Genomic DNA, 72089 nt, shown 5'->3' on the forward strand with positions numbered 1-72089 from the left:
TGAATAATGCCTGTTTCTATGTGAAGCTACAGTTGGACCCGACTGAGCTGTACAAGAGACAGTTAAAAGATATGTTAGATGATGCCCTAAATGAGAATGCGATCTCCAAAGATATATATCATTTTCTCTATTCACATTATCCAGTGGTCCCAACATTTTATTATTTGCCGAAGATTCATAAGTCATTGGTCTCACCCCCCGGTAGACCTATTATCTCGGGGGTGGGGTCAATGACTAACAATCTTTCGGCATACGTGGATAGTTTTTTGCAAAAATACGTAAAGTCTCTAAAATCCTATATAAAGGACACTACACATTTTCTAAATATGGTAAGAGATATCAAATGGAAATCCACTTATCTTTTGATAACATGCAACGTTGAATCTCTTTATACTAATATTGAACAGTTGTTGGGTATAAAAATGGTAGATTATTATTTAGAACATGATGACACTATTACAGATGAAACAAGAAAATTTATTCTTGCATCTATACATTTCATATTATATCATAATTATTTTCTTTTTAATGCACAATATTTTTTACAAATACGTGGTACGGCGATTGGGACAGGGCTCGCCCCAAGCTTCGCCAATCTGTTCATGGGGAGGTTTGAGGAGGAGCACATTTGGGGGAGCTGCAGGGCAAACCTTGTCCTGTATGGTCGATACATCGATGATTTATTTTTTATTTGGGATGGGGATTTAGTTTCAGCCACTAATTTTGTAGACAGTCTTAACTGTAATAATTATGGTTTCAAATTCACTAATACTATACACACCACACATATGACATTTTTGGACATTGCACTTTCAGTTGTGAATGATCGTATCATGACGGAAACGTATATCAAAAAGGTGGATCAGAATAGATATCTGAATTATAATAGTAGTCATCATATTAATTGGAAACGTAATATACCCAAAGGACAGTTCCTCAGAATAAGGAGGAACTGTTCATCCATTGAAGCTTTCCATAAACAAGCGAAACTTCTGTATGATTCATTTATAGATCAAGGGTATCCGATTGACCTTTTAGATCAAACACTGACACAAGTAGAAAAATTAGATAGATTATCCCTTTTAATGAACCAAGATAAAATTCCAGTTACTGGGAGTACTAAAATGAAAGATAGAACGGTTATGTTTGTGACACAATATAATGCAGAGGCACAGAGGATTAAGAAAATAATAAGGAAAAACTTTCATATCTTACAATTGGATGACGTTTTGGTTGGCACTGGACGTTTAGACAGTAGTGTTATTTTTAGAAAGTTGGACAATTTAAAACAGAAGCTTGCTCCAAGTTTCTTTAGAAGGAAAAAGGAGAATAGTGAGAAGAAAAACAATATGTGGATCCCAGAAAGACCAATAGGGTTCCACCAATGTGGAAAAATGGGGTGTTTTACCTGTAGATCTTCATGTAGGAAGACAGTGGAGTTCATGTCCTTTGTAACTAAGGAAGTCTTTCATATTAGGAGCTTTTTGAACTGTAGAGCAGATTATGTAATATATGTGATGGACTGTGGGTGCGGCTGTCAATATGTGGGTCTTACCACCAGACCATTACATGTGAGATTCATGGAACACAAGAGGAATGTACTCATGAAATCTAAAACAAATTTCCTGTATAGACATATGACTGACTGCCAGAAGGGCAATATGGCTATTATTAGGATAAAAGCGATAGCACAGGTCAATATCACCAAAAGAGGGGGGGGATAGATACAATAGGCTCTATAGAAGAGAGGCCTTCTGGATTTATAGTTTAAAAACATTATGTCCAGGAGGTCTTAATGATTCAATCGAATTGAATAATGTTTAGGGGGTGGAGAATAGGAATATGTTATGATTATTACTAGTTCCTAATTTTTGCACTGGATAGGTCCTTTATTTTATATATATATATATTTTTATAATATAATGAGATCAACGTTTAGAAATGCATTGAAAAGGTAGAAGGGTAGACTTTCTGATTGGTCTATATTATATAAAACTATATTCATCTATTTATTACTAATTAGTAATTTTTATGGAGTATATCTATGGTCATATGATGATGGTTTTATGTATGTTATATGACACCATAGCGATATTAATAGGCACTTTGACCGATTCATATGTATTTTAAAAGGCTGTAAAAGGTTGTCAAAACATAAAGGAAATGGCCTTATTTTCTAAAAAAAATAAGAAAAGTACATATATCAGAAATATGAACGGCTGTTAAGGTGTATATATGAAATGAACTATAATTGATGAGAGGAATAGAGAATACATAAAATTCTATATGATATGGAGTACTAATGGCTGCTGGAACGCAAAGGAAAACTTTTGGAACATGTGATCGAAATAATGAGTGACTTAAAATGGCCGCTGGAACGCATGTGACGTCAGCTGGAACGCATGAACCGGAAATAGCGGCAATGTGATCCGCGACTAAGGGGAAACAGCACAGCGGGATTGAATCCTGCAATCTGCAAAGCGATTAAGGAGGTTTAAAAGCCCCACTCAAAATATGGGGAGTATTCTGTCTGAGGAAGCCACTGAGACTCCAAGAGAGGCGGCGAAACGCGTTACACCTTACCTATGAACTTTTATGCTCCACGATACATGTTGCATGCAGCAAGGACATTTTCAGTCTCCAGAGCACACTGAGGCTGAGAAGGAATAGTGCAAACCGCTCTGCCAAAGCTCTTTGTGAGTATCATTACACAGAATGTGTTATAAAATCACTGAGAGGATTGAACTTTGAGATTTATATCAGAGTGCGCCATCCTTCTAATTGCTGGACTGTATGTCTATATCCAAATATGCTGATCATCTAAGCAACTGAATTTTGGAGAAAGTGCACTGTGGTGTGTTAACCATTCAAGTGCTGGATTATAGATCTTTTCTAAACCATAAAAAGGATTAAGATATTATCCACTATCCTTCCAAATTGCTGGACTGTATATCTGTATTAAAATATGCTGATTATATGAATAATTGAATTAAGGATACTTGCACAGAGGTGTGTTAACCATTTAAGTGCTGAATTATATGTTTTTTTCTATAACACAAAAAAGGATTGAGATATCATCCATTATGCTGACCCTCTGAGGAAGTGGAAATTAAAGCTGTTTTCAATATTCTTCAAAACAACGAATAACGAACGGCTGGTAACTTATAGAAGGGAACAAATATATCTTTATCTTTTCCTGCAATTTGAAATCCAATGGAAAGGACATTTTCCCATTGAATAAGTGGATTTCAGCTCTGTATAATAGTATGATCAGCCAGAGCTCATTGGTTGTATTTTACATGCTTGCTCTGAAACGAAGTGTATGATTTTATACATATGTGGTGCATATAGCTCTCCAATTGATGGTACCATATTGATGTGTCTTTGTTTAGTATATTTTATAAATTATTGTATTTATTGGAATAAGTGGAATATTATATATATCCGCTCTAAATTCTATAAGACACGTTCCATATTGTGTTTTCTTTTTTGATATTGGCCAATTTTCCTTTTTTTTATTATTTTTATATTGCTCATGTATTAATAAATATATATTTTTTAAAAGGAAGTATTGTGTGGGGAATCCTATTGATTGCAGCGCTGTCTGTTATTTCTACTATTTCCTTTGAAAACTGTTCAACAATGCTAAAGTGTCAGGTTGCAGCCTAGGATCGGCCGTTACTCACCTCAGTGCCGGCTTCCCCTGACAGGAAGTTGCCTGTACAACATCGTTACTTCCAGTGTATACTAGCTGTTGAATGCGTTCCAGGTTCCAAGCTCCTTTCTGCCAGCGATACTCTCCTAGTGTTTACCCACGGTGTGGGAGTATACTCAGTACATTACCAGAGTACTATCTCCAAAGTATCATCCTCCTGTGCCAGTTCTACGTCTGGAACAACAGTGTATGTACTTAGTACATCATCCTCCTGTGCCAGTTCTGCATCTGGGACCACAGTGTATGTACTCAGTACATCATCCGAGTACAATCTCTTAGTGTCACCCTCCTGTGCCAGTTCTGCGTCTGACGTCATAGGGGCACATTCAATTGTGTGAGAGAAAAGCAAAGACCCGCACCTGCGAAGTATTTCCTGCAGGTGTGGGTTTTTTGCTATTCTATTAGGTGCGTGGTTTTTTAAAAAACACGCATCGGGAGGTTTTTTTTCACGCACCTCCTGAGCAAGCGTGATATTTCCGAAAATCGATGATTTTAGGAAGAAACACCGGGACTTGCTCTGACACCCCTGCAGCACCCCCCCCTGAGGACTAATTAAGCAATTGGAAGTATCCAATTAGCTTAATTAGTCCTTAATTACTTACCTTCCGAAGCACTATCTTCTGCATCTTATTCTGCATCCAGCGTCGGGAGCCGGCTCTTCTGCAGCATGGTAAGTATGTCAATGTGTGTGGTGTATGTAAGTGTGTATGAGTGAGTGAGTGTGCGTGTGTGCATGAATGTGTGTGTGCATGAGTGTATGTGTGTGTGTGACCCCCGGTGCGTTGTGCGGCCCCCCGGAATGGGCGCTGGGAGAACTACATCTCCCAGCAGCCATTGCTCCTCCCATCAGCCCCCTGGACTCCCAGCAGCCCCCTCTCCAGTAAGAAGAGAGAGGGGAAGCCACTGAGAGCCGCGGAGACCCCATGCCAGGCAGGTGTTTTTTTGCTTTGTTTTTTTCTTTTTACACGGCGCAGGGTTTTCAGAGCTGAAAACCCTGCAACCACTATTTTTTTAATAGAATACCGCGGGTAGCGAGGGCACGCATATCCACGGTATTCCAGAATTGGACGCGGGATGTGCGAGGTTTTTAACTCGCTAAACCTCGCGCCCAATTGTATATGCCCCATAGTGTGTGTACTCAGTACGTCATCTAAGTACAATCTCTTAGTACCATTTTCCTGTGCCAGTTCTGTGTCTGAAGCTACAGTGTGTGTTCTTAGTACTAGGGATGTGCACAAAATTTAACAAAAAAAAAGCTAAAATCACATAAATTGGGCCTTTTTTTCTTCCTAGAGTATTATTAACCTCAATAACCTTAATTTCCAGTAATTTACAGTCAATTTAGACCACCTCACAGTTTAAATTATAGTTTTCACCATTGTTGGCCAAAGGTTGCAGTGAGCTGACTGGTTACCAAGCGACAAAGCAGCGTCACAGACATCACAATTTAAAGCACATCAATGACACATTGCCACACAGCAATGGCAGAAATTAAAAGTAGTGCACCTACCCAATGGGGTACGGCCAGCAGAATCACAGTACTTGTTTACAAAGTGGGCTATGGCCCTAGGAGTCACAGGGCACAGTCTTATTCACATTACACCGCACATAGGGCCTGATTGAGACCCGCTCACGAGTGCTGAGCGCTCGCAAGCGGGTCGATGGTGCCCTAGTGCGCATGCGCACGACGGAGGGAGCTCCGTCGTGCGCATGCGCGAGACCCAGATAGCGAAAGCCAAGCTGTCGCTCTGGGTCTCACACCAAAGGGGGCGTGCTGTCGATGTTGATTGACAGCACGCCCCCTTTGGTGGGCATGCCGGGGGCGTGGCTGCCAGATGGAGGCGTTCCCATGGGAACGCCTACCATCTGGGTCCGGCCCCACTGACATCACTAGTAATGTCAGTGGGAGTGATTTTGGCTCTGATAGAGCCAAAATCACTCCAGGGCTTGCGGTCACTGAGACCCTACCGCAAGGTCTTGTCGCAAGCCCGATGGTCGCGATGGTCTTGACCATCGTGACCATCATCATGGACGCTCGCATAAGCTGTGGGTGGTAACCCACAGCTATGCGAGCATCCAGGAGGACACTCCAAAAAAAAAAAAATGCCCTGATTCAGAGCGTCCGGCTCGTTCAGAGCGTCCGGCTCTGAATCAGGCCCATAGTGTCCCTGATTCACATTACACCATAAAGTAGTGTCTCTTATTTATGTTACGACACACAGTAGTGCCCCTTTTACACAATGCCCACAGTAGTGACCCTTTTACACAATGCCCACAGTAGTAATGCCCCTTATACAATGCCCACAGTAGTAGTGCCACTTATACAATGCCCCCAGCAGTGGTGTCCCTTACATAATGCCCCCAGTATGGTGCCCCCTATGCAGTCCCTTTAGTAGTAGGACCCCCTATGCAGTGCCCCCAGTAGTATGCCCCCCATTAGTATGCCCCAAGTAGTAGTGCCCCCATTAGCATGCCCCCCAGTAGCAGTGCCCCCATTAGTATGCCCCCCAGTAGCAGTGCCCCCCAGTAGTATGCCCCCCATTAGCATGCCCCCAGTAGTATGCCTCCCAGTAGTATGCCCCCCAGTAGCAGTGCCCCCAGTAGTATGCCTCTCAGTAGTGTGCCCCCCAGTAGCAGTGCCCCATTAGCATGCGCCCAGTAGTATTCACCCCAGTAGCAGTGCCCCCATTAGCATGCCCTCCAGTAGCAGTGCCCCATTAGCATACCCCTCAGTAGCAGTGCCCCCATTAGCATGCCCCCCAGTAGTATGCCCCCCAGTAGCAGTGCCCCCATTAGCATGCTCCCCAGTAGTATGCCCCCCAGTAGCAGTGCCCCCATTAGCATGCGCCCAGTAGTATGCCCCCCAGTAGTAATCCCCCCAGTAGTAGTGCCCCCATTAGCATGCCCCCCAGTAGCAGTGCCCCCATTAGCATGCCCCCCAGTAGTATGCCCCCCAGTAGTAGTGCCCCCATTAGCATGCCCCCCAGTAGCAGTGCCTCCATTAGCATGCCCCCCAGTAGCACCCCCTTAAAAACACACATACATAAAAAAAGAAAAAAAAAACTTACCTGAATCCCTGCTCCTGCCGCCGTCTGTCCCGCTCTGTTGCTTTATTACGCACAGAGGGAGCCTGAAGATGGAACTCATGAGTGAGCTCCAACCGGCTCCCTCCGTGCAGCAGCCAATGAGAGTCTGCCTGACTGTCATTGGCTGCTATTACAAACACACAGCTGCCACTGGCGCTGTGTTTTTGATCTGTGTAGGGCAGACCGCTATCACAGCGGTCTGCACTACACTAGAGGAGCCCTGATGTCGGATTCTCTCACAAGAATCCGACATCAGGAGACCACCGTTCGGCCCCGAACGGGTATCCGAGTCAGGCGGGGAACACCCGAACAGGGTTCAGGTGGACTCGGATCCCCTATGTTCGGAGCGGTTCGGATTCCACAGAATCCGAACCGCTCATCTCTACTTAGTACATCATCCAAGTATAATCTCTTAGTGCCATTCTCCTGTTCCAGCCCTGCGACTGGATCAACAGGGTGTGTACCCAGTACATCACCCAAGTGCAAAACTTCCAGTATCATTCTCCTGTGCTTTCCCTGTGATAGTGTTCTCCCATTTCCCACTTGTGCTGGATACCTGACCAAAGGGTCGTGACCTGCTTGCTGGGTGCAGCTTAAACCCAAATCCTGCTTCAAGGGGTCACTGGTGAACACCTCCCAGTTAGTTAGACTCCACACCTTTGGTCAGGTCTAGCCAACATCTGGTACTTGTGGATGAGGAAGGCATATATCCAGGCCCCTCACCTCTGATTCTTTCCTCAACCTGGGTCCACGTACAGTGGCCAGTACGTGGTTCAATTCCTGATGATCACTTCTGAGATAAAGTGGAATGATGAGTTGCTTAGGGCAGCATTTCTTCACGGATTGTCAGAGAGAATGAAGGATGAGTTCGCTTTTCGAGATGTTCCTGAGTACTTATCTGATGTAATATCTTTATGTATTAAGATTGACTTGTGCCACAGAGAAAGGCAGGCTAGTAAAGGGTGTGAAAATCATTTCAAGAATCAATTTTCGCTAACTGCACATTCTTTCTCTCCTGGACCAAGAGGAACCTATGAAGGTCAACTGGTCTCCTTTGACTTTGGCTGAGCGAACCCGCCGATTCCATAAAAAACTTTGGGCCTGATTCAGAGCCGGACGCTATTTGCGCTCGCTCGTCCAGAAAAAGGGGCTGGCTATTTAAATTGACCGTTCGCTCTTTGCGGTCTGTTGACGCCTCTATGTCTGAACGAGCGAACAAAACATGCGGACGTTTTTTTGTAAAAAATGCCCCCTGGCCGCTCGCATAATACATCATCTCTGCTATTTATTAGATTAATCGAGTACATCGAAAGGCGAATGAACTGCTCGCTATTCATGTGGTTGCATTTTCCTACTGCAATCATGCGAGCAGTTCTGGCTAAAAAACACCCAACTGACGTGGTCGATGACGCTGCTTTGTTAATTATGCACACCCTTAAAATGCCCGTCTTGACCTTTTGGCACTCCTGCGTTCGGATCTCCACTCCCCGTTTTCAAGCACCTTCCCCTGTTACCACCCACAAACGCCTCATCCTGTCACTCAAATTAGCAGGTATTCGCTATTTTGCGAGCACACGATTTTCGGCCGCACTGACTGGTTCGCGCATGCGTACTAAAACCCATACGCATGTGCAGATGTGCGAACATCGCTCGGAGCGAACGAGCGGCCGCTTGCGAGCGGCTCTGAATCAGGCCCTTTGCCTCTACTGTGCAGCCCCTGATCATATTCTTAAAGTTTGTCATCTCCTCTCAGGAAACTAGAGATCCTAACTGGTTCCAGGAGTGTCCCGTTGGGGGTGTTAACTAAGCCTTCCCATTAATTGGATAGTCTTCTGCCTCTGTCTATTAGTTTCAAGACTCAAATCAAAAATATTAAAGCTTTTTATTTCTGAATCTCTTACACATGAACTAGGAATCCCGGTTTTTCCTCTTCCAAGCAAAATGGCACTTTATGAAGTAGATGGCAATGTTATCCTAGAAGACGTTACATTTTTAGTGACTTTACCCATTTCACTTCAGGTAGGATTCCAACTCCCTATGCTATAGTCCTAGGTCTACCTTGGCTTAAAACTCATAACCCCACACTGAACTGGTCCACCATGCATGTACTGGCTTGGGGATACAATTGTTTTCACCAGTGTTTTCCTCATGCTGTTCCAGTACTAACAAGTCTCTACTGAATCTTCCCCGAAGCATCCTATGTCTGATCAATTGACTTTTACACCAGATTCTCATCTGCCAAAATCAAATCAAGATTTCTATGACATTTTTTGTGAAAAAGCTGCAGACAAATTGCCTCCCCATTGCTCTTGGGACAGCGGCATTGAGCTAATCCCCGAGAAGATGCCACCTCATGGCCATATATACCCTCTTTTGGTTCCGGAAACAGCTGCTATGTCTGACAACATAAAAGAAGATCTTGCCAAGGGTTTTATAAGACCATCTTCCTTTCCTGCTGGGGCAGGATTCTTCTTTGTCAAGAAAAAAGACGGGGGTCTCAGACCCGGCATAGACTACCGTGGGTTGAATAAAATCACCATAAAAAATAGATATCCTTTGCCACTGATCTCGGAGCTTTTTGATAAAGTTTGTGGAGCTTCCCTTTTCACTAAATTGGATCTCCATGGAGCCTATAATTTAATCCTTATTAAGGCAGGGGATGAGTGGAATACTGCTTTTAATACATGAGATGGCCATGATGAGTACTTGGTGATGCCTTTTGGCTTGTGTAATGAGCCAGCAGTCTTTCAGAGCTATGTCAATTAAATCTTCCGAGATGTTCTTTACAAATTTGTTGAAGTCTATCTGGATGATATTTTACTGCAATCCCATTGTTTACATGTCAGAGATGTTTTGTCCTACTTTCAAAGTCATCATCTGTACGGGAAAATTTCCATATGCCTTTTTGAACAGTCCTCTGTGTCATTTTTGGGGCACATTATATCAGGAAATCATCTTCAAATGGATTCAGACAAGCTAAGAGCCATCCAAGACTGGCCCCAACCGAACTCCTTGAAAGCCATCCAACAGTTTCTTGGCTTCTCTAATTATTATTGAAGATTAATTTTAAACTTTTGTACTATTGTTGCCCCCATCACGGCTCTCACTATGAAGGGTGCTAATCCATCTTGTTGGCCTCCTGCAGTGGTGGCTGCCTTCCAAGCACTCAAAACAGCATTTTCCACAGCTTTAATTCTTTGTCAACCACGACTTGAGAAACCCTTCACGTTAGAAGTCGATGCCTCTTTGGTAGGAGTAGGAACTGTACTGTCTGAAGTGGCTGAAGATGGGAAGAAACATCCTTGTGGTTTCTTTTCTCCTAAGTTTCCCCAGCCGAGAAGAATTATGCCATATGGGATCAAGAATTGTTGGCTATGAAATTGGCACTAGATGAATGGAGACACCTTTTGAAAGGCTCTAAATTTCCTATTACAATCATCACCCATCATAAAAATCTTCTTTATCTCAAAACAGCTCATCGTTTGAATGCTAGACAAGCTCGCTGATCTCTTTTTTTATCCAGGTTTGATTTTAAAGTCCAATTTAATCCAGGCATACAAAATAAATAGGTTAAAGCACTCTCCTGGTCCTTTCTGCATCTACAGGAATAAAAAGAACAACTTCAAGTTCATCCTATTCTAGATCCTCTTGTTTTTGCTCAAACTCAGTTGGTGACTCCTCCTGGCAAGATCTTTGTGGCGCCTCAGTTGCATAAGAATTTATTAACTTGGGCTCATGCCTCCTAGTTTGCTGGCCATTCGGGCATCCTCAAAACATTTAAGTTTTTACAGTGCTCCTACTGGTGGCCCACTATGATAGAAGATGTCTGGAATTTTATTGTTTCCTGTGCCAAGTGTGCTTAGCATAAATCCACTTGCAAAACAAAGTTATTTGCCCTTTGCATCCTCTGTCTAGACCTGATGCTCCTTGGACTCATCTGTTGATAGATTTTCTTTCTGAGTTAGCACCCTCTAAGGGACACAGGACCTGATTCAGAGGCGCTCGCTATTTGCGAGTGCTCGCTCTGAATCAGGGTGGATTTAAAAAGAAAAATCTGCCTCCATGCCACTCGCATAGCTGTGGGTGACCACCCACAGCTTTTGTGAGCGGCCTGGCGATGGTTGGATTATCGTGACCATTGGGCTTGCAACGATAAGTTCCCACTCGCTCTGGGGCTCGCGCATGCTGAGTGTGCACACTGGCCGACCATCGACCCACTTGCGAGCGCTTAGCGCTCGCGAGCGGGTCTGAATTAGGCCCACAATACTATCTGGGTGGTAGTAGATTGATTTTCAAAAATGGCCCATTTTATTCCCTTGTTTGGACTTCCTTCAGCTCCACACTTGGCCAAAATGTTTATTTGTGACATCTTCCATCTTCATGGACTACCCAAGGAGATAGCGTTGGACTGAGGTGTACAATTTGTTGACAAATTCTGGAGGGCTTTATGTGCTTCTTGTGGAATTAAATTGAAGTTTTCTTCCACCTATCACAAACAAACAAATGCCCAAACTGAGAGGGTGAATCAGGAATTGGAAACATTTTTTAGACTCTTTGTATCCTCTTCTCAAGATGACTGGGTCTATTTATTGCCTTGGGCAGAGTTTGCCCACAATTTTAGGTACCACTCCTCTTCAAATTCTACTCCATTCTTTGCAGTATATGGCAGACATTCGTGTGTTCCAGATTTCCAAGATTTACCTCCCATGGAAGTACCTGCTGTCACAAATCTTGTGGAATCATTTTCTGATAAATGGAAAAACATTCATTCCTCCTTAAAAATACCTTCTATTAATTACAAAAAGTTTGCAGATCATAAACGTCTTGCCGTTCCTTGATTGGAGATAGGGGACCTCATTCAGAGTCGGTCGTTGCGGCCGCACGGTCGTACGCCACCGATGCTCGCTATACAGCGCATGCGTAAAGTTCGCAATGCGCGTGCGCAAACTAGCTGCTACGACCAGAAATTTCTCTCTCCTTGAACACAGCCAGGTCGGTAGTTTGAGTGACAGATGGAGGCGTTTGTGGGTGGTAACAGGGGAAGGTGCTTGAAAACGGGGGAGTGGAGATCCGAACGCAGGCGTGCCTCATTATGCGAACAGCGTTTTGTGGGAGTGCATACGGATTATGGGAGTGCATAATTAACAAAGTAGCGTCATGGCACATGTGACATGGGAGGTTTTTACACTGACATGATCGTAGAGCTTAAGAGAGGGTATGGTCAACCTTAAGCTCTACGACCAGTTCCGATGGTTCCCGATGGTCTCGATTAATCTTTATATGCCCGGAGATGAGGTGCAATGCGTACGAGAAGGAGGCGTATTTTTTTGTCTTCCGACGGCTTCCTCCCCTTGGTCGGCCAACTACCGATCCGAACTTAGGGACGCAACATGCGAGGGAATCATTTGCATATCCAGCCCCTTTTTCCGTACGACCGTGCGGCAACTTCGACCGACTCTGAATGAGGTCCTGGATGTGGCTGTCAACTAAACACATTTGACTGAAGGCTCCAAGCATGAAATTTGCTCCATGCTTCATTGGACCGTATCGTATTCTTAAAGTCATCAATCCGGTGGTGTATAAACTGGAGCTACCTCCTCAGTAGAATATTTCCAACACATTTCATGTTTCTCTTCTACGACCATTAATTCTTAATCAATTCCAGCGTTCTCTACCCAAGACACCTACCTCAAGTTCTTACTCAATTGGGAGTCGAATTTGAGATTGAGAAGATCCTTGATTCTTGACACCGGTTGAATCAGCTTCAGTATCTCATTGATTGAAAGGGGTACAGAACTGAAGAACAAGCATGGATCAAGGCGTCTGATGTCCATGCTCCACAGCTTGTTGAGCTTTTCATTAAAAAAATCCTTATAAGCCTTGTGGATGTCTGGAGTTCACCCTGAAAGGGGGGGTACTGTCAGGTTGCGGCCTAGGGTCGGCCATTACTCACCTCAGCACCGGCTTCCCCTGCCCTCTTGAGTGGTCAGACCCCACGTGCGGCTGCGAGTGACGCGCTGAAGTTTATACCTGGGGTCTGCTAAGAAATCCATGTGCTCGCTCCATGATTTGGTTCCTGCAGTTACCATCATGGACGCAGCCATGACAGTCTAGATCACCTGATTAGCCCTTTACCAAACGGTAGCATTGGTTGCTGTCAGCTGACACTATCCTCCAATGGATTGCTACCTTAAGGTATTTAGCTGGGCTCCAGACAACAGGAAGTTGCCTGTACAATGTTGTTACTTTCAGTGTATATTAGCTGTTGCAGCATTCCAGGTTCCAATCTCCTTTCTTCCACCAATACTCCTAGTGTTTACCCACAATCTCCTGTGCCAGTTCTGCATCTGGAACCACAATATATGTACTCAGTATGTCATCTGAGAATCTCCTAGTATCATCCTCCTGTGCCAGTTCTGCACTGGAACCACAGTGTATGTACTCATTATGTCATCTGAGTACAATCTCCTAGTGTCATCCTCCTGTGCCAGTTCTGTGTCTGGGACCACAGTGTATGTACTCAGTAGAGCATCCAAGTACAATCTACTAGTGTCATCCTCCTGTGCCAGTTTTGCATCTGAAGTCACAGTGTGTGTACTTAGTACGTTATCTAAGTACAGTCTGTTAGTGCCATTCTCCTGTGCCAGCCCTGTGTCTGGATCAACAGGGTGTGTACCTAGTACACCACTCAAGTGCAAAACTTCCAGTATCATTCTCCTGTGCTTTCTATGTGATAGTGTACTTCCATTTCCCACTTGTGCCGGATACCTGACCAAATGGCAGTGACCTGCTTGCTGGTTGCAGCTTAAACCAAAATCCAGTTTCAAGGAGTCACTGGTAAACACCTCCCAGTAAGTTAGACTCCACACCTTTGGTCAGGTCTAGCCAAGATCTGGTACTTGTGGATGAGGAAGCCATATATCTAGGCCCCTCGCCTCCGATTCTTTTCTCAACCTGGGTCCACATCTTCCAATGCTTCTACAGAGGACCACCATAGCCCGTATATGACATAAAGTTTTCACTATGTTAGATGCCAAATGTAGGTTTTAGCAAAACACATTAGATGACCACTTTCATGAAGCCAATGGACAGATGCACTTTTCTATGCATGCCTTATGGTATCTTCAATGGCAGTGAAGGCTTCCAGCCTTGTATGGAGCATTTCTCTGAGGGTTTCTCCTGCAAAATCATTGTGGATCACATACTGGTCTGCGGTTCATTTATGGAGGTACATTACCAACATCTTCTTGGTCCTACACAGAATTAGGTCCCTCAACATGAAATTGAACCATGACAAATGCCTTATTTGTGTGATCAGAATCCCAACCTCAAGCACCAAGTTGTCAAGCCAGACCCTGCAAAAACTCAGATGATACAACTGATGTCCACACTTTTGACAAGCTGTCACTCCTGTTTTTCCTGGGCATGACCAACTATAATTCTAAATTTCTGTCTAAGGTGTTGAAAATGCACTTTTTGGTGCATGGCTTTTCTCAACAACTATTTACTGACAATGCAGTTTATGAGTGCAAAGTTTAAGGTGTTCATATGTCAGTGGGACATTACCCACAAGACCAGCAGCCCAACGTACCGACAGTCTAATGGCTTATGTATAGGACAGTTTATTCAGCAAAGCATCTGTTGGAAAATATTGTTCCAGAGATGGTTCTGATCTATTTTTTAGCACTTCTTAATTTTAGAAATACTCCCAGAGGTGGGCTCCCCTCATCTGCACAATGTTTGTTATTTAGGGACACTTTCATGGTGATTCCCATACCTAAGTGTAAATTCCAACCACAAGTGGAATGAGTAAAGTCTAGCTATCACAGATCCTCCTACTGTCTGAATCACTTGCAACCTGATCAACCAGTCCGTATGGAAACCTCAGATGGATTTGATGAGCTTGGTAAGGTTTATAGACTAGTCCATAGGCCTAATAGTTACAACATCAAGACCATTGATGCTTTATATGAGCGCAAAAGATGCCAGGTACTAAGGGCAACATTCAGAGGCGGTCGGAGGATGCAAGCGGTTGCTCAGAAACTGGGCGGCCGCTTGCATCCTGACCGCCCGCCTCTGTTTCGGTCGTTAGGCTGTGGGTTTACACCCACAGCTCTAATGACCGCTAGGGTGATGGTCGCGATGGTCAGAGACCATCGCGACCATCGGTGTTTACGACGAGACCGTAGGGTAGGGTTTCACTTGTCGTAAGCCCCGGAGAGCTTCTGGCTCTGTCAGAGCCGGAATCTCTCCACTGACATCACTAGTGATGTCAGTGGGGCCTCCCCCAAATGGTAGGCGTTCCCATGGGAATGCCTCCGTTTGGGCTGCCACCCCCCCGGCCCGCCTTCCAAATGGGGCGAGCTGTCAATAAACATCGACAGCTCGCCCCCTTTGGAAAGAGACCCGCTACGACCGGTGTTGTAGCGGGTCTCAATCATGCGCACGAAGGAGCTGGCTCCCTTGTGCGCATGCACACTTGACAAACATCGAGGCGGCCGTGCGGTCGTAGACCGTACGGCTGCCTCTGAATGAAGGCCTAAGTGTCCCTAAAGCTCTGCCCAGGTCCAATCCACCAGTCAATCATGAAATAGACCACACTTCTCCATGCAGGGACTCCATACCTAACACCCCTTCCATGGTCCCAGATAATCCACCACCTACTGTACACCTAGTGCAGATAATTCCCAAGACGAGTCTTCCCAATCCTTTATTATGAGATCTGGCAGGATTTCCAGGCCCAATCCCAAGTTCCAAGACTTTGACACTAAATGCTCACCTTTATATGTCATTTATCTGTTGGAATGTTTTACTGTAGTTTTCTTCTGGCAAACTGTTTCACACCCAACATTGTTACCCTGTCTCACAATCAGTTTATTACATTTTTTACACAAAAAATGGAGCATGTAGTTACTGAGACTTATGCCCCAGGCATTACCTGGCGGCCAGATGAGTCCGGAGTCGGTATTTGCCATGTTTTCTGCAGCTCCACATTCTGTCATTTATTAGTAATCCAGCATCATCTACAGTGAGTCCTTGGAAATGTGGGCTATGCATACTTGTGCGCTCTAACAATGATGACGGAGTTGAATCCAAGTATACACATAGGAGCTGTCTAATTGCAGAGATGCGCACAACTCTGCATGCTGGTGGATATACACATTTTTTTCTCCATGCCCACAATTTACTTGCATTCAAATGTGTATAAGCCCCCTTATGTGCCAATTATACATATAAGGCCTACAGATGTGTCCACAAACACCTACCCTTAAATCGTGCAAAATAGCCCTGTTTTTCCTTCTTTCTAACAGCATTGGGGCCCCTTCAAAATTTATTTTATGTGGATTATACTTTTTCAATGTGTTCATTTATGTGGATCAAACTTTTTTAATGTTTTTTTTTATGTGGATCTGGCTTTTTCAATGTATTTTATATGAGTCTGGCTTTTCAATGTATTTTATATGGATCTGGCCTTTTCAATATTAATATGGATCCTCTTTTTATTATATATGTAGAATCAATGAGGCTTTCTCTATATATTTCGTATGTACTCTGGTTTTCTGTTGGTGTGTGTGTAAAGTTACAGCAGTTTTCTCTCCAATAGACTTGTACGAGAGTTCTATATATTATATGTTACAGTGACATGCTATAATAACACCCAACCCCACAGCCCAAACATTAACCTTTTTTAAAATTGGTTTATGCACCACTTGATGCTCCGACCCTGCTGCTGCTCCACCCACATTGCCCGCAGCTCAAGCCCCAGGAGTTCCTGAACCTATTTTTCTAGAAAAATAGCACTATATATATATATGTATTGTATATATATATATATATATATATATATATATATACACAACACACACACACATTTATATCACTGACACTGACTTTCAGAATACAAATACGGTATATTTGCATATATTATGGACTAGTTGAGAGGCATCATTCACTTTCCTCACTATTAGTCATGTTCACTCTGTAATTTCGTTGGATTTTTGTGGAGAGTAGGAAAACTATACATTTCTGTAAACGTTATTGTATAAGCAATCAGAAAAACAATGTTTCCATTTGCTTTGATACATACATGGCCACCATCTTGGAATTTACAAAATGGCTGCTGGAAACAATGTTTTTGTCTATAACTCGGCTTCTAACTAACATAGAAATTTAATTTTCACAGCTGAACTACCATTTTCAGGGCCAAAGAATCAAATGGTACCAAAGTAGATAAAGTAGATTCAACCACAAACCAATTAGACTGATATTTTCTATTTTATTCAATGTTCTACAAGCGATCATACATGAACATTGCACTAAAGAAGTAACCATTAAGTATCGAACACTTTTCATGACAGAAATGGGTTTTATTTTGTATTATTATACTTATATATATAATAATAAATGTATATTTTGTATAATGTATAATTCATTTTGTAACCAATTTCAATGCAACAATTCAATGAGTCTTACATATTGTCGCCATCTTCGTCATCATCACTTCTATAGTTATTCTGTATGTCTTCATTATTCTGACACTCACTGCCGCACTGACAAAGGTTGGTGCAGGATAAGTTATTTGTTTTGCAAGAACATCTGGCAGAAGAACATTCTGTTTTGCATTTGCAGCTAACCATCTCAATGATGGCCTTTGGAGCTGGAAGGGCAACGGTCATGGTTGGTTTCAACTGGTCATCGGACTGCTTGTGGTAGTCATTCTGCAGTGGATCCAACTAAAGATCCTGCAGAGCAATGCTGGCCTGTCCCCACACACTGGCTTGGATATGGACTCTCAGGACATGCTGTCTCAGAACTTCAAGAATAGGAGGTAGCTTGTCACTTTCCGCCATATGCTTGCAGAAGAGATGCCATCTTAGTTCGGGGATTGTCTTGCTGTGGATGCCTTTGGAGGAGAAGGCTGCACAGATGAAGCTAGCCAGAGTGACCAACATAGTTTCAGTCACTTCTGTCTCTGCTGAAAGCATCTGCAGAGAACGTATTACATCTATACCTGCCTTGATGTAGAGTTGCAGCCAGGTTGCTTTGCCTATACGAGAGAACCTTCCAGTGGTGTCAGCGCCATTGAATGTATGGAATGCTGGCAAAGCCTTTGCTCTTTCTACCCTATGGCTCTCCATATTTGCTCTATCTCCATAACCCCAGAGACCATGGAAATGGATGCGTTCTTCAGCATGAGGTCATAGTTTGCTATGACTAACACTAGGACATCTGTGTCTGGGGAGAAGACAACCATCTGTGCATCTGGTGGGCTTCGCTGTGATGCCATGACAACCTGGTAGATCAACAGTATGTCTGCTTCTTCATGATTGTTATCCAAGAAAAGCAAGTCTTTGTTGCAACTGGTATGCCCTGATGAAGAGGTGATGACCAGTTTGTTCGATGTACTGTTGTACCGTAGAGTCTTTGCAGCAAGATTGTTGGTCAGGTCATCCTTTGTCTTTTCATGTGAAAGGAACCTGGACATTGGCATGTGTTTTATGTTTGTGCCATCTGTGACTTTATATTGGATTGGTGCTCTTCCTTGCCTTCTTTTATCCCTAGTAGCATCCTTCAGAGATTCTTCCTTGTATGTGTCAAACACAAGTATGATTTCATCATAATCTCGTGTGAGCGACATCAGCCTGTCGTTGAAGCATTCACTGAGATCTTTGACTGTCACTACGGTTGCAGGTTTGGAATGTAGTTGACCTGTCGGTTCGATTTGAATCCATGCATGATGTTCTGACTCACTGTGAGTGCTGCTCTTTCAACAGCTGTGGTCCTCCTTTGAGATTGTAGGCTCTCAGCAGGCCCTATCATGATCCAGCGGATCATGGTATACAGTTCAACTGGAACGTCATGGATGTCACTGGCAACCTGTATGGTGTTTGCATCCTCGGCTGCTTTGGTAAAGTTTGCAATGCTTTTCCTTATCACGTGTGCTGCTCTGTAGATAGTGTCCATGTTGTACTCTTCATTATCATGACTTTCCATTGCAGAATGAACCATGCTTTTCTCGTATGCCTCTGGGCAATAGAGAACAGCTGACATCCTTCGAAATTTTGGCAGACATGACTTCAGGTGTGGCAAGGTATTGAGGATGTTTTCTTTTAGCCAGTTTCTATTGAATGAAGGTACGTGATTGTCTAAGCCTTCTGTGCCAAGCATATTGACATATGTGGTTTCGATATTTTTCATAGGTAGGTATGCTTGGTTCTGTGTTTGGACATCAATGAGGTTGATCAGCTCGAGCAGACTTGCACGCTGTAACAAAGGTACTTTGCTGCCTGTTCTGCTTCCACTGGTGCTGGCATCTCCCTGTCCATGAAAAACATGCTTTGTCCAGCAGGTTTTGTGATAATGAACATCAATTGAATGTGCATCACCTGGTGCAATGCATGAGGTCAGTCTTGTTTTCAGTGTGTCATTATTGCCTCATTCAACAGCTTGTTTAAGAGAGTTCCCAGCATTGATTGTCCTCACCTGATACAGCTGCTCATCATCATCTTTCTGACAGAGGAAACATCGTTCCTTATTCAGTGGACTTCTGTGACCTAGTGAATGGTGTTGAAGAGCCGGATGTTGCTGGGCCTGCTTCATCCATTTCAGTGTTTCCTCTTTTCTGTCCTTATTTCTTGGCAGCGTGGAGGTTAGTAGCTAATGCATGTGCATGACGGTCTAGGGCACGTTGGATTTGGTCCTTGTTAATTGCATTGCATAGCAACAACGATGATAGACTGCTGGATGTGCACAGAGTGTGTTTACTGTACAGCTTTGCAGTCATCGGTGAACTTCAATGTCGTTGCCATCATGCACACTGGCCCTCTCTACTATTACGTCCAACACACGCTGGTAGGAGTCTATCCGTGGATGTAGTACCAACTGTTACTTGTCAGCACTAGTATACACTGCTTCCAGTTGATAAACTCCTGAGCTGGATATGTAACCCCTTCAGCAGCTTGTCGTTTGTCAGTCATATTTAAAGCCTACAACACAGAAAACAAAATAAAAAAAACATTACAATATAATATAATCCAACAACTGCTGTATACTACAATATGTAAACTACAATATAATAAAAGAACTGCTGTAACAATTGTCTCAACACATTTGCAACATCTGCAACTAGGAGCATTTGATTCTTTGGCCCTGAAAATGGTAGTTCAGCTGTAAAAATCAAATTTCTATGTTAGTTAGAAGCAGAGTTATAGACGAAAACATTGTTTCCAGCAGCCATTTTGTAAATTCCAAGATGGCGGCCATGTATGTTTCAAGGCAAATGGAAACATTGCTTTTCTGATTGCTTATACAATAACGTTTACAGAAATGTATAGTTTTCCTACTCTCCACAAAAATCCAACAACAGTTCAATTTCATACGTAGTGAACCTGACTCTATTATTCTCAGTGTATTGTCAGTGGAGAAATCCCCATTGCTAAGCTTAGCATCAAAGTATGTGCAAAAACGTAAGGTCCTACTCAAACGTCTATATGGAGATTGAGAAAATATAGCTATCTAGAAATTTCAATGAGTGACATTATTTTATTTTCAAGCTTAGTTAGTCTGGATTTAAGTCACTGCCTCTCAGAAGTTCATTCAGCTGAGCCTAGATTTTCCACCCCTGTCTCCAACAGTCTTGTCCATGGTTTGGCATTTCATAGTACTGCATGATCTTCATGAGCACATTGCGGAGGAGAGTGAGGAGATGGAAGATATGGCAGAAATCTGAAATACATTAATGGATTTAGCAAACCACAAGACGGAAGCTCATATCTGGAAGCAAGAATACAAGGTCATGTGGTACAGCTGCAGGTCAAGGAAGAGTGGATTATGGGACACCAAACACAATAAGAGAATTCAAATGTTCCTCTATTTAAAAATCCGGATCCATTTCATTTATTTGCAATGGACATTGGATTAACTGTGAAAAAATAACTTCACAGAAAAAGATCAGCCAAAAATGTAATAATAAAAAGGATAATATTAAATTGCGGGCACTGGGCTAGCCTGCAATAAAAGTCTAGACAAGTGTCTGGATACTGTAGCTATTCATTTATGTCTGAAATTACAATTGCTCCTGAATTACTATAGTATAGTACCTACATATACTGTATCTGAATGAATATGTGCAGACCTGTGTATTTCCAAGCTTATATATGGTACATGCCATTCTTACATATTAGTGCATGTATGACGGGTGTGGTATATTATTTAGGAATTCAAAACATAGACAATCATAATATAGACACCATTATGTCGACAGATACATTTTGTAGACAATCAAAATATTGACATGGAATATACAGTCAGGTGCATAAATATTGGGACATTGACAGAATTTTCATATTTTGGCTCTATTCACCACCACAATGGCTTTGCAATGAAACAAACAAGATGTGCTTTAACTGCAGACTTTCAGATTTAATTTGAGGGTAATTACATCCAAATCAGGTGAACGGTGTAGGAATTACAACAGTTTCTATATGTGCCTCCCACTTTTTAAGGGGCCAAAAGTAATGGGACAAACTAAACAATCCTAAATCTAACTTTCACTTTTTAATACATAGACCCCATAACATAGACATGGACATGGACACGGATATAATGTAGACAATTAATTTATAGACATGTTAAAATTATGGCATGGACAAAATGTTGGCAATCAAAAAGTCAGTGTGTGTGCAGGCGCAGTTCTCTTCCCTCAGTAGGAAACTTGTGGCACTCCGGCTGCTGTGGAACCACATGCCCTGCCACAGTTTTAGCATGCCCTAACAGCAAATCTGTGGCAGCACATGCTGGCATGTGTAGTTCCACAACAGATGGGACATGACTATCTGTATGTATGTCAGTGCCTTTGGGGTCTATTTGCTAAGCTGTGTTAGGAGATAAAGTGAACGGAGGTAAGGTACCAGCCAATCAGCTCCTAACTGCCATGTCATAGGCTGTGTTTGAAAAATGACAGTTAGGAGCTAATTGGCTGTACCTTACTTCCGTTCACTTTATCTCCTAACACAGCTTAGTAAATAGACCCCCTTATCTTTATAATGTGTGCCTGTGAAATATATATAAAATCGATAAAGGCCTATTTGTACTACTGTACTAAAGTACATTCTTTTCACCACAATTAAGCATTGATCATTTTTTTAAAAATCCATCCTAAGAAATAAGTGTATCCATAATTTATTTCTTTGATATTCTGTTTTATGTTAACATAATCCAGAAATGCCAACCACAACACAATTTAAGCTGTGCGCTAATTAAAAAGATAGAAAAATAGAAAAAATAGACCTGTAGTAGACCTACTAGACCTGTGTAGACCTACTAGACCTGTGTAGACCTACTAGAAAACAGACTATCCGGAGATCATCGTAATAGTGTATTATAATACAGAAATGGCATTTTACAGAACAGGTATCGCAGTAATACTAGATAAACAGGCTGCCACATACAAAGGCAATGACAGTAGGGTTACTAGTACTACCAATGGTATCTCCATACATGTGACTCACATTTTCACCAGCAACTAAGCCATTCTGACATCAATAAATTTACTCCATATTTCATAGGGCGGGGGGGCGGGAATCAATTAGCCACTGTAATTTACCACAAGCTAATTGAGCACCTGCCTGTGGCTAACTCAATAATAGCTGCAGCTGGGCTGAACGGGACGGCCAGCCCAGCTGTAGCTATTATGGAGGAGTTTTCTTATCGGAACCTCAGCAGGCTATGAAAAAAAATCCATAATAAATTGCCCGTTTTCGCAATCGCTGCAACGAAATGACATAGGTCCACGAACTTATCACGGATTCTGTGTTTTCATGTGATTAGAGATCATTTCTTGAACATAAAAAACAGGCTGTATTTGAATTGCCCTGTTGTATGCATGTGAAAAATGATCAGGACTAATTGAACCCATAGTGTTCATACATGCCTGCCTAATTATGGCTACATTTTAGTTAGTGGAAAAAATATGTATTACAGATAAATAACCTCCACACATTAGGATATTGATATAATAAAATATAGATATAAAGTGGTTGGTTTGGGAGATATAATTAATGTTAGTGTGTAAAGGGTGCCTCCTCCTAGCAGCTGGCTCTCTCAGCATTGCCTCAGATCTCCTGCTAGCCAGACAGTGAAAGTCTTTAATTTGCGCACAAAATATTGCAGTTTGTACGTACATGCAGAACTTTATTAGATTACGTATGTAGCACTTTCCATTCTGGTTTGCACAGATTAGGTGGAACATCGCTTATTGGTGAGAGATGGTCTGTTAGTTCAATTCATATTATGGGCCGTATTCAAAAAACGGACGTGTTTTTCACCAAAAAAAGACGAAAACTGCAAACAGACCAAAATAGAGAAAAAAAACTGGAGAAACGTTTTCTCCATCCCAAACCAGGAGAAGAAAAATGCAAAATACCTATTTTTGGCTAAAAATGTGGGGATTTCTTTCAGAACCCTTTGGACACCCCCCCCCCCCCCCCCTCTAATGATAAATTACCCACAAAAGTTTTCGTAAGTCGCGTACTTTGGCGAAAAACTACAGCGCAATTTTTGGGTGAAAAAAAAAACGTTGAAAATGGTTTTAACGTTTTGGGTCTGATTTTTCGGGGGCGGTATGGATGCGTCAAGTATTTTAAATATAGCACGCGGTCGCAGCAGGCAGTTTTTTAACGGTTTGTAAAACAGCGTTTTTACGACACGATAATATACTTGCATCCGTTTTAACGTATCCCCAATTTACATGGAAAAGTAATTTCCTGGAAAAAAATCCTCAATACGCAACTTCTGAAAAAATTTGGAGGTAATTTATCATTAGTGTCCAAAGATTTCTGAAAGAAATCCCCAAATTTTTTGCCAAAAATAGGGGTTTTGCATTGTTTTTCTCCTGGTCTGAGATGGAGAAAGCTTTTCTCTAGATTTTTTTATCCATTTTCGCCTGTTTGTAGTTTTTTTGGCTAAAATGTCCATTTTCACCGCTAATAGAATACGGCCCTAAAGTGGGAAACCTCTTTAATTATTAACTGGAACATTAATAAGCCTGAGTATAGGGGTTGAAGGCTTGCTTTTGCCTCTTAGCACCATCACAGTAAAACTATACTATTGCATGCTAGTTAACTTATTTCAATTTGTATCTCAATTCTAGTTTATTTATTAGCCATGGGAAGCAAAACACTTTCCCCTTGGTAATGATGATGACACATGTTGTTATCAGCATTTGCCTAATAGCTAACATTTAACTTGAAAGAATTGCCTATGTTTTCACTTTCAGCTTCTCACTTCCGATTTAAGGGTATATTTACTAAGAATCGTGTCTGGCCAAGACTGTATTCCCGTGCAAGTTTTCCCTTGTTAATTAAACTCAGAGATTTGCTAGGGCAAATATGCGTGTAAAACCACAATTCCACATTGAATAGATGGCAAAACACGCAAAGTCAGTGGACCATCGAACCAACATGCAAGTACTTTTCATATCCAGAAAAATAGCTCATGGATTTACTAAGAATCGTGTTTAAATATATGATTGAACACAAAGCAGAATAGAATAAATCAATAAAAGAACCTGTGAGTTGTGTGTTCTGCCGAGGTGCTTCTGTGTTTTAGGTGTAATAAAGGTTTAGAAATTAAGAAACAAAACGTTGTTGGGGTCCCCCCAAAAGCAAAACCAGCCCTGGACCTCTGAGAATGTTCTGGCAGAGGAAAATCAGGGGAAACAATGGCAACGTCTAATAAAAGAAGCTGAGTGGGCGGTGCTATGATGCGGCGAACCGTGATGTGCTTGCCACGGCCGCTTCCTGTTGGCTGCTGGTTCGAGAGCCATTATTGGCTTGTGATTCTTAATGTGAGTGGAATAGGACCCTGGTGCATAAACCTTTTCAAATAAAGATATATATGGAATAAATGGTAATTGGTAATATTCAGTAAGTAATGAAAATAAAAAATGTTGGAATAATACTTTCCTTTTCGTGATTGTAAATAGTTGCCCTTTTTCACACGTCCCTCAGGATGGAAGATATCCAAGGTATATATAAGGGATATACTGTATAGAAAAAATAGTTGACCCCAAAAGATACTAATCCTAAGGGGAAGCAATCGGGAAGCCGACTGCCTAAATACCGGCAGCCGGCTTCCCGACTGTCTTATCCCGGCATGGGTGAAATGCCGGGTGTCTAGATGTAGACGCCCGCATTTCCCCGACGCCGGGAGACCGGCGCCCGGCATCACGATCGTAGTGATGCCGGGCGCCGTGAGCCGACAGCCGCGGGGGGGAGGGTTAGGTTTAGGGCTCCCAGGCGGGACTTAGGGTTAGGCACCCCCCACGGAAGGGTTAAGGTTAGGCTAGGGGGAGGGAGGGTTAGGGTTAGGCACCCCCGGGGGGGACTTAGGGTTAGGCACCCCCCCGGGGAACTTAGGTTTAGGCAGCGGGGAAGGTGGTGGTTAGGGTTAGGCACTTAGAGGGGGGATTAGGGTTAGGCACTTGGGGGGGAAGTTAGGGTTAGGCACCCCTAAGAAGGGTTAGGGTTAGGGGGGTTAGGTTAGTAAATACTTACCTATCCACGATCGGGATTTCCAGCGATGTCGGGCTTCTGCTGCTACGCACTCTGATCCTGTCGGGCTGCCGCTGACGGGAATCGAACCGCCGGCCATGCGGCCCGCGGTATATCATACCCATTCCATCCTAAGTACTTTGTATACTATAAGCTAGTTAGTACATTATTCACAAATTAAGATGTAAAATTTTGGAAAAAGTACTCAAACACAAGAGTCATAGATCACTTCAGTTGTCTTGCCCCATATGGCACAAAAAGATATGTGTATGAAGACGCATCTGTATCTGGAGGTCACTGTGATGTTCTCTGTATTATATGGTGGTCACTGTGATGCTCTGTGGTGGGTTAGGTTATGTATAATAGGCATTTTCTTACCTTTGAGTCTTAAAACAGTGGATGCTCCTGCGAACGTCAAGTTCTTTTTCAAGGTGGCAAAAGAACTAGAGGTTAGAAATGCGTCGCAGGAGTGTGGTGGTTATCTCTGGTGTACCCCCTCTTGCAACAGTCAACATTGGGAAGCAAGCCTTCACCCTGGCTCAAATCCCGAGTCTCCTCCGATTAAAGTGGTGACTTACTTGCTTATTCCAGACTGCCTTATGGGATGTCAATCAAATGTTCTTTATGTGTGTTTAATATTTGTAATTGTGTCCAATAAATTGTTTTAATGTCTAAAATACTATACAGTGCTTTGCTGTATGCAATTCTTTCTTCCTTTGCATCATTTTGGTGAAAACCCCTAGAAGCATCATTGAGGAATAGAATATGATAAAGAGGAACTCTGTCATGTATCTTTTTATGTAAGCAAAAAAAAATATTTGTTTAAGTGTTTGGTGAAAGTAATCTTCTTTACCACAATTTCTGGTTGGTGTGAGATATTTTTGCTATCCATTATATAATTTCACATTCAACAAATAGAACAGCGTTTCAAAATTTCTATTTTGATCGAAGTTGAGTGATTATCTGCTACTGCGCATGCACAAAAAATTCACGTGTTCCACTGAGTATACACTATCGTATTCAGGATTGCTGGCATTAGGAACGGTGAGGCAAAAGCATGGGCATTCCTGTGTGGTGACTGGGAGGTGCCCTAAAGTGAAAGCTAAATACGTCTGTCTCAAGGGCATGTTATGGCAGTGTGGTGGGCGTGTCTATGCAACGGTCTGCGTTTTCAGATGCAGTGACACAGTCACAGAGCTCATGTTTATCCGGAGTTGAGAATCAAGCATTGCACCGGCTCTCGGCTGTTGCAAGTGTCGATGGTGAACGTGATAGAGCGCCGATGGTGTATTGTTTAGAACCAACGTTGTAATTACACCATCCTTGGGCTTTGAAAGTGGGCATCCCAGGGCTTGCACTGTCTGCACATAAGGGGAAGGCTGAAACTAGCATTTCAATATTTACCGGTATTGCAAAAAAATTGCTATCGCAGCTGCCATAGCGTCCACCTCTGTCTGCATCAGTCTCTAAATGAGAATTTCTCTGACGAACACTTCTAAACCGAATTATGTTACTTATTATTCTATTTCACAGATAACATTAGTTTTTGTTTCCATTTTATGATCCAAAAACACAGCAGATATGGCTTATTTACTAAGAGGAATGCACTATGTAAGGGGTATATTTACTCAAGTGAGAGATTATAGAAGTGGAGATGTTGCCCATAGCAACCAATCAGATTCTACTTAACATTTAACTAGCACCTTCTAGAACAGAGGTTCTCAAACGCGGTCCTCAGCACCCCATGCAGGTCACGTTTTCCAGGTCACCCAGCAGGTACACAGGTGTACTCAGTACTCACTGACACATTTTAAAACATCCCCAGGTGGATAGAATTATTTAACTTGTGATTCTGTGAGGAGACCTGGAAAACATGCACTGTTTGGGGTCCTGAGAACCTGTGTTCAACTAGAATCTGTTTGGTTGCTATGGGCAACATCTCCACTTTTAAAATCTCTCACTTTAGTAAATTTACCCCTAAGAGCTGTTGTATATTTGTTTAATAAATCACAACTACAGAACATTTTGCTCTGACCATATAGAGCAATTCCATTGTCAAATACTATTCTATTGTATCCATATAGTATATTTATGACAAGGAACATTAAAAATTAATAGTTGATTTTAGTATTTAACTTTGCATGATCAGCAATATGAGGTGTAATATGTGTTACTGACACCTTTATGAAATAACTGATATTTAGAGTCAGATGTAGTTTTTTAACAATTTAAGAATAATGAAATGTCTGGTAATGAACAAGTCGAGGTGAAACTCCAGAGACCCAAATGAAATGAGCTGCCTTACAGAGCAGGCTTTGTTGCTGCAGCATGCAGGATGTACCAGCTGCTTTCCTTATCTCACGCCTCCTGAATAAATTCAATACACTATTTGTAATTCCCATAAGTTGGGTTACTGTTTCTTTTCTTGCTCCCCTTCCATTTCTCCTGCATGTGATTAGATTAGAAATGAGTGCATAATATTATTCTTGAATATAGTGCGAAATGTTGCCTTATTAATTTTGAGGGTGATTGAAAGGGCAGACAGGCAGCTTTATGAGTAGGAAGAGGGGTTCATTAAGCAGACTGGTACATAATGCGGTCAGTATCCCGCACACGTCTATCCAATGGGCGTTGGTGGGGACGGGGGGTGGAAAACATGGGAAATGTAAACGGTTCTGTCTCTGACGAAATCCTTGTTTAATAGGAAAAACACAAACACATATTTGTATGGAAGTCTTTGTGGTGATGTGAGCTAAACACCTAATAGAATTCTCTGCATACCTTCGTTATACTATAGCTGGCTGCCCCAATTTCTGGCAATCACCCTACTAAGGCTACAAATTGACCAAAAGGTCAAGAAGAGGTTTCCCAGTTTTTTCTCCCATTTTGGCAATGTTTTCTTTCCTTGGGGGAATTCTACTAGGCACAATGTAATGCCAGGCATTGGCGTGATCGCTGCACACATATCTGGCAAGTTTTCCCTCACACCTCTAATTCCCATCTATAAGTACTGGTGACATAGGTACTGACATTTGAATTAGAGATCTAATGTTGCATACAGTACTCAGTTAATTAAATGAGGCCTTTGGCTCACACACATCCCCTTTATATGACAGTATAGATGATGATCAAGAGTATGTAAAGGTCTTGAAAAGCCATGACTCTACATAGCGAAACGCGTTAGTAGACTACAGTAGCTTACATTCATCCGCCACCATCTCCAGCTCAGCTGGAGCCATTTTCACTCCATCTCCATTTGGTAACCATACCATCTCCATCTCCAGCCTACTCGGACCGTGCTTCAGGGGACTCAATTACCACAAGGCATTGTCAGCATTGCTAAAGGGACCCCAATACATGGAACTGGTAACTATACCCCACATGCTGTATATAATTGATATCACAAGAACCAGGAGAATAATGTAACTATGGAATCTGGGCTCAATACCACTATATGCCGCTTAAAATTCAATGAACACTAGTGTAAACTGGGGTGTTACTGTTGCAGTTTTTTATGCAACTTTTATGTTTTATTGTGATTTTATTGTGAGCAATATATATTATATATATTTCTTTTAACTACTTTTCATTTATTAAACATCGATATACATTTTAATTTCACTATTATTCATTCTCAGTATTATTTTGAGAGCGCTGTATCTGTATCGCTGTTACATGTAGACTGACAATGGAGGGGAGCTTGAGTCGAGCAGGGTTTCATACAGCCAGGAGAGTAGCAAGGGTGGTTCCAGTGGAGCATGTGCTCCGGACGCCAAAATGGACAGAGGGCGCCATCCAGGGTTCCAGAATTCATGGGGCGCTGCACAGTGTGACGGCCACCTGTTAGTTTTATCTTGATTTGTTTGCTCTATATTCTAAATACAGTAAGTTATGAATCTGAGATCCGTTTCTACATTTCATGCTCCCTCAAGCTGCCCATATTACCTCCCCTCTGGCCTTCCCTCCTCTGTGATCATCTTCTGTCACATCCCCTTTCCTGTCAGATTAATTACATTCACTTCTCACCTCTTTAATTCCCTTCCCACTCTACCCTCTGATTAGCTCTTTGCCCCTGTTCACTCCTTTCTTATTGGTTTCTGTCACCACCCCTCTCCTCTCCTTTTTTTATTGGCTTCTGTCACTGGGCCTCTCTGATCGGCCCTTCGCCCTTCCCCTCTCCTTTCATTTTGGCCTCTATCATCTCCCCTCTCTGATCAACACTTTCCTCTCCCCTCTCCTGTTTGATTACTTCCCTCCTTCTCTTTTCATTCATTCATTGTGCTTCAATGGACTTAATAGTTACACATCTGAGGTAAAATCCTAAACTTCAATTATAAGGTATGAGTTTAAAAAAATTCACTGCTTTGCTATTTAAAGTAATGGTGGTGTTCCCAGGCATGACCACACAGTGTTATTTGAAAGGTCTTTTAAAAAATAATAGGAGACCTGAAATAATAATAATGGTGGTAGGCAGAACATGATTAGTAGTAGTCACATTAATATAGGTGCAATGTAAATTTGCAAAGTGGGAGGGAGCTTCCTATAGGTGTTCCCACTCCAGTGAAAGCTGCTCGGGGCCGTTATTGCAATCATAAGCTGTGCACCCTGTGGAATTTCACTCTAGCACATGTACTCTGTCAATTTAAGTTAAATGATCAGAATATATAATATAATTTCCTCTATTGACTAATAACAATGATTAAAAGGCAGATCCTAGGTGCTATAAATAAATAAAGCAGTGCCAAAGGAGCTACTCCTTAATGTCAGATCACCAAAGCATTCTATTCCCCCAACTGGACCTCTACGCCCAGCTCGATACTGCCACTGTTTGTTGTTTTTCTCTTCACTTCAGTATTCCCCCACAGGCTGGCCATACCCCACTGGCACAGTTCAGTATGGGGAGGCACTATGACATGCACTTTCTCCAGGCACCATGGTTCCACACTACTACAGTGCATACAGCTCACCAGTGGGTGAGCATATACTGCAAACAGGTAGCATTGCAGGATGCTGGAGCAGCGTTAAATACAGGTATTAACCGGGTTCTCTATAGGAGCTAAGTAGGAGATCTCCATCTCCCACCATGTCACTCTACACAGGAAAAAACAAGAAGGCTGTAGTCACATGTGCAGTAGCACATCAGTTTAGAGGTCAGACTTCCCTACATACTCTAGGTCCCAACATGTATGCACAAAGAGCAGACAGTGCTCTTAACGCACTTCTTCCTAACACACACCCTGGCTACAAGTTTCTCCATGTAACACACACATTTAATTTCCATTTTTCTGTAGCGACCTGTAAAATAAATTGGGTTAAATACATGAAAAGACATCAACACATTATATGACATCAACTTGACCTTCTCAGAAGATACTTTAGCAAAAGTTATTTTACTGATAGCAAAGTCTTAACAAAAGTCTCTCGACTCACGAACTTGGGACTGCTGCAGCTATCATGATTCTTGATGCTTTTCACACTTTTGGGGTCTATTTACTAAGCCTTGGATGGCGATAAAGTGAACGGAGATAAGGTACCAGCCAATCAGCAACTAACTGCCATAAATAGACCCCTGGGTTTTTAAATCTTGCAAAATCTATTTGTCTATCTTGGATTTCCATTTATACCAATCAGACTTTAGTTTTGGCTTCTTGATGCCTAGAGGCTTATTGACTGCAATGTTTGCAAACTCCTGAGCATATCTCCTAGAAGGCTTGCCGATATTTGAACTTGCAGAAGATCTTTTCTGTTGCTCTCCATATCAGCTTCCAACTTACAAGTTCTGCAGCATTGCTGTAGCAATCTCTTCATCATCCACTTGCACTCCAACAGACATTAGTTGCTGAGACAACATTTTGTCTATATAATTACTCATACTGCTGTATTCATTCAATTTCAAGTTATACAATTTATCCTCCTCATGAGACCTCCACCTTGATATGCTGCCTGCAGTGCTGTCCATATGTCTTTTGCTGATACTTTCCCATGTATTCTAGAATACATGTGTTGCTCTACACTGGAACATATGGTCCCAGTGGTCCTCTCTATATCATCTGAGCTTGAATATGATTCTACAGTGTTTTTATGCAGCTTCTGTGCACTGACTAGCTTCTGTGCTGACACACTTCACTGGAAACACTTTGTGCTGTCCTCATTCTGTGTTCTTATGCAGTTTGCATTGCACATGTGCCTAATATAGCATCTTCAGATGGCGTTAGCTGCAGGGGCCAAACTCATGCTTCGCATTCTGGAGCTTGGTAAATCTGACAGTTTACAACCCCTTGTAGAGGGAAAACAAAAAAAGAAAATTTTGAAAGGTGAGAATTATTGGTGCACTCCGGAGACTGTTTATGTAAGGCTGTAATAATTATAGTTAAAACTTAACTTTTATTGACTGTTTAAAATAAATAGCATAAAAGATAATTAAAATTTAATAGAATAGTGGTAAAGATTAGAAATAAAGTGATATAACATAAAATGAAAAGAATCTCTCTGTCTATTATTTGTATCTTGATGTCTTTAAATTGTGTGTCGTATAATTGAATTGAATGATATTTTCAAAACTAATACGATTTTTTACTATGTCAGTATAATGCTCTTTAATTCAGGTGGGGAGGACCAATTATTGTGGTCATATTCCCCTCAAGATAATACGCTGCTGTGTGCTGGGCTGCATTGGGAGACTGCTTGCGGCTGCTAAGAAGCAGCGACAGCAGTCTCCTATGCCTGTGGGGTGAGCAATCAAGCTGATCACGCCCCACACTGGTTATGCGCCGGGCTGAGGGGGCTCACTGCGCCTCCCTCGCCAGCGCACAGCACTGCTTCGTGGCACTGCAAAACTGTTTTTTTTTTTTTTACATAAGGGGCGTGGCCATGTATCCCTCAATTAGGTCACGCCCCTTTTTTCCAGAGCCTGGCGCGGCTCTTGGCTGGCCTGAGTATGGCTGTCCTCCTCTTACTGTAGCTTCGGAGACCTGAGACCAGTAACCACTTAATATCGCTGTTCCAGTATCTGCATATTTGCTGCAGTACAAGACACAGTCACCGGCTGGTGAGATACCTAACCCCGCTCTGCTACAACCTTTGCTTCATGTCTTGGACAAAATCAGTGTAACAGTGAGTACGTCTGTACACAATAAACTACACATTCTGGTTAAGTTTCACTGGACTGGTTGCCTCTATATATCCGCTGGTGTGTACACAACTCAGCTAGATAACCAAGTTGTACAAACATATCCAACAAAAATAAGTAGAAATTATATATTCTTATTAAACAATTTATATGAAAAAAAGGAACAAAAAAAATTTGTTTATTTTAATGGTAATGGAATTAAAAACAAGGGTCAAGTCAGCAGTATACTAGGACAGGGACATTTAAATGAATGGAGTGAAAAAAGTGTGTGTAACAGCAGGCTGTACTCAGCAGTGACATTTACAGATGTGCGAGTGTCCCACATTCCAATGCATCAATAATACACATCATATGCAGAGACAGAACATGGATCTGATCAGCAGGGTGAGGAACTTGTGTACACTGGGCATTATAAAAGTAAAAAGCAATTACGCTGCACCAGTTCAATAATGATCTTGTAAATGTTCCAGGTGGACAGTAAGTAGATCTGAATATTTTCAAAAGATAACTATTTTTTATATTTTGTTTGCTCGGCTGATATCAAATGACAAAAGATCAGTTTCCTCCCATCGCTTAATCCTACAGGGATTGTCTGCGGAAACATTTTATTTTGACTCTGGTAATGAATAAATTTATCACTGATTATGAATGAAACAACTAGTACACTTCCTCTAATGATGTTACAGACAGTAGATGTTTGTTTGGAACGCACTTCCAGCAGATGCCTTTGGAAATTAAACAGTAAAGGAATTTAAACATGCCTGGAACAAGCTCAGATCCATTCCTGGAAATTAGCCATTAGTAAGTGAAAAAGGAAGAATAGAGGCGCTGTTTGGTTTTGTGTATCTGCTGCCACCATTGCCAGAGATAGCTAGGAAAACGGATCCACAGATACCAGTACAGAAAGAGGGACCAATCAAATGCTATAATTTTCCTGGGCCATGTTAGAGAGGAAAGGCAATGACTGATTGGTTGCTATTGGTAACATCACCTTTTCAGCAATTACCTGTGGAATAATTTTCAAAATGTAGTAATTTTGTTGTATTTATTTTTAAAATCTTGTAATAATAATCTAGATTTATAACTGTAACTGACATATTTATTTCAAGGGATCTATGCAGCAAATTGTGAATGACCTACATAATTCTCAATATGGAAGCTGACAATAATTTTGCTGTTATACAAATAATGGTTCACACACAGAGAGCCTGATTCAGAAATGGATGCAATGGCGATTACGTACGCAGTTTGAGCGAATGTTTGCCATCGCGCATACGTATAAGCCGCACTGTGCATGCGCAGAGATCGCATTGCGATTACGGACAGGCAGAGGAATCCATCGCTAAGTGAGTGACAGGTTATCAGTGTTTGGGGGTGGTAAAAGGGGGGGGACAATAAAACGCAGGTGTGTCTGACCATATATACGCTGTTACATAGGCATGCCTAAATTAGCCCTTGCGATCTCCTACGCAGCATGAGAGCCCTCTGCAAGTCTGGAGAGCTGCCGACTCTGCGGCTGGTGAGACCTGCCGCAAGAGCAAGATGGCTGCTCGATGTGCATTGATGTGATCAATATGTACGCAGGTAGGCGACGTCGTACGCACGTGAGAAGGCAGCAGTGGGCGTCCTTATGCTCAGGTAAGCTTTGTAACTAGTAACATATTTTCGCAGTTGCGTTGTGTATGAAATCACAGCTGTGATCGCATTAGCGTCCATCTCTGAATTAGGCCCAGAATCCCTAGAACCTTACTACAAGCAGAAATCAGGCATGAAACCTATCCATTTAGATATTTTCTCATAAGGGCGGAGGCGTCTGTTAAGATTTCTCCTTTCTGTCACTAAATTTATTTCATAATCATGAGTGTAAGGTTCTGGAAACAAATAAATCAGAATAACAAATGTAGTTTAAGTACCTGGGACTTTTTCTTACTTATTTTATTGATTATATTTTTTCTTTCAGATACGGCTGCAGTTTTGTACTTTATTTGAAGCCACAATATGCCGTGTACCCTGGGAAATAAAAGATATCAGACAACTATCATTGTATTCTCTAATATCATCAATACCCAGCATCGGTGTTCCGCCAGAGGAAATTAGAGTCATAAAGACCAGGGAAATACTAACCGTGCTGTAGAAACGGGAGCTTACAATGACTCAATTTGCCACTTCTCTATTTCAAATTTCCTTGAAAAGGAATGAGACTTGCCCATATGGGTTTCCTGAAATGCAATGATTGTAAATAGTTTCATTTATTTCTAAAAAGAAACTGAAACACTTTTTTGTCAAACAGACCTTGGAGAATAGTTTTTTTTTTCTATAACATCTGTCTCCTACTGTTTATCTTCCTCAATCTCTAAAGTAAACTGTGTTTTTGTTGTTTGCACTAACTGCTCTTATTTGCAAAGACCTGTCTGTTTGATTTCCCCTCCAACAAGAGATGTTGTTAGACAGTAGAAATCTGTTTGCAGGATGTCTGACAAGTCTTTGGACCCAGGATAAGAGGCGGCAATATAGTAGTCATTGGTAGAAGCATACACAGCCCATGACAACGCTAGGTCCACTTACGGATTACACTAGGTTGTGGTCGTTTCATCCTAGTATCACCAGCTGACAGCAGTAGTAGAAGTTCCAAGTTTGCTTTTCGCTTCATAGCATAAGCATTCAAATTCCCATGGACGTCATTACATCTGAAGACACTTTATAGTGTTGAAAAAATGCCTCACCGGGGAATCTAGGGTCTCTTGACAATTCTGTTTAACATCTGTGAACACGAGCAGGCGAGAAATATTCCCAGTGCCCAGCTTAATTAGGATACACATTAAACATGTAAACTCTGATATATGTCAAAGAATTATCTCCAACTGATAAATATACTTCTATTTAGAGATGAGCAAAATAATTTGTCACATTGTGGATCTCCTCTCAAATTAATTATTATGTTTACTACAATGTTATTTTTATTGCTGTAACATGTGTACAATCAGAGAATACATATTAATATGAGACACAGTCCCGGTGTAGCACAGTGTCTTTTTGTGTTTTAGAGGCATATTTTAAAACTCGTTTCGTATGATAAATGGTGCTCCAGCCAATCAGCTCCCAACTGACATTTTTCAAACATATGACAGTTAAGAGTTGATTGGCTAGAGCACTATTATCATACACAACAAGTATTATCACTCGTTGCATATAATAAAATGTGTTTATAAATAAGGCCCAAATACGTTGCTGGTAATAAAATATCCTGTTAAATGGGGCCCATAGTGTTACACCATTCTATATGTTTGTTAATGTTATAGCATATGCTATAACATTAGGGGGAGGGGGGTGTGCATTACCTTAGGAGTGTGGTCATGCTTCTGGTTGAACTTCTAATGCTGAAAAGTGCTAGGCTGCCCCTCCACAACTATTAACGGGATGTAGTTATGAGACCAGCGGCCGCGATGCCGCCGGTTTCAATATCGACAGGGAAATCCCAACTAGGGACTTAAGATAGCAGTCAAAATACCTTAATCCTGACGCCGGAACTCCGAAGGAAGCCAGCACAAATGAGGTAAGTCTGGGGCGCCCTTAGCGTTAGCCGTGGGTGGGACGGTTAGGATTAGGAAGCGTAGCAGGGTTTGGGTTAGGTTTTCGGGGGGGAGGTTAGGGTTAGGCACCACTGGGGGGGTTAGGGTTAGGCACTAAGGGGGAGGGTTAGGTTTAGGCACTAAGGGGGAGGGTTAGGTTTAGACACTAACGGCAGGGTTAGGGTTCGGGTTGGGAAGGGTTAGGGTTAGGGGGGAAGGGGGGAGGGTTAGTATACTTACCCAACCCCTGTCGGGATACCAACCATTGGGATGCCACTGTTGGTATTCTGACAGGAGGCATCCCGACAGCTAGCATTACATACCCATTCCCTATTAACTACTGCTATACAGAACAGCATTAATGGTCATACCTTGGATGTCCTTAGCATATCAGAACAATGCAGTCCCAATCATAATAGTGGGACAGAGCCCTTAAATAGGGACTATCCCACCATAATCAGGCGGGACACTTAGGAGATACAGACATGTCCTCAAAATCCTAGCATCTGTACGCCATACAGCGTGAGACGCCCGGAGCTACTGAGCCACTCTGAGAGGTGTATCATACCATTTTTTTCATCTTATTTGCATGGCAGATTCAGTTAGACACCACTCACAGTGTAACAGAGATGTTGAGCTGTGACTTTAGCGGCACAGGAATTAGGTTTAGACACTTACAAATGGAACGGTGTGAGAAAAAGCCGCGGCCGCTGCATCGCAGCACTTCCTATACAGCGTCAGACCCATTTGCTCACAGATGTACAAATGTCACTCATCAAACTAATCCGTGTAATCTATAGTAATCGGTGGTAGTGCCAAAATGCCTGTATCGGACCCGTGAGACACAAAAAATTTGTAGATAATCCGCTCTCCTAATAGGTATAGCCTGAGATGGATGCAGTGTTCTGGCCACAGCTAAGTTGCAGGTTCAGGATAGAATAACCTATATAATATCCAAGGAGCTGACCACAATGAGGCATTCACCGTTTTTAATCACCAGTGGAGATCAGACTTGGAGATTTGTTCAACCTAGTCTCCTGTGAATCTACAATACAAGTCAAATATGCAATCTTGGTCTGGGGACACCCTTAACGCATTTCTTTCTTACTGAGAATTTCTTCAGAAGGAAGAATATAGCCTGCATCCATTGCAGGCTATACAAATTAGGAGCGCGGATCGTCTACATGTGAAGCAGCTCCTTAAACCGCAACCACAGCGGTGGGACACAACTCAGTGTTATAATACACGGCTCAACTGGCCTCGGCTACAGCAGCGTGAACTTCACACGAACCCCAGGCTGCAGTAACAACAGTGGGACCTGGCGTGCAGTTAACACCATACGGACCAGGTGAGTCCACGAATCTGATGTATCGGCTCCATAAACATGATCAGCTACAGTGGGTCCCAGGGGTGTTACACAAGCCAGTCCCCCTCTCACTGACATTGGCAGAATGGGGTAACATTGCGGCAACAGTACTGGTTGATCCTATTTATATGGAACTATATAAGGAGCCACTATTACCATTAAGACTTTGCCACTGACCTAGGTAGAGTGGGGTTATATTGTGGCAACAGTACTGGTTGATTCTGTTTATGTGGAACTACAGTATATAAGGAGCTGCTGTTACCATTGCGACATTGACAAAGCCAGGTATTTGAGTCCTAGGAATCACCGTGAATGGACACTGTGTTTGCTTATTGCAATGATACTATGTTTCATGCACATGCCACTTTGTGAAGCACTATAGAGGCTGGATTTGACAAGAAAAGCTGGTCTAAATCCACTCTATACTAGATGTTCTAGCTTATGGCCATTTTATATATGTGATCTTTGGAAGTTTTTCTCTGCATGCAGAATATATTATATATGGAATTTTAAGATTAGCACATTGACTTTATCATTCAAGTTATGCTTGTGTTATTATAATAAATATATTGTCATATATTCTTTACAAATGTTTTTGGTGCTACCATTGATTACTATATATTACCTCTAGGTTCTGGGTGTTGGTGGACCCCTGGGAGCGCTGCCAGCCTCCATTCAGCCTCTATTAGGAGGGCGCCCTCTCATTTTTATACATAATCACTGTAATCTAGCAGAGGAGTTTTGTCAGTTGTTTTATTTGTGTGAATAAGACTCACATTTAGTGCAAAATAGACGGGCGGCCGAGTCGCACCAGACCTGGAGTGCTGAGGGGGGCTGTTGGGCGTGACTGAAGACACAGTGTATGAGAATACATCTGTATGGTTTTATCAAACCTTGTAAAGAGAATTGGTGGGGAAGTTGCCCATAGCAACCTATAAGCTTCTAACTATCATTTTATAGTATGTACTAGATAAATGATAGCCAGATGCTGATTGGGTGCTATGAGTAAAGTCGCGTATCCACTTGCCGATTAAATAGAGCGATTAAATGATAATGACATTGTTATCGTGCAATCGTTCATTAATCGGGCACACATGGGGCATGAAACTGTTGAAGACGACCAGCAATGCGCGCTCCCGCTGGATGTGTTTGACATCAATCATCGCCTGAACATGCCGGTCAATCTGCCGATAACAACAGATTGGCCGATAACGACAGAATGACCATGATCGGGGATGAGGGAGGGTGCCTGCACTGAACGACATATCGTTCAGTGTAGGCACTACAGGAGAAGTGGAACGACTGTATGATTACAATGTTGTAATCGTACAGTCGTTCCAAGATCTGCAAGTGGATACACACCTTAACTTCTCCACTTGTCCTGTTTAGAAGGTTTGATACATGTTCCTCTAACCCTTATCAGATATGGCAGTCACCAATGTCTATAGTATGCAGCTGCACTTAAAATGTTGGCTCTTTTTTCGTTTTCCAAGTAGTAAAATACCCAGCTGCACCGAGTGTATGACTGTACGGTTCCATTAATCAGCCTATAAATCACAGTTGCCACTTTCACCTGGTAGTTTCCAAGAAAGAGGTTTCAAAGCAGAGTCATAGCTGAAACCAGCACATGCCCAAGACTTACATCATTCACTGAATTCCAGCACATGACTGATGAATTATTAGTTCCTGGAGACTTACACTGATAAGACTGAAAGCATCATTGTCCCACAGTCCATGCTAACACCCAAGGGAGCAATTGGCATTTAAACATATTTTTGTTGTTGTTGTTTTTTTTTTTTCTACTGACATCTGTTTTAGTGATCTATGTTTTGAGCTGAGCATATATGATCTGGTCACATACACACATGGCTGTTTACTAAGTATACATTGGAAACGTCTCAGTAACAAAATAAACAGAACAAATGGGTTCCTTCAACAAACATTTCAATTCCAATTGGACCCTTGGGTCACTAGTACCATAAGTCATTTCTTGACCATCTCTTTAGTATAATAGTATGGAAAAGAAAAGTTGTTTTAGTTATTCATGGTAATTTAATTTGGGACAACTATAATTGTCAATACACTTCCTATAAGTCAGCATTGACATGTTTCATAGACCACTTGAAGGCATCAAGGCTTCTGGACAGAAGAGGGAGATGTGTGATTGGTTAGCTGCAGCTAACGTCCAAGCACAGGCCACCCACCTAGGTACAGAAAGCCACATCAGAAGCAGTGACTGTTTGGGCGCTTGTGCACTATAAGCCTTATTCAGAGATGGGTGAAAATGCTATCACAGCTGTGATCTCTCATGAATCGCAATTGCGGAAACTTCGCCGTCCAGTGCTTTATGTGAACATATTTTTTGTGCTGACAGTTCTTTTAAATTGTCTATAATACAGGTGATCTCGCTTTTGCACTGCACGCCATAATTACATTTTGGCGTTATATATATATTTTTAGGTACCAGTATCCTCTTTGTTGGGAGCTGCATAGTACCTTCAGTGATATATATATAGCGAATGGGCCTATTTATCATAAGGATAAAAACCTAAATCCTCAGAAGAAGGATGTTTTTGCTGGAAATAAGGGTTAAGCCTCCAGCTGGCAAATAGCTTTGCATTGGGAAGCCTATTTAAGTATTTCTTATTTATATTGCCATCTCAGGATGGAGTTTATTATAGTAAAATTTTTATTTAAATAATAATATATTATTTTTTTATTTGAATCTCCATCTGAAAGCCCAAGTTGGGGATTCCAATGCAGTGTGAATCGGTAAAGGGGACCAGGACTGGCCAAGGAAAGCAGTAGGAGTGTCCACTGACCGCTGCCCACCAGTAACACCAGGGAGTATCTCTCAGCTGCCCCAGCAAACTGTTCTTTTTAAATTGCGGCAGTAACTGATTTTCTATCGACATGATAAGTGACCTTAGAAAATCCTCCTTATAGCTGCAAATAAACCCCTATAAGTGTGTGAATCAGTGAACCAGTAGTTGTGATTTGAAATTGGATAGACAACTGCTTGCCTTAGCTTTATCTACAAATAAAAGTTGCTAGTAATTTACAAAGCATTTATGGATGGACCTTTTTTCCAAATTTCTTAACACTAAACTGACACCACAGAATTAAATAATACATTTACATTTTGTGCCATCTATATGGTGAGAAAATGTCAGCTACGTGAACCAATTGCTACACTAAATTCTATTCCCTTCAACTATACATTTATTTATCAATGTTATAATTATTACAAATACATTTGTATTGTGCTATGCACCATATGTGCCCACCTCCATAATCTTGTAATGCTGTGACTCTTAATCTTAAATAATATTTTGCAGCACTATTCACTATTAATCAGTAATTGGCATTATTATTTTTATTATTTTTATTACTATTATTATCATTTATTTATATGGCGCCACAAGTGTTCCGCAGCGCCTTACAAAGTACATAAGCAAATTGTAGACAAGTGACTTACAGAACAATACAATACAGGACCAGGACATGGATAATATACATTGGTACATTAGTGACCATAACACTCAGATATGCAGCAGAGCATAAGCAACCAAGTGTTAGGTGCCCTAGTGGAGAGTAAGAAGTAGGTGAAACTAAAGTAGGGAGAAGCACAAGAGGGTAGAGGGCCCTGCTCGTAAGAGCTTACATTCTAAAGGGGAGGGGAAGACAAACAGGTGTGACACAGATGGGGAGGAAGGAGCATGTAGCAGGTAGTTAGGCATGTCATATTGCTGTGCTCACTACTCTATGCAATGGTTTGAGTGTGTGACAAGAAGTGAAGAGAACCATGTTCAATATGATAACTAGCTGTGAGTAAGTAACCTTTTGTACATATGGCCATATTAACTGCCATGTTAGCAATATAATGCTGCCTGGGCATGGTAATAATTTAGCAGTCTATAATTAAACATCCCAGTTTAACTAGAACAAAGGTATAATTTCTGCTGCTTTCATATTGACCAACCTTAACACTTAGCAACAAGTTTGTAGTTTGTTTGCTAAACTTCCTCTTTGTTCTTAAATGCTTCAATGTTGATGAATGAATGGTCTAGCTCATAGTTCAGATGTAGTTCTTGCCGTTCATGTGCCTTTACTATTACGAAATCATTTTTAAATGAATTGCAACAGTCAGCACAGTGAACAAATCAGACATACTACTGTAAAATACCCTACTACAAAGTCCACCAATCTAATCTGAAGAGGAGTATAACAGAATGTGGGTATCAATGTCCAAATCTGGTGGAATTAAGCCATCGTGAGGTATACGGAAAATATATGAATTACATGTTATTTCGATCACATATAAAGCATCCCCATATGAACAGTTTTAGTGAAGAACCTATTATAATAACCAATTAAGAAATGTTTTAAGATTTATGGTGCGCACACACGGTCAGATTTTTCTTCAGAGCTGAACGATAACGATTTAAAAAATCGTTCAATGGTTCATATCTGAAGGAAAATCTGACATATCTGACATGTTTGTCAGGTGAACGATGAACGATGCGCGTTCCCGCTTGTCAGATAACGATATCTGACATCTGATGTGTTTGCAGCCAGATTTGGACGATTCCATTGATAGTAGTTCAAATCGTTCATCAAATCGTTCAACCATTCATCTGGCACATCTGACAAATCTGACAGTGTGTATGCACCTTTAGTGAAGGGCTGATCATTTAAGAATTGTTTTAAGATTTCTGCAGTGAATGGCTCACGTTTCATGTCCCCGTCAATGGCTGCTTTAATTTTGGCTGCTGAGAATGCTATTGCCTCACAGTAGCCACACACTATAGGCATATTAATAATGAGTGTAGTGTGTGCAGTGCACACAGGCCCCTGGGTCCAGGGAGCCCCCCACCACACACCTCGCACCCAAAGTAAACTTATCATGTGCCGGGAAGTGGATCCCTCCTCCTCTGTGGCACCATCTTCCCACTGACATCTTGTGTAAGATGGCGCCGTGCAGTGAAAGCAAAGACATTGGCACTGTGCATGAGCCTTTATACTCTTGTGCCCATGTGCCATCTTCCTGAGTATCACTGGAAATAGGGCACCGCAGTGGTGGAGGGAGCACTTGCTGGCAAAAGGTAACATGTGGTGCTGGGGAGAGGGCCCGTGCTCAGAGGAGGGGGTCCAATGTACACAAGCCACCCCGGACATTAATAAACCCATGCCACACACACTTACCCACCAGCAATTACAATTGTCATTCCACTACCCTTTATAGAGTATTCCCCACATAATGATTGTAACCCAATAAAAGCAGAAAGTGCAATGTACAATGCTACATAACTCAACTAGTATATACTTACACCATATCAATATAACAGATCTGCATTTATTTATACATATAGAAAGAATAATAATTCTTCATAAAATTAATAAGGGGTTAGCACTAGGAAAACTGCTGAATAACAATTGATTTTAAGGCTTTTTACATAGTGTACAGAACACTGTACTTATATGTAATCCAAAGCCTATTTGGTTCCTCTAATATGTAAGTCTCCCACAGAATAGGTAAGTGTCCTAATGGATATTGGCTAAAGGATCACAGTCAATTCCAATCAGAGGCAGCGTAAAATGTGTGAAATGTATCCAACGCAATTGTAAATATGGACAGTTTAACCGCCAGCAGCGGGACTCTAGCTCAGCATCAGATAAGCAAGTCAATATAATACATTATGCCTATTTCTCAAGGCAATTCCAAAGGAGACGAGGAATTGCAGAGACTGTATGCCGACCAAAGCTTCACTGTTAGGGCAGATGAGACGTTTTAAGCAGACCGTCACGTGTGCAGATTATTTATTAACAGTTATTTATATAGTGCATAAATATTCTGCAGCACTTTACAGTGAATATTCTAGTCATTCACATTAGTCCCTGCAGATGGCATAAAGTATTCCTTTCTCTGCTCCAGATTAGGTGGTTTTATTAGATGATAAGGGGTTCTGTACATTTCTTTGATACATATACTATCAGGTCTATACCGTCCCATATTTATTTATTTATTTTCTTTCATTGTAAATTCATTTGAACAGGGCCATTGTAATGTTATGTCATATAATTCCACTGAATTTAGAGCACTGCATAATTTGTCAGTACTTTATACTAATAATAATAATAATAATAATAATAATAATAATAATACAACAGAGAGCATTCTGCTGAAAGATATACAATACAAAGTGCATTCTGTTGACCTCTATAAGATACAAAGGACATCCTATTGGCCTTCTTAGCAATACAGAGATAATCCTGGTGTCCAATTTACAATACATAGGGCACCAATACAATGAAAAGCACATTCTAAATAATCGTCTCCCAGAAATTGTTTAACTTCTAGTATATGATTCTCCATTTTATGTCATGCCTACGAGTAACAAATTGAGAAAAAAATAAATGTGGAAAAACCATTAAACAGAACAGTGGAAAATAAAATAGATAATTAATCTATATGCTCAGTTTATTGTTCTGGCACTTCTTTAGTGAGTACTTTGAAGCTGGGTGAGCAAATGCTTTTAAACATGTGGCTGCCATCCTGTGACATTCTGCACAGGTAAACACTTAACATTGGCAATAAATGCTTGAAATTTCTACATTAATAAAGGAGCATGTAAAAGTACCATTAGAGAGTAAATCAACAGCACAGTTTATATCTCGAGGGTCTGTTTAAACATGATACGTAACTGTCCTTTAATTTTGTGTTTTGTTAGCAATAATACTGCCATGTCCTGTGGATTAGTGTTTCACTGAATGTATTGCCGCTGTCCAAAAAGTGTAATTTCCTATTAATTAAGTTTTGGACTGGCTGACAGGGGCACAGAGCAGCGGAGGAACTAGAGAGTGGTGGGCCCAGGTGCAAGAATATGCTTTGGACCCCCTATGCAGTCCCCCCAGTAGTGGTCCCCCTATGCAGTGCCCCACAGTAGTGGTCCCCCTATGCTGTGCCCCACAGTAGTGGTCCATATACAGTGCCCCCAGTAGTGGTCCCCCTATGCAGTGCCCCCAGTAGTGCTCCTTATACAGTGCCCCAGAAGTGGTCTCCCCTACGCAGTGCCCCCAGTAGTAGTCCCCCTGTGCATTTCCCCCAGTAGTAGTCCCCCCTATGCAGTGCCCCCGGTAGTAGTCCCCCCTATGCTGTGCTCCTAGTAGTAGTCTCCCCTATGCATTGCCTCCAGTAGTAGTCCCCCCTATGCAGTGCCCCCAGTAGTAGTCCCCCCTATGCATTGCACCCAGTAGTAGTCCCCCTTATATAGTGCCCCAGTAGCGGCCACCTCCTCTATACATTGCCCCCAGTAGCGGCCCCCCATAGAGTGCCCCTAGTAGTGACCACCCCCCCTATACAGTGCCCCCAGTAGCGCCCGCCCCCATGCAGTGCCAGTGTCAGTTCCCTTTACACACACACACAAAAAAAATACACAACTTACCTGAATCCCCGCTCCTGCCGTGACCGTCGCTGTCCGCTCTTCCCGGTCCACTCTGTACTGCGGGGGGAGCCGGAAGGCGGAGCTCATGAGTGAGCTCCAGCCGACTCCCTCTGTGGACTCAGCAGCCAATTAGAGTCTTTCTGACTCTCATTGGCTGCTATAACAAAGTTGGCGGCGGTGTGTTTGTTACTGTGTAGTGCAGACTGCTCTCACTGTGGTCTGTACTACACTTAAACACTGTGGGGTCCGGGGGACATTGGCGGCGGGTGCAGCGGCTATGGGCCCCTGCACCACAGCAGACCCCGGTGGAAACCGCCGCTAGTTCCGCCACTGGCACAGAGTAAATACCCGGTAGGCCCCACTGCCTGAGGGTCAGTTAGCTGGTAGTGCATGATCATGGATGAACATGGGGGCTTAGGGTCTCATTCACTACCGTACGCAACTGCGAATACGCACGCAATTGGCCGATTGTTGTGTTCTGCGCATGCGTATGCATTGCAGTGCGTGAACTAGCTATTGAGCTCGGAACTGCGATCACAGAGGCAATACAGACCCATTGCAAAGTGATTGACCGGAAGTGCTGTTTGTGGGTGGTGACGAGGGGTGGTCTGCGAAAAGCAGGCATTCCAGTGCGTTCACACGCCATTGCAGGGGCGTGCATAAATTATCCACTGCAATGCTATATGCAGTCTGAGATCTCATACCGTGCGTGGTTGCTAGCAATTTCTGAGTAAGGTCAGAGCTTGTGCAAGTGTGTGTGAGGCTGCGATGGTTTCGCTATTCTGATAAGTATTACGGATGTGTGCAATGTTATGTGGGCATCCTTATGTAGTGCTGAGTTTGCATTGCGATCACAATGGATTAGCATACTATCGCAGCTGAACTGCATGCATACATACATAATATTGTGATCCATAATGAATCAGGCCATTAGGGCCTGATTCATACCCAGTCGCAAGCGCTGAGTGCTCTCAACTGGGTCGATGGTGGCCCACAGCGCGGGCGCACGACGGAGCCAGCTCCATCGAGCGCATGCGCGAGACCCGCTCCTGGTCTCGCACCAAAGGGGGCGAGCTGTTGATGTTGAGTGACAGCTCGCCCCCTTTGGTGGGCGGGCCAGTGGGGGTGGCTGCCCAAACGGAGGCATTCCCATGAGAACGCCTGCCTGCCTGCTCTGTTAGAGCCGAAATCTCTCTGGGGCTTGCGGCCACGAGACCCTACCACAAGGGTCTCATCTTGGCCGCTCGCAATAGCTGTGGTTGGTCACCCACAGCTATGCGAGCGGCCTAGAGGCCGCTCCAAAAATACAAAAGCCCGGCCCTGATTCAGAGCGAGCGCTCTGTCAGAGCGACTGGGTCTGAATCAGGCCCTTAGTTCATTACTATGGGAACTACACCAACATTCACCCTCTTGCCAATCAAACTTATCAGGCCAGACACACCCCTGTCCTCTCTAATGTTTGGCCAAGACTCTGTGGTGGCTGGTCACACCTCCACTGGAGACTGGCCACGCCTTTTAAGCATTGGCCCCTGCATTCCCTGGTGGGCCCTTCATTCCCCTGTCTGACATGCTTATATACAATCTATTCTAAGAGGCAAGAAAAGTACTTTGCATTCTTGCTGCTCTTTACAGGTTAGCAATATTTTATTTGTGTATATCTGAAATCATGTTGTGATTAGTAAATATCATAAATTGATGCGCAGCTCTGCGAACTCTCCCCTAATACCAGACCAGCAGTCACACTTACACAATGCCCCCAGTAGTGGTGCCCCATATGTAGTGCCCACAGTAGTGGTGTCCCTTATGCAGTGCCCCCTATGCAATGTCCCCAGTAGTAATGCCCCCTAATAGTGCCCCCAGTGGTAGTGATAATGCCCCCTATAGTATTTCCCCCAGAAGTACTGCCCCTTATAGTAGTGCCCCTTATAGTAGTGACCCCAGTAGTAATGCCCTCAGTAGAAATGCCCCCATTAGTAGTGCCCCCAGTAGCAATGCCCCCAGTGGTAATGCCCCTATTAGTAGTGCCCCTAGTAGTAATGCCTTCAGTAGTAATGCCCCCTGTACTAGTGCCATCAATAGTAATGCTCCCTGTAGTAGTGCCCCCATTAGTAATTCCTTCTATAGTAGTGCCCCCTAATAGCACCCCCAGTGGTAGTGGTAATGTCCCCTATAGTATTGCCCCCAGAAGTATTGCCCCCTATAGTATTGCCCCCAGTAGTAGTCCACCTGTGGTAATGCCCCCTTTAGTAGTAATGCCCCCCACAGTAGTGCCCCCAGTGGTGGTAGTGTCCCCAGTAGTAATGTCCCCTATATTAGTGTCACCAGTAGTAATGCCCCCTATATTAGCCAGTGGTAGTGGTAATGCCCCCTATAGTATTGCCCCCAGAAGTAATGCCCCCTATAGTATTGCCCACAGTAGTAGTTCACCTATGGTAATGCCTTCTATAGTAGGACTGCCCTCCACAGTAGTACCCCCCTTGTAGTGCCCCCTAGTAGTGCCCACAGTGGTAGTAGTGCCCCCAATAGTAATGCGCCCAGTGCCTTTTACACAATAAAAAAAAAACAGCATACTTACCTTAAGCCCCGCTCCACATCATGACGTCTCTCCCATAGTGCAATAGTGCCACTGTGGTAGCCAGAAGCCGGAGTTAAGGAGCGAGCTCAAGCCTTCGGGCTCCTGTTGTGGGGAAGGAGTCGGGCGCCCGTTGGTAACACAATCTCAGCGCCCGGCAAATGAAGGGGATGAGTAGCATTTTGGTGTCACCCATTTGGAGGGTTACACCTGGCGCAGCCGCACCCACCGCACCCCCCTTGTGATGCCACTGCTATCACTAAGTATTACCCCCACATAAGTGACGTTTGGATTTGGTCAGAACAGGCGTGAGAGGCTGAAGAGGAGACTTGGGAGGCGTGGATAAAACTGGGTGGCTTGAGCCAGGATTTCCTCATGGATGATGTGAGGAGTTATATGAACTGTAGAGGATGATGGGCCCGAATGCTAGGACAGTAATGTAAATGTCTTTATTGAACAGCAGGTTGGAATGGGAACTGGATATATGATACTGAAGAGATGTGCAGAATGGGATTGGGACCAATGATGCTGGATTGAGATATCAGCTAAGACCGATGGAGGCAGATAGAAACAAGTCACTGAAATAAAACCAGACTGGGGTGTTAGATGGAATGGAGACTTGTAACCAGACTGGAGTGTTAGATGGAATGGAGACTTGTAAGCAGACTGGAATCACACAACTGGAACCGATCAGATACAGCAGGCCTGGCCAACCTGTGGCTCTCCAGCTGTTGTGAAACTACAAGTCCCATCATTCCCTGCTACTATTTCAGCATTTCCTAACAGCAACACTGTTGCAAGGCATGCTGGAACTTGTAGTTTCTCAACAGCTGGAGAGCAACAGGATGGCCTGGCCTGAGACAGAGTACCTGGGAGCTCAGCAAAGAGCTGTAACTTCAGCAGAAGCAACATTGTACAAGCAACAGAGGCCAGTCAGGAAATGGAATTTACAGGGGAGGATCCCCTGGAATTGAATGCTGGGATCAGCTGGTCTGGGAGCAGCGCTCTCAGTGGAGGAAGAGCGTCAGGTGACAGAGTCCAACTTGGCTGCGCCCTTACTGTGGTTTAGGAGGGAACTCTGGCTTGCAGCTTGTGTGCCATCATGTTGGGAAGACAAGGAGCTGTGGAGAGCCATCTCCATGCTCAGTGACAGGATACTGAGCGGATGGGGCAGGAGCAACACCGACAGACCTCAGCACCAGTCGGGAACAATGTGCTGCATGAGCAGACCTCACCGCTAGCCTGGACAGGCACTGGAGAGGTAAAAAAGTGTTTTTTAAGGGCCGGAGTGTGACAATAATAAAAGTGTGAGTTTGTTGGGATCCTTTGGCTTGCTTTTGCAATAGGACCCTGAATGCTTTAAGTGGCTTCGAATCTAAACTGAAATGCAGGGTAACGGTCTCTGAACAGGTGCATGTCCTGTTTATATTGAATAGACATGGCAGGGTGATTTCCAATAATAATAAAGCATAACTTATTTCACATGCATTAAACATATTGAGATATGGAGTAAGCTACTGCACAGTCTCCATGATGCTCTTTTAAGAAGACATCAATCCCTAACCAAGATGGCCACTGTTATCGACGTATCTCATATAGCTCTGAGAGACCCTGCATTATATGCCTGCTATCATCACTGATATAAGCACCGCTACCCACATAGTGTCACCGGGTGGTGACTTGTATGCTTCCAATTTATTTGCGACTGTAGAAGATGGTTGACTGGATCTTGTAGTTCTGCTTAGCATGAAATGTAGTTAGGGGAAGGCTGGGCCTTGTAGTGTCACAAATAGCAGGAACTGGCAGTCTCATATCTCCTGTCTCTGACAGATTAGCTTTCGTGACACACTCAGGCTCTTTCTCAGTCCAAGTCACATCTTCTGAATATCTCCCCTCTCTCTAGCAATCTGGGAGATCTCTGTCCATGCCCATTTGCCTCCTCTACCCAGCAGCCTCTCTCAGTCTCTGCCTCTCCTAACTTCTGACAGGAGACTCACTTGCTCCTCCCAGCTAAATGCAGGCCAAATCTCGCATGCGCAGTCTCAGCTCCAGCTGCCATGTTTTTAAAGCTCCCGAGGGGCACCATTTTGTTTTGTCCATTGACTACGGCCAAGTAGACGAGTCCTGATGACGATGGGAATAACATAAACTTTCTTTAATTTAATTTAATTTCAATGGAAACATCTAAAGATGCACCAGGCTGTAGTACAGTGTCTACAGACGCTGAAAGTGGGGCCTCAGTCCTTGCACAATCATACTGTATGCCCGGATGTACACCAGGGAAGGGCTTTGTAGCGCTATTTAATTAAAGTCGGAGACAGGCGACCATTAAAAGATGCAACCACTTCTGATTCAGCCCCATAATCTAACTGTACATTATTTTATGTGATTAGTCCTCTTGGGGTTAATCACTGATGGAAGAAAAACCTTCATGTGTCCTCTATTACAATTAGCATTTCCTGCCCATAATCACTTAAGATCTGCTGATAGAGGGATCGATTGCTCGTCTCATTAAAAAGTGGAAGAGATTTAAAAGTTTACACGGAACAATTCATTTGCAGCATTATGCAACTGAAGATTCTTGGATTACATTGCAACTAAAAATCACTCGTATAGCAGAGCAGAAACAATACATTACCAAAATGAGTGATCTTCACCTTGATTCCTATTAATCTCTTCAGATGGAACAAATAAAAGTCCCCAGTATAGCCTAGCACTTACAGTACATAGGTGCTTGTCCTTGTCCCATGTTCATAAAAAAAAAACAAAGCACAGTACAAATGAACCAAGGGTCTGATTCATTACGGATCGCTATTGGGATCGCAGCTGCAATTACGCATGCAGGTCAACTTAAAAAATATGCTAATGTTTGCAATCGCAATGCCGTCGCAGTTTAACATAAGGATGCCCACATCCCTTACTCACATCCATAATACCTAGCAAAATAGCGAAACCATCGGTAACATCGAGTACCATCTTAGCCTCACGCACAGTTGCACAAGGTCTGACCTTACTCAGAAATTGCTAACCTCATCGCACGCAGTGATAGCACAACCTGCGTATGGCATTGCAGTGTCTAATTTATGCACGCCCCTGTAACGGCGTCCAAAAGTACTGGCACACCTACATTTCTCCGACCACTCCCCCATCACCACTCCCAAATGCTCACTTCCCGTCAATAACTATGCGATGGGTCTTTGTAGGGTAGTGTATAAATCCCATTCTGTTTCTGTACCTGGAAGTGATGTGCAGTGAGGGCGGAAGTGTGGTTCGCTCTCCATGCTTCGCTCTCCACGCTTCAAGCTCGGTGGCTCACTACGCTCACTACAAAATTATATTCCCCCTCTATGCCCACGGAGATGGTAGGGAATGACACTGGACAGTAACTGATGACATCATGGTACAGAAACGGAAGGGGATCTATCCACTACTGTCTGTGTAGTCACTGCGATCGCATGCGCAGAACGCAACAATCGGCGGTCTGCGTGCATAATAGCAGTTGCGATCGGTAATGAAGTCAGTAACACAAATTGTCTGGTTACTGGTTTATAAGGATGAGCTACCTGGAGGAATATATCTACCACTTGTGTCTGTCAAGTGATAATTGATCCAGGGTAACGTTCTGTAGAGCTATAGATAGGTTAGTGAACTACTGAACTAACAGTGTGGGATAAGGTACAAGGCTTCTCTGCAATAGAGGAATAGCAGTTCTGGGTAATGTTCTGGTGATATCTCATGAAGTATGTTCAGTTCACCAAATGACTCCAATTCTCATTAACATAAAGGAAACTGATGAGAAGGAACTGGCACATGGGGAAGCAATCGGGAAGCCGACTGCCTACATACCGGCAGCCGGCTTCCCGACTGGTGAAATGCCGGGCGTCTAGATTTACGGCGCCCGGGCATCACGATCGTAGTGATGCCGGGCGCCGCAAGTGGACAGCCGCGGGGGGGGAGGGTTAGGTTTAGGGCTCCCGGGGGGACTTAGGGTTAGGCACCCCCCCGGGAGGATTAGGGTTAGGCTAGGGGGAGGGAGGGTTAGGGTTAGGCACCCCCGGGGGGGACTTAGGGTTTGGCACCCCCCCGGGGGACTTAGGTTTAGGCAGCGGGGAAGGGGGTGGTTAGGGTTAGGCACTTAGAGGGGGGATTAGGGTTAGGCACTTGGGGGGGAAGTTAGGGTTAGGCACCCCTAAGGAGGGTTAGGGTTAGGGGGGTTAGGTTAGGTGATACTTACCTATCCACGATCGGGATTTCCAGCGCTGTCGGGCTTCTGCTGCTACGCACTCTGCTCCTGTCGGGCAACCGCTGACGGGAATCATACCCATTCCGGCACATGCCATGCTTCCAAAGCACATAAATATAACACAAAGAATAAACTGAGGTAGAGGAACTGGCACATGCCATGCTTCAAAAGCACATAGATATAACACAAAGAGAAATCTGATGAGAAGGAACTGGCACATGCCATGCTTCCAAAGCACATAAATATAACACAAAGAAAAACTGAGGTTGAGGAACTGGCACATGCCATGCCTCCAAAGCACATAAATATAACACAAAGAGAAATCTGAGGTACAGGAACTGGCACATGCCATGCTTCCAAAGCACATAGATATAACACAAAGATAAATCTGATGAGAAGGAACTGGCACATGCCATGCTTCCAAAGCACATACATATAACACAAAGAAAAACTGAGGTAGAGGAACTGGCACATGCCATGCTTCCAAAGCACATAAATATAGCACAAAGAAAAACTGAGGTAGAGGAACTGGCACATGCCATGCTTCCAAAGCACATAAATATAACACAAAGAAAAACTGAGGTAGAGGAACTGGCACATGCCATGCTTCCAAAGCACATAAATATAGCACAAAGAGAAACTGAGGTAGAGGAACTGGCACATGCCATGCTTCCAAAGCACATAAATATAACACAAAGAGAAACTGAGGTAGAGGAACTGGCACATGCCATGCTTCCAAAGCACATAAATATAACACAAAGAAAAAACTGAGGTAGAGGAACTGGCACATGCCATGCTTCCAAAGCACATAAATATAACACAAAGAGAAATCTGAGGTAGAGGAACTGGCACATGCCATGCTTCCAAAGCACATAGATATAACACAAAGAGAAACTGAGGTAGAGGAACTGGCACATGCCATGCTTCCAAAGCACATAAATATAGCACAAAGAGAAATCTGAGGTACAGGAACTGGCACATGCCATGCTTCCAAAGCACATAGATATAACACAAAGAGAAATCTGATGAGAAGGAACTGGCACATGCCATGCTTCCAAAGCACATACATATAACACAAAGAAAAACTGAGGTAGAGGAACTGGCACATGCCATGCTTCCAAAGCACATAAATATAACACAAAGAGAAACTGAGGTAGAGGAACTGGCACATGCCATGCTTCCAAAGCACATAAATATAACACAAAGAGAAAACTGAGATTGAGGAACTGGCACATGCCATGCTTCCAAAGCACATAAATATAACACAAAGAAAAACTGAGGTAGAGGAACTGGCACATGCCATGCTTCCAAAGCACACAGATATAACACAAAGAGAAACTGAGGTTGAGGATCTGGCACATGCCATGCTTCCAAAGCACATAAATATAACACAAAGAGAAAACTGATGAGAAGGAACTGGCACATGCCATGCTTCCAAAGCACATAAATATAACACAAAGAGAAATCTGATGAGAAGGAACTGGCACATGCCATGCTTCCAAAGCACATACATATAACACAAAGAAAAAACTGAGGTTGAGGAACTGGCACATGCCATGCTTCCAAAGCACACACATATAACACAAAGAAAAAACTGAGGTTGAGGAACTGGCACATGCCATGCTTCCAAAGCACATACATATAACACAAAGAAAAAACTGAGGTTGAGGAACTGGCACATGCCATGCTTCCAAAGAACATAAATATAACACAAAGAGAAAACTGATGAGAAGGAACTGGCACATGCCATGCTTCCAAAGCACATAGATATAACACAAAGAGAAATCTGATGAGAAGGAACTGGCACATGCCATGCTTCCAAAGCACATAAATATAAGACAAAGAAAAACTGAGGTAGAGGAACTGGCACATGCCATGCTTCCAAAGCACATAAATATAGCTCAAAGAGAAATCTGATGAGAAGGAACTGGCACATGCCATGCTTCCAAAGCACATAAATATAGCACAAAGAAAAACTGAGGTAGAGGAACTGGCACATGCCATGCTTCCAAAGCACATAAATATAACACAAAGAAAAACTGAGGTAGAGGAACTGGCACATGCCATGCTTCCAAAGCACATAAATATAGCTCAAAGAGAAATCTGATGAGAAGGAACTGGCACATGCCATGCTTCCAAAGCACATAAATATAGCACAAAGAAAAACTGAGGTAGAGGAACTGGCACATGCCATGCTTCCAAAGCACATAAATATAACACAAAGAAAAACTGAGGTAGAGGAACTGGCACATGCCATGCTTCCAAAGCACATAAATATAACACAAAGAAAAACTGAGGTAGAGGAACTGGCACATGCCATGCTTCCAAAGCACATAAATATAACACAAAGAGAAACTGAGGTAGAGGAACTGGCACATGCCATGCTTCCAAAGCACATAAATATAGCACAAAGAAAAACTGAGGTAGAGGAACTGGCACATGCCATGCTTCCAAAGCACATAAATATAACACAAAGAGAAACTGAGGTAGAGGAACTGGCACATGCCATGCTTCCAAAGCACATAAATATAGCACAAAGAAAAACTGAGGTAGAGGAACTGGCACATGCCATGCTTCCAAAGCACATAAATATAACACAAAGAAAAATGAGGTAGAGGAACTGGCACATGCCATGCTTCCAAAGCACATAAATATAACACAAAGAGAAATCTGATGAGAAGGAACTGGCACATGCCATGCTTCCAAAGCACATAAATATAACACAAAGAAAAACTGAGGTAGAGGAACTGGCACATGCCATGCTTCCAAAGCACATAAATATAACACAAAGAAAAATGAGGTAGAGGAACTGGCACATGCCATGCTTCCAAAGCACATAAATATAACACAAAGAGAAATCTGATGAGAAGGAACTGGCACATGCCATGCTTCCAAAGCACATAAATATAACACAAAGAAAAACTGAGGTAGAGGAACTGGCACATGCCATGCTTCCAAAGCACATAAATATAACACAAAGAGAAATTTGATGAGAAGGAACTGGCACATGCCATGCTTCCAAAGCACATAAATATAACACAAAGAGAAACTGAGGTAGAGGAACTGGCACATGCCATGCTTCCAAAGCACATAAATATAGCACAAAGAAAAACTGAGGTAGAGGAACTGGCACATGCCATGCTTCCAAAGCACATAAATATAACACAAAGAGAAACTGAGGTAGAGGAACTGGCACATGCCATGCTTCCAAAGCACATAAATATAGCACAAAGAAAAACTGAGGTAGAGGAACTGGCACATGCCATGCTTCCAAAGCACATAAATATAACACAAAGAAAAATGAGGTAGAGGAACTGGCACATGCCATGCTTCCAAAGCACATAAATATAACACAAAGAGAAATCTGATGAGAAGGAACTGGCACATGCCATGCTTCCAAAGCACATAAATATAACACAAAGAGAAACTGAGGTAGAGGAACTGGCACATGCCATGCTTCCAAAGCACATAAATATAGCACAAAGAAAAACTGAGGTAGAGGAACTGGCACATGCCATGCTTCCAAAGCACATAAATATAACACAAAGAGAAACTGAGGTAGAGGAACTGGCACATGCCATGCTTCCAAAGCACATAAATATAGCACAAAGAAAAACCGAGGTAGAGGAACTGGCACATGCCATGCTTCCAAAGCACATAAATATAACACAAAGAAAAATGAGGTAGAGGAACTGGCACATGCCATGCTTCCAAAGCACATAAATATAACACAAAGAGAAATCTGATGAGAAGGAACTGGCACATGCCATGCTTCCAAAGCACATAAATATAACACAAAGAAAAACTGAGGTAGAGGAACTCAGTTTTTAAGATATAAGATCTATTTAAGATCTATGCTCACTTTGCTTTGTGGATTACCCCCTTACCACACCTTACTAAAGTAAGCTTTCGTGTAAGCATTTGTGTATGAAATTCTGATAACGTGCGGGGCGCTGGCAGCGGGACTTGGCTCACCCCCAAAGAAAAGCACCTCTTGGATTGGGACCTTCACCATATTACATCCTATACCCACTTCCTGGGTGTGAAAAAACGATGGCCCTCATTCAGAGCCGTTCGCTATTTGCGGTCGTTCGTTCAAAAACAAGGGGTGGCTATTCAAATGATCCGTTCGCAAATTGCAGTCTGTTCACACCTCTAAGTCTGAACGAGCGAGCAAAACATACGCTCGTTTATTTGTTAAAAACGCCCCCTGGCCGCTCGCACCATACGTCATGTCCGCTATTTATTAGATTAATCGAGTACATCGACCAGCGTATGAACTGCTCGCTATTCTTGTGGTTGGTGTTTGCTACCACAAATTTGCGAGCAGTTCTGGCTATAAAATAACCCAGTGATGTGGTCAATGACGCTGCTGTATTAATTATGCACACCCATAATACGCCCGTTTTGACCTTTAAGCACGCCTGCGTTCGGATCTCCACTCCCCATTTTCAAGCACCTTCCCCTGTTACCACCCACATACGCCTCATTCTGTTACTCAAAATAGCAGGCACTCGCTATATAGCGTACAAACGATTTTTGGCCGCACTGACTGGTTCACGCATGCGTACTTAAAACCGTACGCATGCGCTGATGTGCAAACATCGCTCGGAACGAGCGTACTGCCGCTAACGAGCGGCTCTGAATGAGGGCCTATGTGTGAATACTTTTTCACCTAAAATGTCCTCTTTTGATGTTTTTCTCTTACATATGGACTAATTTATTGAAAACATCTGGAGTCTGAAATATCTTTTTGGAACAACTCTTAGCGCGGATTTGTAAGATCAATTGTGTTTGCAATTTTGTATTTATGAGTCGGTGACTTGTTTTGATCTTGTCTGCTGCTCACAGAGGCAGCGCCAAAGGTTGTGAATCTTTTTGTATTTATATTGCATCAGGTAAGTAGTCTGTCAACGATTTTGACGCCTATCTTTAGTCCCATGTCGGGATATCCTAACTACATCCCGTATACATCCCGTGTTTCTGTGCAGATGCAGCACTGTCAGTAGAAGTATATCACTCCAAATACAGGGCTTGGTTATCTTTATTTGTACACTTCTAATATACAGTAAAAATCAGTTGTTGGTCCAAGCACTGGCATATTTGTGAAAGCTGAGGTCCAAAGCTGCATTTGTGTGTGGCATACATTACGTTTGCTTGGCCATGATAATGTCATTTGTAGAGGAGATCACCTTTGTCCTTGTTAGCGGCCAGATCTTGGTATATCGGTTTGTTCCTTCTGAATAGTGATGTATTTACAATTATGCTCCAGAATCTTTAAAACAAGATTTTGCTTGCAGATTGGCCATTAACAAGAGCTACAGTACAAAGAATGAATATAGGGCCTGATTCAGTAGTGAACGCATGTATGCTAATGCCTCCCATTGCTATTAGAGACGCCCATTGCTGCCTTCTCATACCCGTACTACCTCGCGCTCCTGCGTATACATTGGTGCCATCGACGCACACCGGCCCGTCACGTACACTTACACCAGCTCTGACCGGCCGCAAAAAATGCAAGTCTCGTTGCACGCAGTGAGTACTCATGCTGTGTATGCAATCGCAGTGAATCCTTTATGCACGCCCAGGAAACGGCATTCAAACGGACAGACACACCTGCTTTTTTCTAGGCACTCACCTGTCACCACCCCCAAATGCTCACAGCCTGTCATTCACTCTGCGATGGATTTCTCAGTGCGTCAGTAATCGCAGTGCAATCGCTGTGCACAAGTGGTGCGATCCATCCGTATGCACAGTGTTTAACAATCGATCTGCGTACTGTATGTAATTGCGTACTCTGCTGAATCAGGCCCTGAGTTTTCAAATTGTAATATCTATAACTTATTTACTATGGCCCTGATTCAGACCCACTCGCGAGCGGCTGTCCGCTCGCAAGTAGGTCGATGTTCTGCACTGAGCATGCGCACGACGGAGGGAGCTCCGTCATGCGCATGCGCCAGATGCGACAAGCGAAGGAAAGTCCTTCGCTCGTTGTGTCTGATCAAAGGGGGCGTGCTGTCGATGTTGATTGACAGCACGCCCCCTTTGGTGGGCGTGCCGGGGGCGTGCCTCCCTGACGGGGGCGTTCCCATGGGAACGCCTCCCGTCAGAAGCCGGCCCACTGACATCACTAGTGATGTCAGTGGGAGTGATTTTGGCTCTGATAGAGCCAAAATCACTCCGGGGCTTGCGGTTGAAAACCTCAACCGCAGGCTCCAGCTCGCAGTTTCGATGGTCGCGATGGTCACGACCATCGCGGCCATCAAACAGCACGCTCGTATAGGCTGTGGGTGGTGACCCACAGCTATACGAGCGTCCAGGAGGACGCTCCATTTTTATGGAGGGCGGCCCTCATTCAGAGCGTGCGCTCTGCTCAGAGCGTGCGCTCTGCTCAGAGCGTACGGCTCTGAATGAGGGCCAATGTTGCTTAGCAACTGCTCCAAAAAATCAGATTGGATTTGCCATTATCCACGTCTTTCCCACTACTAATTTTGCTCTGTCTAGCTACACAGTATGGAACAGAAGTATAATTTTTTTGCACACAAACCACATTATTTAAAATTTGACTACATTTTACAACAATATACAACTGTGATGTTCCTTACTTCCCAGGCATTATATACTAGTTAAATGTTGTTCAGAGAAGTGTTACTTTGGGAGAAAACAGGAAGCGTCACATTAGAGAGGAGAGATGGTCAACGTTTGATAGTGACCAGTGATTGGCTGAGACTTTTTGCACTTTTGCACGCCTTCCACATTAGAGTCACAAGGGTATGCAGTATATACTAAAGTGCAGGTTTGTGGGGTGTTGCCCACCAGGGGCGGACTGGGCTTGGGGGCAGGGTGCCATCTGCCCCCTGGGCCGGCACAATTTAAGGCCAGCCGGGTCGCCAGCTGACTGCAGCCATATGCTGCATACACATGACGGGCCGGCATAAGTGGCTGTAACCTCATCATCAAGGGGGAGGACTGGAAAGGAGAGCCACGCCTGCAGCTCCGCCTCCCCTCCTGGATCTTCCGACTCAGTTCTGCATACTCCTGTTAGCAGCAGCCTGCCCGGGGCTTCCGAGGCCCCGCCCCCAAACCACAGGGACTGCCTCCCGCGAGCCGTGACCCCCTCTCCTGTCATTTTCAGCCAATTTTTATTTTATTGTAATTGCTGCTAGGCAACTGCTACTACTGGCAGCCGGCAACATAGCAGGAGCAAAAAAAGCCTGCCAGGAGGCTGAGCTCTGCTGGAAGCTTCCCGGGCATGGCTGCTTGTTGTGATGAGTTTGGACTGGAAGACCAGCAGTCACCGGCATTGGGTAAGGAAGTTTTTTTTTTTTGTTGGTTTTTTTTAGATAGTGCTGCTAAGGGGGGATGTTTGTAAATGCTGCTGGTGTTAGTAAGGGGGGAGGGGGGAGGCTGTAACTGGTGTTGTTAAAGGGGTGAGTGTGTAACTGGTGCTGTGTTGTAGGGGAGGGGGGAGTGTGTAACTGGTGCTGGGGTGTTGGTAAATGGGGGAGTGTGTAACTGGTGCTGGGGTGTTGGTAAGTGGGGGAGTCTGTAACTGGTGTTGGTAAGGGGGGGAGTGTGTAACTGGTGCTGGGGTGTTGGGGAGGGGGGAGTGTGTAACTGGTGCTGGGGTGTTGGGGAGGGGAGAGTGTGTAACTGGTGTTGGGGTGTTGGGGAGGGGAGAGTGTGTAACTGGTGCTGGGGTGTTGGTAAGTGGGGGAGTCTGTAACTGGTGTTGGTAAGGGGGGGAGTGTGTAACTGGTGCTGGGGTGTTGGGGAGGGGGGAGTGTGTAACTGATGCTGTGGTGTTGGGGAGGGGGGGTGTGTTACTGGTGCAGTGGTGTTGGGGAGGGGGGAGTGTGTAACTGATGCTGTGGTGTCGGGAAGGGGAGAGTGTGTTACTTGTGCTGGGGTGTTGTTAAGTTGGGGGGGAGTTTGTAACTGGTGCTGGGGTGTTGGTGAGGGGGGAGTGTGTAACTGGTGTTGGGATGTTGGTAAATGGGGGAGTGTGTAACTGGTGCTGGGATGTTGGTAAGTGGAGGAGTGTGTAACTGGTGCTGTGGTGTTGGGGAGGGGGGAGTGTGTAACTGGTGTTGGGGTATTGGTTAGTGGAGGAGTGTGTAACTTGTGCTGGGGTGTTGCGTCGGGGGGAGGGTGGAGTGTGTAACTGCTGCTGGGGTGTTGGTAATTGGGGAGGGGGGAGTATGTAACTGGTGCAGGGGTGTTGGTAAGGGGGAGGGGGAGTGCGCAATTGGTGCTGTGGTTTTGGTGAGGGGGACATGTGTAACTGGTGCTGGGGTGTTGGTAAGGGGGAGGGGGGAGTGTGTAACTGGTGCTGGGGTGTTGGTAAGGGGGAGAGTGGAGTGTGTAACTGGTGCTGTGGTGTCAAGGGGGGAGTGTGTAACTGGTGCTGTGGTGTTAAGGGGGGAAGTGTGTTACTTGTGCTGGGGTGTTGGTAAGGTTGGGAGTTTGTAACTGGTGCTGTGGTGTCAAGGGTGGGAGTGTGTAACTGGTGCTGGGGTGTTGGGGAGGGGGGAGTGTGTAACTGGTGCTGGGGTGTTGGTAAATGGGGGAGTGTGTAACTGGTGCTGGGGTGTTGGGGAGGGGAGAGTGTGTAACTGGTGCTGGGGTGTTGGTAAGTGGGGGAGTCTGTAACTGGTGTTGGTAAGGGGGGGGAGTGTGTAACTGGTGCTGGGGTGTTGGGGAGGGGGAGTGTGTAACTGATGCTGTGGTGTTGGGGAGGGGGGGTGTTACTGGTGCTGTGGTGTTGGGGAGGGGAGAGTGTGTTACTTGTGCTGGGGTGTTGTTAAGTTGGGGGGGAGTTTGTAACTGGTGCTGGGGTGTTGGTGAGGGGGGAAGGGGAGTGTGTAACTGGTGCTGGGGTGTTGGTAAGTGGTGGAGTCTGTAACTGGTGTTGGTAAGGGGGAGTGTGTAACTGGTGCTGGGGTGTTGGGGAGGGGGGAGTGTGTAACTGATGCTGTGGTGTTGGGGAGGGGAGAGTGTGTTACTTGTGCTGGGGTGTTGTTAAATTGGGGGGAGTTTGTAACTGGTGCTGGGGTGTTGGTGAGGGGGGAAGGGGAGTGTGTAACTGGTGCTGTGGTGTTGGGGAGGGGGGAGTGTGTAAATGGTGTTGGGGTGTTGGTAAGTGGAGGAGTGTGTATCTGGTGCTGTGGTGTTAGTAAGGGGGGAGTGTGTAACTGGTGTTGGGGACGAAGCAATGTGTAACATGCTGGGGTGTTTGTAAGTTGGGGGGAGTATGTAACTGGTGCTGGGGTGTTGGTAAGGGGGTAGGGGGGAGTGTGTAACTGGTGCTGGGTTGTTGGGGAGGGGGGAGTGTGTAACTTGTGCTGGGGTGTTGGGTCGGGGGGAGGGTGGAGTGTGTAACTGCTGCTGGGGTGTTGGTAATTGGGGAGGGGGTAGTATGTAACTGCTGCTGGGGTTTTGGTAAGGGGGAGTGCGCAATTGGTGCTGTTGTTTTGGTGAGGGGGACATGTGTAACTGGTGCTGGGGTGTTGGTAAGGGGGAGGGGGAGTGTGTAACTGGTGCTGGGGTGTTGGTAAGGTTGGGAGTGTGTAACTGGTGCTGTGGTGTCAAGGGGGGGAGTGTGTAACTGGTGCTGTGGTGTTAAGGGGGGGAGTGTGTTACTGGTGCTGGGGTGTTGTTAAGGTTGGGAGTGTGTAACTGGTGCTGTGGTGTCAAGGGGCGGGAGTGTGTAACTGGTGCTGTGGTGTCAAGGGGTGGAGTGTGTTACTGGTGCTGGGGTGTTGGTAAGTGGGGGAGTCTGTAACTGGTGTTGGTAAGGGGGGGAGTGTGTAACTGGTGCTGGGGTGTTGGGGAGGTGAGAGTGTGTAACTGGTGCTGGGGTGTTGGTAAGGGGGGGGAGTGTGTAACTGGTGCTGGGGTGTTGGGGAGGGGGGAGTGTGTAACTTGTGCTGGGTTGTTGGTAAATGGGGGAGTGTGTAACTGGTGCTGGGGTGTTGGGGAGGGGAGAGTGTGTAACTGGTGCTGGGGTGTTGGTAAGTGGGGGAGTCTGTAACTGGTGTTGGTAAGGGGGGGGAGTGTGTAACTGGTGCTGGGGTGTTGGGGAGGGGGGAGTGTGTAACTGATGCTGTGGTCTTGGGGAGGGGGGGTTTTACTGGTGCTGTGGTGTTGGGGAGGGGGGAGTGTGTAACTGATGCTGTGGTGTTGGGGAGGGGAGAGTGTGTTACTTGTGCTGGGGTGTTGTTAAGTTGGGGGGGAGTTTGTAACTGGTGCTGGGGTGTTGGTGAGGGGGGTGGGGGAGTGTGTAACTGGTGCTGTGGTGTTGGGGAGGGGGGAGTGTGTAACTGGTGTTGGGGAGGAGGCAATGTGTAACATGCTGGGGTGTTTGTAAGTTGGGGGAGTATGTAACTGTTGCTGGGGTGTTGTTAAGGGGGTAGGGGGGAGTGTGTAACTGGTGCTGGGTTGTTGGGGAGGGGGGAGTGTGTAACTTGTGCTGGGGTGTTGGGTCGGGGGGAGGGTGGAGTGTGTAACTGCTGCTGGGGTGTTGGTAATTGGGGAGGGGGTAGTATGTAACTGCTGCTGGGGTTTTGGTAAGGGGGAGTGCGCAATTGGTGCTGTTGTTTTGGTGAGGGGGACATGTGTAACTGGTGCTGGGGTGTTGGTAAGGTTGGGAGTGTGTAACTGGTGCTGTGGTGTCAAGGGGGGGAGTGTGTAACTGGTGCTGTGGTGTTAAGGGGGGGAGTGTGTTACTGGTGCTGGGGTGTTGGTAAGGTTGGGAGTGTGTAACTGGTGCTGTGGTGTCAAGGGGCGGGAGTGTGTAACTGGTGCTGTGGTGTCAAGGGGTGGAGTGTGTTACTGGTGCTGGGGTGTTGGTAAGTGGGGGAGTGTGTAACTGGTGTTGGTAAGGGGGGGAGTGTGTAACTGGTGCTGGAGTGTTGGGGAGGTGAGAGTGTGTAACTGGTGCTGGGGTGTTGGTAAGGGGGGGGAGTGTGTAACTGGTGCTGGGGTGTTGGGGAGGGGGGAGTGTGTAACTGGTGCTGGGTTGTTGGTAAATGGGGGAGTGTGTAACTGGTGCTGGGGTGTTGGGGAGGGGAGAGTGTGTAACTGGTGCTGGGGTGTTGGTAAGTGGGGGAGTCTGTAACTGGTGTTGGTAAGGGGGGGAGTGTGTAACTGGTGCTGGGGTGTTGGGGAGGGGCGAGTGTGTAACTGATGCTGTGGTCTTGGGGAGGGGGGGTTTTACTGGTGCTGTGGTGTTGGGGAGGGGGGAGTGTGTAACTGATGCTGTGGTGTTGGGGAGGGGAGAGTGTGTTACTTGTGCTGGGGTGTTGTTAAGTTGGGGGGGAGTTTGTAACTGGTGCTGGGGTGTTGGTGAGGGGGGTGGGGGAGTGTGTAACTTGTGCTGTGGTGTTGGGGAGGGGGGAGTGTGTAACTGGTGTTGGGGAGGAGGCAATGTGTAACATGCTGGGGTGTTTGTAAGTTGGGGGAGTATGTAACTGTTGCTGGGGTGTTGTTAAGGGGGTAGGGGGGAGTGTGTAACTGGTGCTGGGTTGTTGGGGAGGGGGGAGTGTGTAACTTGTGCTGGGGTGTTGGGTCGGGGGGAGGGTGGAGTGTGTAACTGCTGCTGGGGTGTTGGTAATTGGGGAGGGGGAGTATGTAACTGGTACTGGGGTGTTGGTAAGGGGGAGGGGGAGTGCGCAATTGGTGCTGTGGTTTTGGTGAGGGGGACATGTGTAACTGGTGCTGGGGTGTTGGTAAGGGGGAGGGGGGAGTGTGTAACTGGTGCTGGGGTGTTGGTAAGGTTGGGAGTGTGTAACTGGTGCTGTGGTGTCAAGGGGGGAGTGTGTAACTGGTGCTGTGGTGTTAAGGGGGGGAGTGTGTTACTGGTGCTGGGGTGTTGGTAAGGGGGGGGAGTGTGTAACTGGTGCTGTGGTGTTAAGGGAGTGGGGAGTGTGTAACTGGTGCCTCTTTCCTTCCTTCATATCTATGCCTCTACCCCCCTTCTAATCTATGTCCTTTTCCCCTTTTCCCCTGTGTGCCTCTTTGTATTTGTGCTTCTGCCCCTTCACCCAGTGGCTGCTGGCTGCCGATCAGAAGAGACATGACTGACGGAGGACCAACCACCTTCAACACCAGATGACTGAACATAAGGATGCCAGGTAAGCACGAATTCCAGCCATTAAGCCATGTGTATTTGTGATATTTATTTGTTGTGTGCATATGTGTCTATGCGAATGTGATGGGTATGTGTGCCTCTGTGATGTGTACATGTGGTGTGTTGTGGTATATGATAGTGTGGATGTGTGATGTGTGTGCGGTGCAGTGTGATGTGGTGTATGTATGATGTGGTATTTGTATGTCTAGTGTGTATGATACATGTCTGTGATGTGTGGTGTAGGGTTACGGTCAGAATGCCGGCACATGGGATGCCAGCGCTTAGGATACTGGCGCCGGATCCCGGCGTCTGTCAGAATCCCAGCACCGGCATCCCGACCACAGGCATCCCAAAGGTTATGGTTAGGGACTAGAGGTGGTTAGGCTTATGCACTATAGGGTGAGCATTAGGTTTAGGGTGCGGGAAGGGGAGGGGGAGGTTAGGTTTAGGAACTAGGGGTGAGGTTAGGTTTAGGCACTGGGGAGGGAGGGTTAGAGTTAGGGTAGGAAGAGGGGAAAGGTTGAGTCACTGCTCATGGGCTGATGCTGTGTGCTTGCACCCCAGGCTAATATTCACCAGCCAGCCCCTGTTGCCCATAGCAACCAATCAGATTCTATTTATCATTTCTCTAGCACCTTCTAGAAGATAATAGCTAGAGTCTGATTGGTTGCTATGGGCAACATCTCCACTTCTGAAAACCCGCCATTTATTAAATATACCCCACAGTGGGAAAAAAATCATAACGGTCACAAAAAGCATCCAAGTCATAATGCTACTCACATGCAATGCAGAAAAATAGGAACGACTACGTGTTAAGAAATGTCTTATTCTGTTTGTCATGAACTTGTGTGGGAAGCTGACTTGGACAAGAGACTTCACGACGAAGACTGGATGAAGTCAGAGAAAATGCAGCAATCAGTTAGATCTGTGTTAGGATAAAGGAGAACACTTAAACACTCTGCAGTATACAGTTTAATTTGTTCTAGCAAGACTTGCCAAGATACACCCAGGCTCCTATGACTGATGTTGATGAGTCTGCCCTTCACCAGGATCGTTCCATCATATTTGGTGGAGGTGTCCTATACTTTTGGGTTTCTGGCATGAAGTGCCCAGTATTCTTAAAACCTCCAGGTCAGTATTCCGATGAGCCCCAAGTTCTTTCTTCTACCCCTAGGAGTCCAACAGCCACTCAAACACAAAATAAATGAATCAGCAATACTGTATAAACTTAGCTGCCATCTGCCAGCTGTATACTTCCCAAAATATGGACTTCTTAATTCAGGACCAAGTGTGCGCCAAAAAGAGGGCGTGGCTTCGGGAGAGGGGGCTTGACCTCACAGCACATCCCCTGTTTTTGCCACTCTTGGTGCGTGCCCAGTGCTCACCAAAAGGCTGAACTTCCCCAGGCTCTCCTCCCCTCACACGACATCTATTCAGTATTCACCAGCTGCTCTGCTGTGCAACCTTCCCCCGCCCACATGGCACTGTGGCCAGCAGGTAGAACAGTGTCCGAAAAGTGGGACTGTCCCACTGAAATCGGGTAGGTTTGAAGGTATGCAGCTGGCATCTAAGTAGAACCCGTCAAACCCACCCACGCTGCAGTCATTAATTGACAGCATATGACTAACATGCTGAAAAATCCTTCCAAATCCTTAGGAATCTACTACACGCACATTGTGGAGACCGGATAGCCTTACACAATTATTATATAGATGTTTGACCACCAATAAATAAAGTGTAAAAAAAAAAAGTGCCTTGTCCTGTGCTTTTTTTTATTTTCAAATATATGTGTAATAAAATAATAAAGTAATATTGGCCCTGTAATAGAAATAATACATTTATATTGGCTCCTTATTAAAAAAAAAATTATTTATATTGGCTGATTAATAAATGATCAATGTTCCCATAACTACAAAGTCAATGTTGTCTCTCTAAATAATCCTCATATATTTTTTGTCCCAATATGACGTACAGTTTGCACAGCTGTGTAAAAGCTAGAATGGGGTTTTCAGAACTGGTGCTTTGAAAACAATAAGGCTTGATGTATGGTTTTTGCCTTTAGTAAATTGTACAGGTTACAAACCGTACATCAAACTGCCAAAAAACATACCTTAATAAATCTCCCCCAAAATGTCACTTGAAAGCCCAACTTACTGCCCTTTTAAGATTACCCTCTACATTAAATTGTACTTTTTTCTATAGATCAGTAGCGACAATGAGGGAACATTAGCACTGACTTTAGTAGAAGTGTCACTTTTGAAAACTTAAAAAAAAAATCATTCAGAAATGCGCCTTTCCACAAATGTCCAGCTGTACATGCATAATGTGCTCAAGTATAAGAGGAAAAGAAATGCCCACTAAATGTAAAGACCCCCTTCCTATTTAAATAATATTTATAATAAGTTACATATGTACCACAAGTTTTGAGGGGTGATTTGCTCATACATTTTTATTGTTGTTAAAGTTACCACTAGTTTTATCGTCTAGGTGAAATTTTAATGAAACAGCCGTCTCTGGCTGAATACCGTAAATATTTGGGTATAAGAGATGAGCAGCAGGCAGCACACACATCACTGCTAGAAAATTTGAGATTATGTTTCCAGTGAAGGTATTTCTGGTGTCTACTGCTGCATGAGGACGCGTTTCGCATTACCATGCAGCAATGGACCAGCTGTATTGATGCAAATTGCTTTGCCTGCTCTCGTCCCCTTTCATTGCTCCTGCCATCTGGGAGAGAATTGCAGACTTTCTCTGTCCAGAAGAAGAGTCCCCTAAATTCTGTATTATAAAAGAATTTAGCTTTACATTTACTTAGGCTCAAAGAAACAGTTTTTATTGTTCTGTCCTCTCTATACATGGGATGTAGTCAGGAAGCCGGGACTGTGAAATCCCTGCAAGGGACTAATGATAGGCGTCTAAATACCGACGCCTATCATCAGCCCCACGCCGAAATCTTGACCCCCGGCATACCGAACGCAGGTAAGCCGGGGGTCGGGAGCACTTAACCGCAGGGGGCGTAGGGTTAGGATTAGGGACTCCCGGGGGTACTTAGGGTTATGCACCCCCCTGGGAGGCTTAGATTTAGGCTAAAGGAAGGGTAGGTTAGGGTCAGGCACCACTGGGGGGGAGGTTAGGTACAGACACCCCCCCGGGAGGGTTAGGTTCAGGGCGTGGGTAGGGTGGGTTAGGTTTAGGCACCCCTGGGAGAAGGTTAGGGTTAGGCACTAGTTAGGCACCCCTAAGGGAAGGTTAGGGTTAGGGAGGGGAAAAGGGGAGGGTTAGGGATGTTACTTACCTTAGTCGGGATCTTCAGCTGCCAGCCTTCCAGCATCAATAATTCATACTGATTCCCTATACATTTCCCTTTGGCCTAAGCATAAGTGGTAGACAGGATAAACACTTCTAATTTTCAACAAATCCAATCTAGATGTGAAAATCTGAAGAATGGCATTTATTGTAGTAACACAAGAATATGGGAAAACTGTAACAATTAAAGAAACATACAATGAGTACATTATGAGCTTCATGAATTACAAGCATAAACATACTGAACTGTAGATAATCTAATGATGGAAGATTTAGGTCAGAGTCCTTACCATTGATGCTGTTCTGAGGGGAGGATATATAGCACCTGTTTGCAGGACCATGAGGAAATCTAAGATAAAGATCTTCTATCCTCTACCCAGGGTGCATTGGGAAACTTACTACTGGGACCTGAAAGGTACTAGGCTGGCCTCTAGGCGGAGTTTACACAGAAATAAATGCATATAACAACAATTATACTGAAGGGATTACATCTATTTTCTATTTATTTTACATGACGTAACTCTGTAAAATATATATATGATTATTTAAAAAAAAAAAAAAAAAAACAGAGACTACGACCATTTCATATAGCATGGAATCTCTTTATTTCCTTTTGTACATTAGTGTAGTAAATGTTGACACGTATTGTATGTCAATTATCACTGACATTTATTTTTTTAATTTAGTGTGAACCTTGGAACTTGCAACAAGCTAAATTATTTATCAATATTTATCAATATTTGTCTTAAAATAGTATAACAGTAAATAGATCTAAAAAGCAACACATTTAGAAATATACAATATGTCATCTACCAGCTGGAGAGAAATGATTAGACGTTCTAGTTCCCTAATAGTTAGGGGCTGCCCGGAAGCCTTTGAAGAGTGATATATGACTTTACATCAAGTGAACCTGTAAATGGATCTGCAAAGGGCACATCTGACTTGACTTTCCAGCTACTCCTGCAGATGGCAGATATGGCCGACTTGCTGTACTGCAACTTACAAGCCCTTGACTTTTATCTGGAGTCACTAAACTCTGATGTAGAGCTACTTCCTGATGGATGACTTCTAGTTTCCCAGCCCCCAAGGTGGCATCACACAGAGAGCTCTACATGATGAACTGAGTTCAAAGGCTGCTTATTCTGCCATGTCTTTATATGGGGAGGGAGATGGCAACATTTTGTTTGGAGGATAAAAACAACTAAGGGGATACATGAAAACTTGACATTTCTGAGAATCTAACCTCTTTCCTTAATCCATTTTCTTAAATTAAATGGCCCATTCGGTGCCATCATAGCAGGATTTATACCAATGTCATAGTTGTACATCCTGCTGTTACTCCTTGTTGTAGTATTTAACAGCTTAGAATGAAAATCCATTTGCCCCATGTAAAATGTGAGTTGCATATAAATTATGGCACTTCGCATTTGTACAACTTGTGTATATATTTGGAATTGCACTTGCGATTGTGCTTGGAGAGGCACATCGTAGGCATCAACTTTAACGTTCTGTGTTTTTGAATTAGATGTATCTTGAAGCTATGGGCCCGATTCAGAGTTGTGCGGAACTGAGAGATTATCAGTTAACTGTGTATGGATCTAAGTAGCTATGTGCATGCATCTAAATCACTATGTGCATGCATCTAAGTCGCTATGTGCATGCATCTAAGTCGCTATGTGCATGCATCTAAGTCGCTATATGCATGAATTTAAGTCGCTATGTGCATGCATCTAAGTCGCTATATGCATTAAGCTAAGTCGCTATATGCATGCATCTAAGTTGCTATATGCATGAATTTAAGTCGCTATGTGCATGCATCTAAGTCGCTATGTGCATGCATTTAAGTCACTATGTGCATGCATCTAAGTCGCTATGTGCATGCATCTAAGTTGCTATGTGCATGCATCAAGGTACATTAGCGTAGTCACTCGCAGCGTGTATTTATTAGCAGTGTGGATGACAGTCAGGGAGTGTTTGGGGAAGGTTACGGGGAGTGAAGGCAAAGAATGCAGGCGTGTCGCATCCATTTTGGGGGCCGTGTCACATCCTACGACTGCAATCCCGTACAAAAGGAATATGGCTCTGGCATCTCAATTCCTACACCCATTCTGCGGAACCATGGACTCACTCAGGACTGCAACTGAATGATCTGTGAGCGGTGCTGTGTCTTTGTACACAGATGCTGCAACAGTTTCCTCAGATGCTTGGACTTGCAAAGCCGCATGTGGACATCTCTTGGCACCTGCGACATTTGCATATGTTCGCAATGCAGATGTGTACAACGGTGCAGCAGTGGCAGCAATAGCGTAGAACTCTGAATCAGGCTCTGAAAAAACATATATTAATATATATGTGTAACTTAAGATACAGCCACAGTATCAAAATGGCTTCTCCACTCTTTGCAGACTAATGGGCTCAGGGCTTGATTCAGGGATGTAGGCTAATGCAATAGCAGCTGTAAAAATATGCTAATGTTTCCAAAGCTTACCCAAGCATAGGGTCGCCCACTGCTGCCTTCTCATATCTGTCCGACATCACGCACCAGTGTAAACATCGGTAACATTGACGCAGATCAGGCAGCCATGCTGCAAGTCTGACCTTTCTCAAACACAGCATCTCTCCTGACGTACAGAGAGCTCTTATAAGGCGACATAGATTGCAGTGGCTAATTTATACACGCCCATGAAACGACGATTAAATGGTCAGACACGCCTACATTTGCCTAGCCATCCCCCTGTTACCGTCCCCAAACACTGACTACCTGACACTCACTTTGCAATTGAATCCTCTGTGCGAGCATAATTCAAAACAACCACTGCGTGTGCGCAATTCGGCTTACGCGCATGTGCAATGGCAAACAATTGCTTGATTTGCGTAAATATCGGCATTGCGTACATCTCTGAATCAGGCCCTCAGTCTCTTGCTTCAATTGAAACTCAGTCAGCATATAGATCATGCTGTCTGCATATATACTGTACTTCTAACTCTCTGGCAGACATATACTACCTGATATTGCAGCTAACTTTAGGGACGTCTCCCTTGCTCAGGTTAACTCACACAGCCTCCACGGCCCCTGCTACAGCTCTCAGTGCTACTACGCTGGTGTTTCTGCTGTTGTGTCCCCCAGCACTCTGTCAGCAGGTATTCAGGTATTCTGGCAAGTGTTGTTGCTTGTCCAGTCCTCACTCACAGACCTGTGGCACCTCACGCTGCTCTCCAGCTCCACTCATTGGCATTTGCCTGGCTCAACTGCGCATGTCCAACAACTAAGATCCTTCTCTATTATCATCATGTTTCTTCTTACAGCTCCACCATGTGGTAGCCAATATCCATAGACTTCCATTGAAGCCAGGTGTATCACAAAAATATGTAGTGCAAAGCATGATGTACTAATAATAATAATGTTATTTATATAGCACTTTTCTCCTAGAGGACTCAAAGTGCTTTACATTTGCCTTTACAGCACAAAATACAAAACAAGCTTAACAATGGACATTAGTGAAATGCTTGGGTGAATAGGTGAGTTTAGAGTCTATTTTTGAAGGATACTAGAGTGGAGGCCTATCGAACTGTGCGGGGAATCGAGTTCCATAGAGTCAAAGCTACAAAGCTGAAAGCTCAATACCCTGATGAATTCCAGAAATTCTAGGTACTGTTAATAGTCCTTCGTCAACGGGTTGCAGTAATCAACTGGGACAGTAAGGAATCAGAAGCTGCTTCAGGTACCTTGGGCCCTGGTTATGTAGGGCTTTGAAACTCAGGAAGCCAATCTTAAAAACAATTTGCCATCTGACAGGCAGCCAGTGAAGGGATTAGAGAATGGGTAGCCTGGCAGCTGTATTTTGTACCATCTGCAAGCGGTGTAATTCTTTTGCTGGGAGACCAAGGTAGAGGGCATTGCAGTAGTCTAGGCGTGATGATATAAATGCATGTATGACTTTAGGCAGATCTTCTGAGGGAATTAAGTGCATGATTCTGGCTATGTTACTCAGAAGAAAGAATGAGAATGATTGTGGCTGATACCTTATGTTTAAGTGTCAGATGCCACCATCCAGGACAACACCAATATTCTGCACATGTTCAGTGTTTTGTAGTTCTGAGCCCCCAAACGTTATAGTCCTGTTGGTTGGCTGTGCTGAATGTGTGAATGTGTGTACATACAGTTCAAGGCCCTAAAGCTGGCCACACATCTAAAGATTATCTGTCCAACCAGCCAACTAGTTGATTGGTTGGAATGAAAATCTGGTAAGGAATACAATCAGCAATTTGCTCCCAAACGCTGGAAAATGGACCAAAACTGTTGTTTGAACAAATAGTTTAGATCAAACATTTAACAAACTTGTCTGAACGACCATTTTCATCTGTTTTCTGGTATTTAGGAGCAAATTGCTGATCATCATTTACTCCCATTCCTTACCAGATTTTCATTCCAACCAATCAACAAGTTGGCTGGTTGGATGTAAGTTGGTCTAGTGTGTGGCCAGCTTAAGTCATCCTACTTCAGCTGCACTATATGGCACCTCCAATCAGCTATTAACTAATCAGTTATTATCAGGCTCATGGTTATAGATGGTTATTATCAGGACTCACTGTTATAGACATTTTTATCAGGACTCACGGTTACAGACAAACTTAATTGCCAGTTGGTTAACAAAACCGAGGCCCATGAAAAATGAACACGTCCATAAAACTGCAATGTAGTTGTTTTCATTGAACAAGCTATTGTAACCAGGGCCGGATTTACCGCTATGCAAACTAGGTGGCTGCCTAGGGCCCGGCGGGTCCCAAGGGGCCCGTAGCTGGGTCCCCTGGTAATCCGGCCCTGGTGAGAGCGTGCAGTGCTGCACTGAGTTTTGAGCGCACCAGCCCCCTGCCGCAGATCGGATCCTATCCCGGGATCCGCAACCATCCCAGAAGCAGCCGCTGTCTTCCGTCCTTCACAGTCCCCGCCGGTGCCGCAGAGCAGTGCTGAGTTGC

At 44.0% G+C, this 72089-nt stretch overlaps 1 pseudogene; it reads right to left on the minus strand.

The window, feature by feature from the left end:
- Positions 1 to 17270: 17270 nt before the first annotated feature.
- On the minus strand, positions 17271 to 19401 carry LOC148474970 (uncharacterized; annotated as a pseudogene).
- Positions 19402 to 72089: the final 52688 nt, after the last annotated feature.

Source organism: Taudactylus pleione, unplaced genomic scaffold (assembly GCF_031769625.1).
Source record: "Taudactylus pleione unplaced genomic scaffold, aTauple2 ptg000792l, whole genome shotgun sequence".
NCBI lineage: Eukaryota > Metazoa > Chordata > Amphibia > Anura > Myobatrachidae > Taudactylus > Taudactylus pleione.